We start from the raw sequence: 72,089 nt of genomic DNA, 5'->3' as shown, positions 1-72,089 counted from the left end.
GTCACTATTCAACTAAGTGCCCTTCATCAACCCCTGCCGTCATTCCAACCACCACTTGTCATCAGTGTGGACGTCCGGGTCATTGGAAGAGGGAATGCCCAATGAACAAACTAGCAGCTTCAGGAGCCAGCAGGGCTGCCTCCAATAAGCCACCTACTGCGAGGACTTTCAACATGACAGTCCAGGATGCTATGAAAGACTCAGATGTGATAGCAGGTACCCTTTCTCTAAATTCAGTCAGTGCAAACGTTTTATTTGATTCGGGAGCAACTAAATCTTTTATATCAAAGGACCTTGCACGTAAGTTAAGACTTAAGGCTGAACCCTTGATAGAACCCTTACAAGTAGAAATAGCCAATCATGAAATTATTCCTGTTAACCAGATTCACCCCGCCTGTGAGTTAGGCATAGGGGAGCAATCTTTTAGTGTTGATCTGATTCCTTTTAAATTAGGGGAGTTTGATGTAATTTTGGGAATGGATTGGCTATCTAGCAATGATGCTCAGATAGACTGTAAGGGGAAGAAAGTTAAGTTAAATATCCCAGGAAAGTAAGAAGTAATATTTAGAGGGAAGAGGTAGACACATAAATTTTTGACTATGGCCCAGGCCAAAAGGATGCTACGAAAAGGAAACGAGGCTTACCTAGCCTATGTGGTAGACACGCAAAAGGAGGTGCCCAACTTACAAGATATTCCAGTAGTCAACGAATTTGAAGATGTATTCCCACAAGACCTTCCGGGATTACCACCCGATAGAGTGATTGAATTTTCTATTGAGTTGGCCCCAGGGATGGCGCCAGTTTCAAAAGCACCTTACCGGTTAGCCCCGTTAGAAATGAAGGAATTAAGTACCCAATTGCAGGAACTCTTGGATAAGGGTATGATAAGACCCAGTGTGTCTCCGTGAGGAGCACCAGTTTTATTTGTTAAGAAGAAAGATGGGAGCATGAGGCTGTGCGTCGACTATCGAGAGTTGAACAAGCTAACCATAAAGAACAGGTACCCGTTACCTAGAATAGACGATCTGTTCGACCTAGCTGAAGGATGCTGTTTATTTTTCCAAGATTGACCTGAGAACTGGATATCACCAACTAAAGATTAAACCCGAAGATATTTCCAAGACAGCGTTCCATACCAGGTATGGGCACTATGAGTTCTTGGTAATGTCCTTTGGATTAACCAACGCCCCAGCGGCTTTCATGGACTTAATGAACAGAGTATTCAAGAAGTACTTGGACAAGTGTGTGATAGTTTTTATCGATGATATTTTAATCTACTCGAGGACCGAGTCAGAACATGCAGAGCATTTGAGGATAACTCTATGGATACTCAGAGAGGAACAGTAGTTTGCCAAATTCTCAAAGTGTGAATTCTGGCAGAAGGAAGTACAGTTTTTAGGACATGTGATCAATAAGGAAGGAGTATTGGTCGACCCCTCAAAGATAGAGGCGGTCTCGAATTGGGAAAGGCCAACCACACCCATAGAGGTAAGGAGTTTCATAGGATTGGCCGGCTACTATCGTAGATTTGTGCAGAACTTTGCGAAGATTGCAGCCCCTTTGACAAGACTTACTCGCAAGGCAGAGAAGTTCGAATGGACAAAAAATTGCGAGAATAGTTTTCAAGAATTAAAGAGAAGATTGGTGACGGCCCCTGTGTTGGCGTTTCCGGATGGAAAAGGAGATTTTGTGATATATAGTGACGCGTCGCACAGAGGATTAGGGTGTGTGCTTATGCAGCACGGTAAGGTGATTGCGTATGTATCGAGACAACTGAAGGAATACGAGATTAGATATCCTACTCATGACCTTGAGCTCGCGGCAATAATTTTTGCCTTAAAAATTTGGAGGCACTACTTGTATGGAGAGAAGTGCGAGATTTTCACAGACCATAAGAGCTCAAGTACATATTTACGCAGAAAGAGCTCAACATGCGCCAGAGGAGATGGTTAGAGCTAATCAAGGACTATGATTGTGAGATTCTCTATCATCCGGGGAAAGCCAATGTGGTGGCTGATGCCCTTAGCAGAAAGGAAAGACTCAGAATGATAACGACTTCGGAAGAATTGATAAGGGATTTTGAGAGAATGGAAATAGAAGTAAAGGTAACCGAAACCGGAACTGAAAAGCTTTTTGAGATCTCAATGCAGCCAGAGTTATTGGAAAAGATCAGATTGTGCCAAGAGAAATTAATGAATGAAGGCAGAGAGTCAATGACTGGAGAGGAGATCCATACTGAGAAAGATGATAAAGGGATAATGAGGTACTCCTACCAGATTTGGGTTCCGAACGTTCAAGAGCTTAAAGATGAGATTTTGGATGAAAGCCATAGTTCAAGGTATTCCATTCACCCGGGAAGCACCAAGATGTATAGGGATTTGAAGGAGTATTACTGGTGGCCCAACATGAAGAGGGACGTAGCAGAATGGGTAAGCAAATGTTTGACTTGCCAAAGAGTAAAGGCAGAGCACCAGAGACCTAGTGGACTTTTACGACCCCTGGAGATTCCCGAGTGGAAATGGGAACAGATAGCGATGGATTTTGTTGTAGGCTTGCCAAGGATGAAAGCCAATCATGACGCCATATGGGTAATTATAGACTGACTGACAAAGTTAGCTCACTTCATTCCTATCAATGAAAGATACACAATCGATAGACTGGTGGACATTTACCTTAAGGAAATAGTGACGCGACATGGAGTCCCAGCGTCCATTGTCTCAGACCGAGACCCCAGATTCAACTCCAGATTTTGGAGGAGCTTTCAAGAATGTGTGGGGACCAAGTTAAATATGAGTACCGCGTACCATCCCCAGATGGATGGGCAGAGTGAAAGGACCATCCAGACACTAGAGGATATGTTGAGAGTCTGTGCAATAGACTTTAAAGGAAGTTGGGATGATCACTTGCCGTTGACCGAGTTTTCTTATAACAATAGCTTTCATGCTAGTATCGGAATGCCGCCTTATGAGGCCCTGTACGGAAGAAGGTGTCGATCTCCCTTATACTGGGATGAAGTAGGGGAGCGGAAGATGCTCGGACCCGAAGTGGTCCAAAGGACCAAAGACATAGTGGATCTTATCAGAGGGCGGCTTGTAGTAGCCCAAGACAGATAGAAGAAATATGCAGACCTAGCCCGAAAGGACAAGGAATATGAAGTAGGGGACTTAGTACTGCTGAAGGTATCCCCTTGGAAGGGGTTAATGAGATTTGGAAAGAAAGGAAAACTAAGCCCAAGATATATTGGACCTTTTGAGATATTAAGACGGATTGGAAAGTTAGCGTACGAGCTAGCCTTACCCCCTAACTTGCAACAAGTTCATAATGTGTTCCATGTGTCAATGCTAAGGAAGTATCATCGGGATGCCAGACACATAGTGGAATACGAGCAGGTGGATATGCAACCAGATCTGACTTACGTGGAGAAGCCAGTAAGGATTATAGATAAGAAGGAGCAGGTGCTTCGGAACAAAGTGATCAAGCTAGTCAGAGTGCTATGGCAGAACCATAGTGGAAGAATCAACTTGGGAACTAGAGAGCGCCATGCTAGAAAAGTACCCCCATTTGTTTTCTATTTGATTCCGGGACAGAATCCTTTTAAGGAGGGGAGACTGTAATAACCCCCAAAATTTTGAACTTTTTGTAACCCTTATGAATAGTGTTTTTGCTGAATAAGAAAACTTTTCATGCCACACTATGTAGGGGTTCTGTTATGGATATTCTGAGATTTTATTAGTACTATGTATGGTATATAAGTGTATGTAAAGATCGTCAGAATCCAACTCCGAACACTTTGATTTTTCCCGGAAATCCACTAGATACGGAAAGAATTGAGTATAAGGTAACAGGATAGAAATGATTTAAATAAAAGGATTATAAGAGAGGATCATAAAAGGATTATAATATATTGAGAAAGGTTAAGGAAACCCAAGTAATAAGATCCCGGGTATGATCCCTCAAACGATAAACAAAAACGAAAGTTAAGCGAACCGTATAACAGATCAGCGGTCATTAGGCAAACAATTAGGAAGTTAATCAAGGAGGTTAGGGATGATGAGGTTATCCAACCAATAAGGAGAGGGCAAGTAAGAGATGATGACACAATAAGGTGATGTAAGCATGACATAGGGAGGGAGGAGGTGTGGTTGGTTTATAACCACACAAAGACAAGGTTAATAAGGTAATTAACCAAAAATACAAACAAAACTACATCCACCAAGGCAAAACAAATCATTTCATCAAAACAAAAATTTTATTTCTCTTCACCAAGAACCTTGCTCTCGGCCTTTTCTCCATTTCAAGAAGAAGATTTTCAAAGTTCAAGTTCCAAGCTTCCTTAATTGGTAAGTTAATTATCTAGTACTCCTTATGCATAGATATAGTTATCCCACGAGTTTAAGCTTCAAATTCCTTCACAATCTCTTCCAATAATTCAAGGAAGAAGATGGTGAATAGTAACTTTCAAAAAAATAACTTTAGTTTTCTTGAATTTTATGAAAGTTTAAGGTTATACAAGCAAGGATCAAGGTCCTTTAGGCATTCAAAGCTCTTGTGTTGTGTTAAGAAGCTTCAAGAAGGTATAAACTCCAAACCCTAGCTTTAGTTTTGAGTATTTAGGAATGGTTATGATTGATATAGTATATGTGAAGCATGAAGCTTGTTTGTTTAGAGTTTGGGTTGGAGTGGTAGTGAAATGAATGTTGAATCTTGTTGATTTGTTAAAGGAATTAAGTATAGTTTAAATTCTTGATGAGAATAACATAAATTGGAAGAACTTGAGGTGTTGGGACTGTTGTATTGTATTTTGGATGGATGTTGGTGAAAGGAATATGTCCTAAGTCCAATCATGTATTAGGATTTAGGAATAACTTTTATGTAATTTGTTTTGATTTCATTGATATTAATAAAAGACTTGTTTTGTTTTTATTACGGGCTCTATCTATTTAAGTGTTTAAGTAAGATATACCATAGTTTAGAGTAAAGATTTTTATGGATTATGATGAGATCATAATAGTGAGACCTAAAAAGATGATAACTCTAAACTTAAATAGTTCCTGGTCGTAGGATTACTAACTGGTAATTAATAATCCGCAAAGATCGGTATATCCTATGCTTGCTTCATTATGAAGGATGTCTGTTCTCATAGACATTTGTGTGGTGATACTATAGCTAGTATGTAGGTGCTTATTATGGAATAAGTTCACTGAACATGACTCGCACAGCTGAACAACTGATGGAGTTCACTCACGTGTCAGCAGTTGTTCACGTAGTGATAGTTGTACAAGTATCCTTAGACTTGAGGTCATCATAATCATCTTGTGTACACTGAACTATGCTTTGGTTTAGTTCTTAGTCTCCAGGGACAATTATTAGGGCTCTTCTGGGTATAGGAATTTGTACACGAAGATAGTGTATGATCAATAAAGGATCTACCCCTTCCAGTGAAGGAAGCGAATGTTCAAGGCTGATCCACTTATGCTAGTTCAGGAATCTCTGGCCAAAGTGAATGAAATTAGAAAGGAGTTTCTAATTTGCATAGAACTACGCATAGTAAATGGTAAGCAAGTGATTGAATTAGATAGGTTTGACACGAGATCCATGCCTTGTATTTAATCGGGACATTGTAGGGTAGAAGGAGTTAACTGTACGGTAACTATTCACTGACAGGTTCTTGGTATTCTAAGCAGTGAATTCATATTATCCGGATAGTCGCGATATGTTGAGAAGCATCACTCACGATGTAGAATAAATGTGATTAATTAATTAATCATATTTAATAAATTAGAGAATTTATATAAATAATCATAAAATAGTTTTATTATTATTTATTTCTATTACCGGCTTAATATTGAACCTACAGGGTCACACCATAAAAGGAGAATGATTTAATGGTGGAGGAATTAATTAATAATGGCTAATAATTATTTATTTATGAAATAAATAATTAATTGGAAAATTTAATAATTGATTAAATGAGATTTAATTGATTATAAATTAATTAAGAAAAGTTCTTAATATAATTAATTAAGGATTTAATTTTTGGAATTTAAATCAAGAGAGAGAATTATTTCTAAATTGTTTAGAAAAAGGATTAATAATTAAAAGGTGTTTTAATTATTAATGAGAATAATAAATGGGATAATAATAATATTATTTATGGGAAAATTCCAGCTGAAAATTTTGCCTATAAATACACTATTATAGACCCTATTTTATTCTAACCCCATTAGAACCCGAAAACCCAAAAAGTTTGGAAAACCCAATTCTCTCCACCTCCTTCCTCCTCCTTAACATCGTTTTCTTGGTGGATACCGGTGGAGTGCTTCACACTTGAGGAGCAACTGCTAAGGATCTCTGATCGTTGTCTCCGAATTATTTTTAAAGGTTAGATTCGATCCCTCGAATTTTTATTCATGATTTATATGCTTTTATTTGGATTTTGTATGTGTAAAAGTGTTTTGCCATGCCTCCGCTGCATTAAAAATCCAACAATGGTATTAGAGCATAGGTTGTATGCATATAGATCTGTGGTAAAAATTTCAGAATTTTATGTGCTTTTATGAATTAATTATAATTTTTACAAGTTATATCATGGATTAATTTTGTCTGATGAGAAATTGTTTCTCAGAATAATTTTGAATGTTGATCTGGGTTCTACAAGTGTTGTAGATCGTCTGGGTATTTTTTTCATAATTTTATGATGTATAGATTTTTTATTATGAATTTTTGAAGTTATTGTAATTAAAATTCGTAATTAAATAAGTAAATATATGTATATATAGTATATATATATATATATTTGTTTCATATGCATATGCTGTTTCTGCTACTGTCTGTGAAGTCTGACTGCACGGAGAATGCAAAGCAAAGAAGACAGGTGAAGTACAGGCACGCAAACCGAGAATAGAATCTGTTAGGCGGCTGAAAAAAAAATAAATATATGGGTGTAACGCATTCCGGGAATGCGTTACACACCTGTGGCGCATTCACGGAATGCGTTACACCCTTTATTGGCTTAAAAGGGCTGTAACGCATCACTGGAATGCGTTACAGGGCTCGTAACGCGTTCCTGTAATGCGTTACAGCCCGACTGTCCATATTAAAATTGATTTTTTTAGAATTGGAGAGACCTATGCAACCCTTTTTTATTGTCAAACAAGTAGTTAAATAGGCACACCCTTAATTACCTCATAATTAGTATCATTTAATAAAAGGTTTTTACTAAAATTAACTTCTTTCCATTTTTAGCTAATAATTCAAATTTCAAGATAATAAAATTTCCATATATTTATTTAGTCAACTAAAATAAATCTACTATCAAATTATTGTAGGAAATAAAAAACTATAATTATAATTAAACAAATAAATAAAAAAATAAATTGGGGTGTTATATTCTACCCACCTTAAAAAATTTGGTCCTCCAACTTTCTATTCTAAATAAAGGCATGCATGAAATTCTTGATATAATTCGTACCTTAGTTACGATTTCCGGTAATTAGAAACACACGTCCATTTCCCAATTTGTAGTCTGCCCCCTTTCTTGGTGGTGGATTGTTGGGACATTTCGAGATCTTGTGTCCAATCTCCCCACAATAAAAACAAGCACCCAAGTTCCAATGACATTCTCTATCGGCATGATTTCCTATACACCTAGTGCATTTATCTTGATTTCCTTGATTACCCATTTGATCATACGCATGTGGTTTCTTGAGTGGTCCCCCTTGAGACGCTTGACCACCAGTTGGAGCGAACCTCTTCTTGTTCCAATTATGTGTTACCTTTTCGGATTCTGCTAAACCCCTCTCGATCACCAAGGCTTTATTGAGAACAACCTCATAAGTCTGAAGCTCAAAGGGCGCCACTCCAAGTCGAGTATTACTTCGCAATCCTTCCTCCAACCTCCTTGCTCGACTTGCCTCATCCGCAACCAATGTTGGTGCGTACTTAGCAAGTTTCGCAAACTCTGCTTCATACTCAGTAACCGGCTTCCCATCTTGTTCAAGCCTGATAAAGTCCCTCTCTTTCTGTAAACGCGTCGTCCTCAGAAAGTACTTGTCCTCTAAAGCTTTCTTAAACCTTTCCCACGAATATGGTTCTTGATTTGCTTCTGCATTTGCCTCATTTTTTCTTTTCTCCATAAGCCACCAGTCAAAGGCACTCCCTTGAGGTTGGTAAACAGCAAGTGTCACTTTTTGCTCATCATTGCTGCCAAGTAACTCAAAGGCCTTCTTCATCTCTTGAACCCACTTCTCAACTACCGCCGGGTCCGTCGCTCCATCAAAGCTTGGCGGGTTAAGTCTTTTAAATTCCGAAACTATGCTTGGTTGCCTCAGCTGTTGGTTTCCTACTAGAGCGGCTAAAGTTTGTGCTAGCTGATCAAAAGCTCCACCATTGTTATTATTGTTATTACTATTATTATTGTTGTTGTTGTTGTTGTTGTTGTTGTTGTTATTACTAGAACTGACAGCACGGAATTCGAGAAGAGAAAAGACGGCGACAGTTCACGCACAGGGGAGGACCGCGCGTCGACCACGCGCGCGTGGGGCTCACGCGCTGGCGTGCCACGCGCGGCGCATGGAAGACACGCGCTGGTGACGTCATGCTGACGTCATGCTGACGTCATCAGATGACGTTATGCTGACGTCAGCAAAGGGGTTCGGGCGCGTGAAGCGCGTGGGTGCGCGTGGCGGAGTTCAGACACGCGCCTGACAGCGCGTGTGCGCGTGTCGGCGCGTGGGGACACTTCTTTTGGCGCGTGAAGGCGCGTGGTAACTCATATTTGGGTGATTTTGGTGCCGTTGGATTCGTATTTTCGAGACGCTTCTAATGGTATATGATTTGATATTTTATGAAATTGTTTCGAACTGTTTATAGCTAACATAAGTGTTTTAAAGCTGTTTTTGATCGTTTAAATTGCTTTTAAATGCTTCATGTGATACATAGAGATGTATAATGCTTAGACTAATGTGCTAGATGATGTAACATGCTTACCTTGATGTTTATTCATGTTGATATATGTGATATATGCTTATTTTATCATGCGATGATAGATATAGGTGAACTTAAATGAACATAAGGCGTTTGTTATACAACCTAGTATAGTGAAATTGTTTCATAACCTTAAGAATAATATTATGAATACAATCATGAGATTCTTGTGTTTGTGAAACACGTAATTGAATATGAATTTTCGATATGAGAGAAAGGATGATTCTGTCAACAACAGATTTCTATCTGTAAGAAAGGGTTATTAAGTGACGCCTCTTGACAATGCTCCACCCGATCTGGGAATCATCTGATTATTGATTATTGATTTGAAATATTTAATTTAAAAGGAAGAATCTCTTTATAATATGATTATGATTGTAACGTAATATAATCCCTCTAAAATTAAATAATATCAAGTAGTAATTGGCCAATGACACAACGGGCTTGTGTCGGTCATAGCCTTCCAACATGGAAGAAAGTAGTTCTTATTTTTGAATCATTGTCGTTTCGTGCCACAGCCGAGGGCTTTGATTTTGAAATAAGAAATACTTGTCTATTACATAGAGATGTGTACATTGAATAAGAATCTAAAGATCGTTACGTGCCACAGCCGTGGGCCTTTGGGGACTGATTCAATTGTACGAAATGCTGGGTTAGACTTGACTTAGAATATTGAGTTTGTCGTACCACAGCCGTGACTCAATTATTCAAGAGGCTAAAGTTTCATTAGGGAATAACATTAGATGTAATTGACAAGAGTTGTCTGCCTATTGAACATTACATGGCGTTTCGTGCCACAGTCGGGGTTGTGTAATGGAATGTAGGATCCCTATTCCCACTAGCATTATGAATGCTTAATTTTTGATGTAGGGGGTTGAATAAATTAGGAAAACTAGTGGGAGCCACTTATGAATAAAGACCCGATTCATATAGTGTTTTGAAATGAAATCGAATATTTGCTAAGTGTTGTTATGTGTTTATCATTTACAGATTTACTTTGTACGTTATGTCTTCTACACTATCACTCAGGAGCATACTAGATGCTCACAAATTGAATGGTCCTAATTATGCTGACTGGCTTTCGAAACTTGAGAATTGTTCTCAGGATTGAGAAGCTGGAATACGTGATTGACTCACCTAAGCCTATTGAACCTGCTAGTGATGCATATAATGATGAACATGTTGTGTATCGTAAGTGGATAGATGATGCAAATGTTGCTCAATGCATCATGCTAGCTTCCATGAACATTGAGCTACAGAAGCAACATGAGCATATGGATGCTCACACTATCCTCATGCATCTACAAGAGTTGTATGATGTGGCAGGGAGGACAACTCGATATGAGATATCGAAGGAGTTGTTCGGTTGTAGGATGTCTGAGGGATCATCTGTGAATGACCATGTACTTAAGATGATCAATTTGATTGAATGTCTTGGACAACTTGGTTTTGTCATGGATGGGGAGCTGAGCCAAGACCTGGTCTTGCAATCGCTTCCGAGTTCATTCTCGCAGTTTGTTCTGAACTTTCACATAAATAAGTTGGATGTCAGCCTGCCTGAACTCCACAACATGTTGAAGACTGCGGAATCGAATTTTCCCCCTAAGAAGAGTTCTGTTCTTCTAATTGGTGAAGGTTCCAATCCTAAGAAAAGGAAGAGGAACTCTTCCAAGAAGAAGAAAGTAGGTGAGAAATTGCCGGTTCCACCAAAAGCTGAAGACCCCGAGAGCAAAGTTGTTTGCTTTCACTGTAACAGGGTGGGGCACTGGAAGAGGAACTGGAAGGTTTACCTTGCAGAATTGAAGAAGAAGGGTAGTGAGACTACCGCTTCCGATTCAGGTATGTTCATGATAGAAGTGAATATGTCATTTCTACTTGGGTATTAGATACCGCCTGTGGTTCTCATATCTGCAATTTGTTCCAGGGACCAAGGAGAAGTAGGACTCTTGAAGAAGAGGAGGTGATTCTATTGATGGGAAATGGAGCAAGAGTTGCTGCTGTAGATGTAGAATCGTTTCATTTACATAGGCCTACGGGCAAGACTATTGTTTGAAATAATTGTTATTTTGTTCCCTCGATTGTGAGGAATATTATTCCCATGTTAGACTTGGGTGGATTTTTCATTTATTATTGAGAATAATGAATGTTCTATTCTTAGAGATAATATTTTTTATGGACGTGGCACTTTAAATAATGGTCTGTATGTATGTGACATAATTTATTTCAGATTGAACAAACTAATAAAAGAAAAGGGATGATGAAAATCTCACTTTATAGTGGCATTGCAGTCTCCATTTAGTGGACATGGAGAAAGGGCTGCAAATTTGCTAGGAATGGTACACACAGATGTATGTGCACCAATGTCTAAGCAAGCCATAGGTGGATTTTCATACTTCATTACTTTCATAGATGATAGATCTAGATTCGGATATGTGTTTAATGAAACATAAGTCTGGAGCCTTTGAAAAGTTCAAAGAGTATAAGTATGAAGTGGAGAAATAACCAAACATAGTATTATAACTCTTCGATCAGATCGAGGTGGTGAATACTTTAATGGAGTGTTTCTAGATTATCTCAAAGTAAATGGTATAGTCTCCCAGTGGACTCCTCCAGATTAGTATCTGAAAAGAGAAATTGAACTTTGTTAGACATAGTTCGGTCCATGATGAGCTATGCAAATCTTCCAGTATTCCTATGGGGTTATGCATTGGAAACCTCAGCATATTTACTGAATAAGGTGCCTTCCAAAATCTGTTCCTCAAACTTCGTATGAGATATGGAAAGAAAGGAAACCGAGTCTTAAACACGTTAAGATTTGGGGATGTCCAGCTTATGTCAAGAAAGTTGACCCAGATAAGCTGGAATATCGATCCGTAAGATGTAGTTTTGTGGGATATCCTAAAGAGACTTTAGGGTATTACTTTTATACCGATCATCGGGTGTTTGTATCCAGACATGCTACCTTCTTGGAAAAGGAGTTTATCCTTGAAGGAAATAGTGGGAGCAAAATTGAACTTGATGAAGTTCAAGAAGCACAAACTACTACGGATCAAGTGGAAACACCTGTTCTGACTGAACAACCTTTTGTGGAACAACCCATTCATAGGTCAGGGAGAGTGTCTCGCCAACCTGAGAGGTAAGATGGCCTTGTCATTGAGAATGACAATAAGTTGTCGATCATTGATGATGACGACCCTGTGACCTATAATGAGGCTATGAGTAGTGTTGACTCAGAGAAATGGCAAAGTGCCATGAAATCCAGAATGGAATCTATGTATACGGTATACAAAGGATAGATTATAGCAGATGGCCAGGTGGAGACCTATAAGGCCAGGCTTTTGGGAAAATGATTCAAACAAAGGCAATGGATTGACTTTGATGAAACATTTTACATGTAGCCCTGTTAAAATCAGTTCGGATTTTGCTTGCGATTAATGTGGTTTAAAGCAAGCTTCTCGAAAGATGGAACATTCGTTTTGATGAGATAATCATAGAGTTTGATTTTATCAAAAACGTAGATAACCATGCGTCTACAAAAGGGTTAGTGGGAGCGCGGTAACATTTCTTGTATTGTATTGAAATAGAGTTGACACACATAACAACATAGCAGACCCACTCACAAAGCTACTTTTTGAAAGTCACTTTGATCGTCATAAAGATGAGATGGGTATTAGATACCAGAGTGATTGGCTTTATTACAAGTGGGAGATTGAAAGGAATATGTCCTAAGTCCAATCATGTATTAGGATTTAGGAATAACTTTTATGTAATCTGTTTTGATTTCATTGATATTAATAAAGACTTGTTTTATTTTTATTACGGGCTTTATCTATTTAAGTGTTTAAATAAGATATACCATAGTTTAGAGTAAAGCTTTTTATGGATTATGATGAGATCATAATAGTGAGACCTAAAAAGATGATAACTCTAAACTTAAATAGTTCCTGGTCATAGGATTACTAACTGGTAATTAATAATCCACAAAGATCGGTACATACTATGCTTGCTTCATTATGAAGGATGTCTGTTCTCATAGACATTTGTGTGGTGACACTATAGCTAGTATGTAGGTGCTTATTATAGAATAAGTTTACTGAACATGACTCGCACAGCTGAACAACTGATGGAGTTCTCTCACATGTCAGCAGTTGTTCACCTAGTGATAGTTGTACAAGTATCCTTAGACTTGAGGTCATCATAGTCATCTTGTGTACACTGAACTATGCTTTGGTTTAGTTCTTAGTCTCCAGGGACAATTATTAGGGCTCTTCTGGGTATAGGAATTTGTACACGAAGATAGTGTATGATCAATAAAGGATCTACCCCTTCCAGTGAAGGAAGCGAATGTTCAAGGCTGATCCACTTATGCTAGTTCAGGAATCTCTGGCCAATGTAAATGAAATTAGAAAGGAGTTTCTAATTTGCATAGAACTACGCATAGTAAATGGTAAGCAAATGATTGAATTAGATAGGCTTGACACGAGATCCATGCCTTGTATTTAATTGGAACATTGTAGGGTAGAAGGAGTTTATTGTACAGTAACTATTCACTGACAGGTTCTTGGTATTCTAAGCAGTGAATTCATATTATGCGGATAGTCGCGATATGTTGAGAAGCATCACTCACGAAGTTGAATAAATGTGATTAATTAATTAATCATATTTAATAAATTAGAGAATTTATATAAATAATGATAAAATAGTTTTATTATTATTTATTTCTACTACCAGCTTAATATTGAACCTACAGGGTCACACCATAAAAAGAGAATGATTTATTGGTGGAGGAATTAATTAATAATGGCTAATAATTATTTATTTGTGATATAAATAATTAATTGGAAAATTTAATAATTGATTAAATGAGATTTAATTGATTATAAATTAATTAAGAAAAGTTCTTAATATTATTAATTAAGGATTTAATTTTTGGAAATTAAATCAAGAGAGAGAATTATTTCTAAAGTGTTTAGAAAAAGGATTAATGATTAAACGGTGTTTTAATTATTAATGAGAATAATAAATGGGATAATAATAATAATATTTATGGAAAAATTTCAGCTGAAAATTTTGCCTATAAATATACTATTATAGACCCTATTTTATTCCAACCCCAGAAACCCAAAAGTTTCAGAAAACCAAATTCTCTCCACCTCCTCCTCCTCCTAAAAGTCGTTTTCTTGGTGGATACCGGTGGAGTGCTTCACACTTGAGGAGCAACTGCTAAGGATCTCTGATCATTGTCTCCGAATTATTTTTAAAGCTTAGATTCGATCCCTCGAATTTTTATTCATGATCTGTATGCTTTTATTTGGATTTTGTATGTGTAAAAGTGTTTTGCCATGCCCCGCTGCGTTTAAAAATCCAACAATGATGACATCCCTTTTCCTATATAGCTTTGTCCCGTAATGAAAACCTTTGCTGTCATCTCCAAAGATTATTGACAGAATAGCTTATGTCAATCACATTTGATTGTGAGGCTCTTTCCTTAATCACATGCCTTGAGTATGAATTACCAAGAATATATATGAATCAGTTAACCTGTTATGTCCTGCACTCACATATGGATTAACAGTTCCTGGTACCCAACTTATCAGTGTGGGTCCAGATGGATTAGAGATATTATTATAAACAAAGATAACAACAGCTGCAACCTTATCGTGCTAAATCTTATCTTTGACTTACCATTTTCTCCATTTAAATACCCTTGACAGATTTGTCTCTAGGCTAGGGGAAAATGGTTCCAACCTTACATAAGGAGGACTAGCAGTCTTTGCCCTATTATAATCCTAAACATGCTTCTTCTATATTTAATGCAAGTACTAAGAGATGCATTCATGGCATAAAGAATAAGCAAGCATTGTATTGGGAATACATGGCATTCATTCAGAAACATTACACATAAGAATTAAGCAAGACATGCATGATATGGAACAAACAGAATTAACAACTAAATCACTAATTCTATCTAGTCCAATCCTGTTGATGAATCTCATCTAGCTATCTCAATCCAATTATAAATTAATACATCTTAACAAACAATTCAGATCAAATGAATAAATCACATTGTATTAGGTTACAGGAGATAAGAATAAACAAAGTTCTTATATGTAACATCCCAACTTTTTAGGATATTAATTCTATACAAAAACTAATAAGTGAAACTCGATAATTCACTTTCTAAACCAAAATGATCAAGTTTCTCAAACTCGAAACATCAAAAGTCAACTCAAAATTCAAATGTACTAAAATTTGAGACGCATCTTGAACAATAATTCGATAATAAAGTTCAAAGTGAAATAAATAAAAATCCAAACAGCATGTCCAAGTCATCCTTATTCTTTTCGAAAGTCCAAACTTGAAATGTATACACAAAAATGAGCTACGAAGCCCAGCAAGTAACTATCGTTCAACGACTCAAAAAATATTTTCTAAAATATTTATCAGACTTTAAATCAATTATATATAGTTCCAAAATATCGCAATCATATCTATTCCACAGTTATAAATTACGGTCACACTATGCCAGTGACACAGCTTCTATAATTCGATAAGGGCTAGTTTACGTCCCTCGCTAAGACAAGGCCTAACAAGGTATCTATGTGTTCCGGAACGTGCGTAAACTAGTTCTATGTGCCACACTATCCAGTGGCCGGATTCTATAAATCGATATGTAACTAAAACTGGGAATATCTAAAAAGTCTTTTCTATTTACAATATCACAATGTTCGAGAATCAAAATTAATCAAATATTTCTGATACAGAAAAAGGTCGAATAAAATGAATCAATTTAAATACTAGTGAGTAACGAAAAATCACTTACCTCGAAAACGATTAGACACTTAATATACACGAACAAATCCTATAATTTATTAAGCAAAAATATAATTAATTAATACAACTTATAAATAAATTATACACGAACAATTAAGACTACTACTGGACAGAGGGAAATATATTGAGATTTCCGAATCTTATTTATAGATTAACACACACAACACAAAGGCTAGTAAATAACAGAATAGTCACTTAAATTATTTAGAAAGTGGGCTAGCCAAACGAAGAAAACAAATAAGTATACAAAATTGTGGAATGGCCTTAAAGCCCAATAAACACTATGAGTTGAAACAATTTCCATAACTTGAAAACCCCACTCTATATTTTAACATAAAACTAACATGCATATTTAAGTTAACAAATCAATCCAACTACCACGTACATATATTTATCATATTGAAAAAAATAAAAGAATAGTGCATACCTCCTGTACTAAACCCAAACCACATGGTACATTAGAATTTAATGGTCAAGATTATTTTATTGAACAACACAAATTCTATTTATATAATTATATTAATAAGGCAATTTGTCAAATCGTACAGGAACCATATTTTGACTAAATAAAATAAAATGATAATATTCTTATTAAGAAATATAAATAAATAAAATAAATATATAATCCACTTAATCACACACACCAAAATTTTAAAATAGATATATTTCTATAAAAAATATTAATAATAATAAAAATAACTTAAATATAATAATGACCGTAAAATTAATAAAAAAGAGCCTATACAAAAATACGAGCAAGCATGCACCAATAAAAAATGTTACCAAATTACAATTTACACATAACAAATAATACAATATTGATTAATAAGCCAAAACAGAGATATAATGTTCTCTCACTAAAACAATAACAAGCAGGATCAAGAATACATGTGGATCCCTATGATCAAGAATACATGTGGATCCCTATCGTCTACTTTGTCACCAGGAAACAATACTAACATATAGAGCACTAAAGAAATAAAGTAAATGAAGCAAGGAGCAATGGTAGAGCATATACCTAGTTATAAAAATAATAAAAAAAATGAAAAGCTCGTGTACCTCTTTTTAGAATTGGAGAGACCTATGCAACCCTTTTTAATTGTCAAACAAGTAGTTAAATAGGCACACGCAAAACCCTATAATATCCCTTAATTACCTCATAATTAGTATCATTTAATAAAAGCTTTTTACTAAAATTAACTTCTTTCCATTTTTAGCTAATAATTCAAATTTCAAGATAATAAAATTTCCATATATTCATTTAGTCAACTAAAATAAATCTACTATCAAATTATTGTAGGAAATAAAAAACTATAATTATAATTAAACAAATAAATAAAAAAATAAATTGGGGTGTTATATTCTACCCATCTTAAAAAATTTGGTCCTCCAAATTTCTATTCTAAATAAAGGGATGCATGAAATTCTTGATATAATTCGTACCTTAGTTACGATTTCCGGTAATTAGAAACACACGTCCATTTCCCAATTTGGAGTCTGCCCCCTTTCTCGGTGGTGGATTGTTGGGACATTTCGAGATCTTGTGTCCAATCTCCCCATAATAAAAACAAGCACCCAAGTTCCAACGACATTCTCTATCGGCATGATTTCCTACACACCTAGTGCATTTATCTTGATTTCCTTGATTACCCATTTGATCATATGCATGTGGTTTCTTGAGTGGTCCCCCTTGAGACGCTTGACCACCAGTTGGAGCGAACCTCTTCTTGTTCCAATTATGTGTTGCCTTTTCGGATTCTGGTAAACCCCTCTCGATCACCAAGGCTTTATTGAGAACAACCTCATAAGTCTGAAGCTCAAAGGGCGCCACTCCAAGTCGAGTATTACTTCGCAATCCTTCCTCCAACCTCCTTGCTCGACTTGCCTCATCCGCAACCAATGTTGGTGCGTACTTAGCAAGTTTCGCAAACTCTGCTTCATACTCAGTAACCGGCTTCCCACCTTGTTCAAGCCTGATAAAGTCCCTCTCTTTCTGTAAACGCGTCATCCTCGGAAAATACTTGTCCTCTAAAGCTTTCTTAAACCTTTCCCACGAATATGGTTCTTGATTTGCTTCTGCATTTGCCTCATTTTTTTTTCTCCATAAGCCACCAGTCAAAGGCACTCCCTTGAAGTTGGTAAACAGTAAGTGTCACATTTTGCTCATCATTGCTTCCAAGTAACTCAAAGGTCTTCTTCATCTCTTGAACCCACTTCTCAACTACCGCCGGGTCCGTCGCTCCATCAAAGCTTGGCGGGTTAAGTCTTTTGAATTCCGAAACTATGCTTGGTTGCCTCGGCTGTTGGTTTCCTACTAGAGCGGCTAAAGTTTGTACTAGCTGATCAAAAGCTCCACCATTGTTATTATTGTTATTACTATTATTGTTGTTGTTGTTGTTGTTGTTGTTGTTTCCACCCCGTCCACTCCGTGAGTCATTTTTCTATCAAAACAAAAATAAGAACTTATTTTATGTATAAATAATTATGCAAAGAATCATTATTTTTAAATAAATATAACATCCATTTCTCAAACACCTCAAATAATCAAGTGGAACAATTCTTAAAGTAACATTTAGATCTTACAATGCAATTATAAAAATAAAACTTCACAAAATCCAACTTCTTCCAAATAAAACTTAATATCTGAAATAAAAATTCCCAAAACCAAACAAGAAACAAAGATAGGTCATAAACTAGTTCATTCTAGAGCATCTTCTATCTCTCTCCTAGTCTCCCCAAGTCCATCTCGAAATGCTTAAAGAAAATCTTTCGTAACTCTCCCAAGCCAAGTAACAAGCCAGCACCTTGACAACGGCCAACGAAAAAAAGCATCTATTACACGTTCATGCCTTCGAGTGTCCCTCCTTATTATCTCCAGGGCTCTCTCAGATTTCTCGCTTGCAATTTGGAGGTCTTCTATGGCTCTCTCAGCTCTAACATTTACAATTTCAAGGTCCCGGACATTCAAAAAATAATCTTTTAAGATATCCTGACGTTCCTTTCTTAACTTACTCTCGACTTCTACCGCTTCCTCATTTATAAACTTAAGTTTAAGCTTAAGCACCACATTCTCTCTCATTGCCCTCGTCAAAGCATCTCTTCCACGTGAATGGTTAACACTCTCAACAAAAGGTGAGTTTTTAACAGATTCCTCGCTATCATAGTCAAGCATAGGGGCATCCTCATCAATATCAATGGACACTTGTGGCGATTGTTATTCGATTTCCTCATCGGGGTCTTCCTCCATATCCTCATCAAATCCGATAGCAAGACCCCACACATTCTCATTATCAGCCATTTACAAATGTCCAAAATGAAGTATTAATACTTACAACTAGAAGGAAATGATTCTAGAGTACTTAACCCACAAGTCAACCTACAAAGTAGTCTACAGGATCTACAACCTAGGCTCTGATACCATTTGTAATATCCCAACTTTTTAGGATATTAATTCTACACGAAAACTAATAAGTGAAACCCGATAATTCACTTTCTAAACCAAAATGATCAAGTTTCTCAAACCCGAAATATCAAAAGTCAACACAAAATTCAAATGTACTAAAATTTGAGACGCAGCTTGAACAATAATTCAATAATAAAGTTCAAAGTGAAATAAATAAAAATCCAAACAACATTTCCAAGTCATCCTTATTCTTTTCGAAAGTCCAAACCTGAAATGTATACACAAAAATGAGCTACGAAGCCCAGCAAGTAACTATCGTTCAACGACCCACAAAATATTTTCTAAAATATTTTTCAGACTTTAAATCAATTATATATAGTTCCAAAATATCACAATCATATCTATTCCACAGTTATAAATTACGGTCACACTATGTCAGTGACACGGCTTCTATAATTCGATAAGGGCTAGTTTACGTCCCTCGCTAAGACAAGGCCTAACAAGGTATCTATGTATTCCGGAACGTGTGTAAACTAGTTCTATGTGCCACACTATCCAGTGGCCGGATTCTATAAATCGATACGTAACTAAAACTGGGAATATCTAAAAAGTCTTTTCTATTTACAATATCACAATGTTCGATAATCAAAATTAATCAAATATTTCTTATACAGAAAAAGGTCGAATAAAATGAATCAATTTAAACACTAGTGAGTAACAAAAAATCACTTACCTCGAAAGCGATTGGACACTGAATATACACGAACAAATCCCTACAATTTATTAAGAAAAATATAATTAATAATACAATTTATAAACAAATTATACACGAACAATTAAGACTACTACTGGACAGAGGGAAATATATTAAGATTTCCGAATCTTATTTATAGATTAACACGCACAACACAAAGGCTAGTAAATAACTGGACAGTCACTTAAATTATTTAGAAAGTGGGCTAGCCAAACAAAGAAAACAAATAAGTATACAAAATTGTGGAATGGCCTTAAAGCCCAATAAACACTAAGACTTGAAACAATTTCCATAACTTGAAAACCTCACTCTATATTTTAACATAAAACTAACATGCATATTTAAGTTAACAAATCAATCCAACTACCACGTACATATATTAATCATATTGAAAAAATAAAAGAATAGTCCATACCTCCTGTACTAAACCCAAACCACATGGTACATTAGAATTTAATGGTCAAGATTATTTTATTGAACAACACAAATTTTATTTATATAATTATATTAATAAGGCAATTTGTTAAATCGTACAAGAACCATATTTTGACTAAATAAAATAAAATGATAATATTCTTATTAAGAAATATAATTAAATAAAATAAATATATAATCCACTTAATCACACACACCAAAATTTTAAAATAGATATATTTCTATAAAAAATATTAATAATAATAAAAATAACTTAAATATAATAATGACCGTAAAATTAATAAACAAGAGCCAATACAAAAATGCGAGCAAGCATGCACTAATAAAAAATGTTACCAAATTAAAATTTACACATAACAAATAATACAATATTGATTAATTAGCCAAAACATAGATATAATGTTCTCTCACTAAAACAATAAAAGCAGGATCAAGAATACATGTTGATCCCTATCGTCTACTTTGTCACCAGAAAACAATACTAACATATAGAGCACTCAAGAAATAAAGTAAATGAATCAAGGAGCAATGGTAGAGCATATACCTAGTTATAAAAATAATAAAAAAAATGAAAAGCTCGTGTACCTCTTTTTAGAATTGGAGAGACCTGTGCAACCATTTTTGATTGTTAAACAAGTACTTAAATAGGCACACACAAAACCCTATAATATCCCTTAATTACCTCCTAATTAGTATCATTTAATAAAAGCTTTTAACTAAAATTAACTTCTTTCCATTTTTAGATCATAATTCAAATTTCAAGATAATAAAATTTCCATATATTCATTAATCAACTAAAATAAAATCTACTATCAAATTATTGTAGGAAATAAAAAACTATAATTATAATTAAACAAATAAAAAAAATAAAAAATTGGGGTGTTATATTATATGTTGGACAAATATAAACCTCACTAAAGCAATTAATCATGTTCAACAAATATTCAAACACATATTTAAGATTATCTAAAGTAACATGCACAAGTTAAACATTAATCCTAGTTACCAGAAAGATAATCTAGTGAACTAGTTCAGCATTATCTATGTGTGATGCTATCATGCTTGTGCGAGTGTTAAACATTTAAACACTAAGATCTTATTATGCGTTGAATATTGAGAGCAAAGTATTGCAGTGGTTCAAGAATTTGAAACCTGAGATATGTGAGTTGGACCATCTTCAGAGATTGCTATGAAAGCAAGATATTCATGATTCTCGTCATCTGATCCATCCCAACTCTTTCCCGTGCACTATAAGTTTTGACTGGCTGCTTCCCTAAGAAAACATTCCACCTTTGTCTCAGCTCTTCAACTGAATCCCTACTTATCCTTGTTTGTCAAGCTTCTTGTACTGTTGTAGCAAAACCCCTGATAGTTACTTGACACATATGTCTTGTCAAACCTATAGCTATCAAACCTTTTTTATGTCCCATCCTCAGTCTTGTAATCACCCCTTGAACTGAATCTGTAAGAATCTCTGCTTCTGAATATATAGGCTTGATCCTTCGATATAGCTTATGTACTCTTGTGAATCTGATGCGACCAAACTTCCCTGACAAGTGAAACACTGCCCTGACGTCCAGTCCCTCAAGTACTTCTACCTGAGCTTCATCTGATTCAGCTATTAGTAACTCTTACATTCTGTCCTGAGGTTCCAACTATACTGTTTGTCCCCATTGTTCTCTCTGACCTCCACAATTCCTGCCTGTATGATCACATTGATTCCCGGATAAATATAGCCTTCGTACCAACCACTGTGTGACTGTATAATCTGGAATCATAGAGTTGTCTTAAATTCTTCGAGAAAACTTGTACCCGTATAAATTTCATTCATTCCCTGCGTCTTAAAACCCAGTGTATCCTATGGAGTAAGCCTTTGAGGAATTTCCACAATTTTCGCCTGTAGGTCTTGAAATCAATTCCATTGGAGTAAGAAGACCATTATTTGTAATTTCCGTATTCGGGAATTTTCCATCTGAATAGCACATGGTCTTCCTTTTCTTCGAGAGATTAAAATCCACTTTAAAATCCCGGAGGAATCTTGAGTCTACCAACACTTGAGTACCCTTGATTTAATATTTAAGAGAAATTTAAATTTCCAGTATTTTTAATTTTCTTTGAAAATAAATTAATCAAAAATAAATATTTACGTAAAATCTAATTTTCAAGAATTTCAAATTTTCTTAAAAATTAAATAAAACGTAAATTATTATTTAAGAAAAATTTAAATTTAAGAATTTTAAATTTATGGAAAATAACTAAATCAAAAATAATTAATTACGGTAACAAAAATTTAAGTGAAATTTCTCTGGCGATCAGACATTCCTGTATAACTTTGTGTGGCGATCAAATAATACAATAGGTCGCAACAGAGTTTTAATTTCCTTTTATATTCTTCTGTGGCGAACCCTTCTATGGCGACAAGAATGGTTACATGAGGAATAACAGGAGTTGCCTTAAAAAAATAACAGAACACCCGCGGTGACAACACTACACTGGATGGCTGCTCTGTGGCGATGCAATTCGTGTCGCAGCAGATTGCCTTAACAAAAATTCTGTTGTTTGAACAGCCACACTCCTCAATTCTCTACGCGTGTGGTTCTGAGTTCCGCGCATTCCCAGGCGTGTGCACAGAAATCGGGTGACCGTCCTTTCCTCTGCACTACTCGCGCGTGACCTTTAGCCTGGAGACTATAGCTAAACAAACAAAACAGTGTTTGTTTTGTACTTGCGTGAGCAAGTTTACTGAAGCTGCCAAATGGATCAAGTTATACGCCTTTTTTTTATTTACCTTATAAATGGCAGCTCTAATATTCTATATCCTGGAGAAAAAAATGGCACCTAATCTAGGGCTGAGCAAAACCGAACTGAAACCGAAAAATCGAACCGAACCGTGCTAATTCGGTTCGGCCCGGTCCTAATTTTTCAGAAAATTCGGTCTATTCGGTCCGGACCGCATAGACCGATATAAAATTCGGTTCGGTCCGGTTCTTGTAAAAAATATTTCGGTCCGGACCGAATAGACCGAATAGTCCAAATCATAAATATCATAATTTTATATTATATCTTTTACATATATCTTAAAAATTTTAATCATAAATTTTAATTTATAATTGTATTTAAACACTCTTAGAACTCTACATATCACCTTACTTTAATTATATTTAAATTTTATATAATTTTTGGTTTAAAATTTTAATATAATTTTATTTTTTTAAAAAAATTCGGTCCGTTCGGTTCAAAACCGGACCGAACCGAATCATTTTGGTTCGGTCCGGTCCATAATAAAATTTCGGTCCGGTTCGATCCAAGAAAATATGATAATTCGGTTTTTCGGTCTATTCGGTTCGGTCCAGTTTTAGACCGAACCGACCGAATGCTCAGCCCTAACCTAATCCTGAAAAACTTATTCAGATTAATAAATTTTTATTTACTAAAATTTAAATAATAAATTTATTTATTTCAAATTTATAAAATGAATTTATTTTAAATAAATTCATAAAATAAATTATTCAAGTTTGAATTATAAATTCATTTAAATAAATTTATAAAATAAATTTATGTAAATACAAATTAATAAAATAAATTAATTTCTGGATCCTGATTTGTGTATCAATCAGTCAGCTCTGATACCAATTGTTAGGTCCCGAATTATCGTAGAAGGGGGGGTTGAATATGATAATCACTAAATTAAAAATTCTTTCGAATCTTTAGCGGATAAAATATTTAGTGCTCGGTTAGTGTTTCGTGTTCTTGAGAGGAATAGTGTTTGGAACGATAAAAACGAGGAACACAAGATATTCGGGGAAATATATATTCGTATATAAATCCTCGAGGGTGTTGCTACACTCCGGTAAATAAATTAACCGGCTACAATCTAAGAAAAATAAAGTTCCTAGCTACTAAAAAGATTTACAAATTAAATCTTATACAATAATCTAGCTTTTGTTTGTACTAGGATTTAATTACCGGGTAACGATTATAATGCCCCTAAGAATATACACGAATTAAATCGGGCATTATAACGTTACTCCGGTGAGAAGTTAAACGGATAAACAAATAGCTTGAGCTTCTCTGTCAATCAATGCTGCCATTTCACTTCTCTTTTTGGGAGAGAAGATGAACAGAAAATATTTCAGAATGAATGGCTCAAAATCTTCTGCTGCAAAGTGTAGACTTTATCCAATAATTTTGTGACTGAGAATTGAGGAGCTCTGTGGCGACAGGAGATACAGGTCTTGTTCTGTGGCGACAAAAGGTTACTAGTAAACCAAAACAAAACAACTGCTCTGTGGCGACTGGATGTGCAGGTACGTTAGTTGTAATGTAAAACTTAAACTAAAAAACTAACTCCCCTATGGTGACCACAGGGGCTATTAGTATATGAAAATATACTTAACCAAAAAATAACATACCACTTGTGTGGCGACCTGTCACCCCTGGTTACCTTTGTTTTTTTCTTTTATTTCCTTTTTCTTTTTTTCTATTTTCTTCTTTTTTTTTGTTTCCCTTTTTTTTGTTTTCTTTTTTTCTTTTTCTTTTGTTTTTTCTTTTGTTTTTTCTTTTTGTTTTTTCTTTTCTTTTTTTTGTTTCATTTCTTTTTCTCTTTTCCTTTTTTTTGTTTCTTTTCTTTTTAAGTTTAAATTGTAACTAAATTAATTTATAAAATAAACTTAAATATAACTTATATAAATAAACTAATTTAGATTTATAAAATAAACTTATTTAAAGTTTATAAGATAAATCATTTTAAGTTTATTAAATAAATTATATTAAAGTCCATTAAATAATTTATTTAATTTAACAATTAAACTTTGAGCTTCGCCTATCCCTGAGCTGTTTAGCTGTATACCCCGCACACCTGTTCTCGTACTTTAACCGAATACGTTCAAACCAAGTACGTTCCTCAACTTAACAATCCTTCTATAAATAATACCCAGATTCCTTTCACGAGCTGTTGACGCCTAGTGCAACTGGTCTGGTTCACAGACGACTAATACCGATTCAGGTCTTCGTATTATAGCCTTGATTACATTCTTAAGCTTGCCTCAACTTTATTGCTTCGAACACTGACTGTCAATAAACAATTGTACTTTCACTGGAATCCTTTCTGGTACTTTAGACAACGTCTTCATTAACCTCTGTCTATACCCTATCTTCAATTCTTCAGATTCCTATGCTTCGACCACTCTCTATCTTCAATCAATGTCAATACACTGAAATCTTCCGGTAGCACTTGTATACTGAATCTATAACATTTCTGAAACCCTGAAATTCTTTAACCTTTGTTCTTCACTGAGGCATGATCATATTAATGAACTTCTTTCAGTGACCTGTAGACAGACTTCAGGCTTTCTTCTAGTCTTCTGATTCTTTGTATTTGCCTTGTCTTCATTCTTCCTAATTTCTTGTGTAGACGTAGTATTATTAACCTGTCCTATTCTAGTATTATTATCATTTTGAGTTATCACGTAACTATTCATACAGCTACGCAGTCTCACCAACACGTTCCGTGATGGCAAGGAGCTGAAAAAACTGACCAATGTGTTCAAGATTCAAAAGCTATAAGTTGATCTTCGCAGGCGCCATGGACAAGGCTTGCCATTGGAAGAAGGACGTTTTATGTGTCTTCAGGGACACACTCAGGGCTGAAATCAGGCTTCCCTTCCACCCTTTCATCCCAGTTCTGCTTGCGATGTTGGGATTAACCCCTGCCAGCTTTCTCCTAACGCTTGGAGGCTAATCCTTTGTTTCTTGCCGTAATACGCCAAGCATAATGTTCCCACCTCAATCACGGTTTTCAGGAAGATTTTTCAGTCAAAAATAGCTCTGAAAACAATCCAGGGTAGGTTATCTTAAATCAATGCCCAACCATCCCTCATATCATTAACGGGAAGTCTATTCCCGACAACAATTTAAGCTGGAAAAAAACATTTCTTTATGTGCTTTGGGAAGGCGGCGATTGGGGCACACTCTTTTGCTGATCCTTCGGGCAGGTTGTTAATGGGACCACTCTTTCAAGCCAGATAGCGTGCGATCACTCTAACGACATAGTGTTTCCTGAAGATGAGACAAACGCCTTCAATCTCCTTACTCACGATGACGAGACATCTCATTCCTGGGATCTTATCAGGGAGACAGTCCTAGTTGAATGCGTCATTTCTCCCGTCTCTATGAGTATGTTTCAAATTTTTGTTTTAATTTATTTTGAAGCTTCTTCTTTCTAGTGTATTCAACTGTTTCTTCTTTGTTTGTATAGCCGTTGAAAAAATAGTGGAGGCGACTAAGCCTAAGGACATAAAAACTACCAGAATGAAGCGGGTAGGGAAGGTCTTCAAAGATCCGCGCCATGGGGATTGCTTCCCAAAATTTCTGCTCCAGGCAGGAGAAGGGGATGAAGAAAGCCCCGACCAACCTCTGCGCATAAAACAAAAGCCAGGGGCCTTCTTTCAGCCAACATGGGAATTCGGGGAAAAGACACGATTGTTGGAAATACGAAGCACTATAATTTAAATTCTGATATGAGAAACTAACTCGGATTAGTGTGACCCTGAATTGTATTTAATAAAGCGTTACTCAGATAAACTTACTAATATAAGTCGGTCAGTTTATCTTAGTAGTGATTAATTAAATGTAAATTCGGAATCAAAATTTCCAAACAGCTAGTAATATGTCATTTAGTTGGTGATATATTTGGTAAAAAGGAATTCTAAAACCCTATTTTCTGTATCAAGAGTTATACGTATGTACTTTATAAAAATAGTTACTGAACTGAATTTTAACTATATAAGCCATATTTGTTTTGTGTATTGAGTTAGTCCGTATAAGCACGATTCAGGATTTCATATCGAATGGGTAGATTTGATAGCGAGGATATGTCAAGCATAATAGAATGTCTAAATTAGGGTATTTCAATTATGTAGGTTCCAGATGAATGACCTGAGAGTTGACGTCAGACTAAGGATGACCTATTGATCAATCGATAAGCTCGGCAAGGTTCTAGTCGAAGAACCTGAGTGTTGAAGTCGGATCCAGGATAGTCTAGTGGTTAGATGATAAAGTCCAAGCGTCCAAGTCAGCTTAAAGTCAATAAGTAATAGTTGTTAAACCATATCAAGGCAAGTGCCTCTGACCATATCAAGGCAAGTTCCTTTGACCATAAAGTGGAAACTTAATTTTTTTCCACCTATGTCGTGGAATGTTCTATCCACCTACGTCGTGGAATTTTGGAAAGAGTTAAAAAGGGAATTCAATTAATCTATTAGAGTTGCATAAGAGGCCCATTATTTGGTAACGGCCGAGCAGATTGTGGCATAAGAGGCTAATTCGGTTGTGCACATGGTTAAACCGATTAGTCCAGCATGGGGGAGACCTAGCTAGTCTTCCATGTTCCGAAACACATTCTTTATTCTAGACGGCCGTTAGTCGCTGTCCGGTGATGATAGACTGATCAGTTATCTTCACCTGTAGAACATCCAATAAAACTAATTAATTCATTTTTTTGAAACTGTTTAAAGTCAAAGCACTTAGAAAAAGGACACCATGCTAAAATCAAAGTCTTAAAATTCTTTATTCTGATTATATCATGTTTGCTTTGAAAAGCATGCTATTATGATGTGGTTTCCAATTCTTAAAAATGATTTCAACTATTTTGATTAATAGTTTTGTAAGAATATATAACCTGTTTATCATATATTTTGATACTGCATTCGTTGGCTCATTGTTTTTGTATATCTCTATATTATTCTCTTACATATGCTTAGAGATTGAGTGCCTGCTAGAAGACCTTTTGTTAACTATAGTCAGGGCAGAGAGCCAGCTCCTCCTCCATCAAGATCTTATGAGGTAGTTATGTCAGACCTGTTGTAGGTCTGTTGATTTGTTGTAATAAGAAAATTATGTTAGACTTATTTAAATGAATTTAATAGTTGGATATCCTAAATCAAACTTAAACCTAGAAAAGATCTTGGTAAGGGGGTCATGTTGTTGTAATAATAATGAGTTGGTTGTCATGTAATTCTGATTGTTATTGTTCGTGACGTCAACTCCTGACCCCGGGGTTGAGGCCGTCACAATCATCACCATATTACGTTTAGAAGAAGGATTTGTCGATTGTGCCTCAGGTGAATCCATTCTTGATTAAAAATTCTGAAAATGTATTGTACCATGCTCTTGGTGATTGTTTCAATCCATAAAGGGCCTTTAATAGCCTCTAAACAAAATATGGATATTCTGGTTTTTAAAGACTAGAGGCCTTTAGCAACAAGTCTTGCTTTATTTCTGGTAAAAACACCATTTCATCCATTTTGTTCATGTACACCCACTTAGTTCTAATGATGTTTTTGTTTCTTGGTACAAGAACCAATTCCCAAAATTTGTTTCTTTTATTGAGAATTAGTTAAGTCGGGAATCAGGACCTGTCTAACAATCAGGATATAATCAACCATCAGGATATGATTATCTGTTGGAAGCTTTATTATCATCCATTGATAATCTGTTTAGTCATCCGTTGATACTTACAAATGAATATTCGTCAAAGCTATAACATATATCAGTTGATCAGCTTATCCGTTGAGAATGACTTGAATGACAAGTTAAAGTTGCGAGATAAATCAGAAAGTGTTGATTTATAGGATCGTAGTTGATTTAGATATGTATAGAAAGTAGAAGAGTTATACTATAACTTATCTTGTAATTGATTGATATTGATTATTGATGTGTAATATATAAACACAGAATAGGTTAACACTTTAGGTGTGCAGCGTGAAACTCGAGTATTCACATAACCTAACAGCTCTTAAGAATATTATTCTTAAGATAGTTATGTAACAGTTCATTAAAGATCAATATAAACTGTTATTCGATTCATCTTTGCTTACTTTACTTCCGTAATACATCATTTTGTTTAGTAATTATATTCAACCCCCTTACAATTACTCTACTGGGCAACATCTTTCAAATTGATTTAGCTCTTCTTGCATAGTAGTTATCCAGTCAGGATCAACTACAGTTTCTTCCATTTTCTTAGGCTCAATTTGAGACAGAAAACATGCATGTAGGCATTCATTTGCAGTGGCACTTCTATTCCTCACACCAGCATTAGGGTCACCAATGATAGTGTCTCTTGTGTGACTCCTATCCCATTTTATGGTATGATGATTTTGTTGACTAGAAGTGTCCTCACTTTCTTCATTTTTTACATGACTTACAGAATCATCATCTCTTTTTCCCCTGAGTTTGTGCTATTAAATTCAGGTGAGCTTCTGTCTTGAGATAAATTCTCATTTGCAGAATTCATTGGTTTACTAATTTCCTTTTCTTCTCTATTATCTGCAATATTTTCAATTTCATCTCCAAAATCACTGTCAAGGTTGAGATTATCAAATTTCAAAGCTTCAGCTTCATTGTCATCAAGGCATTCCAATCCAAGATACTTGTCATCATCAAATGTCACATATGTGCTCTCTATTATCTTCTTTTGCTCTAGCACATAAACTATGTAAGTAGTCCTTTCCAATGAATATCCAAGAAAAATAGCTTCAAATACTTTGGATTCAAATTTTCCAACATAGCAGAGTTGTCTTTTAAAATAAAGTAATCGCTTCCAAACACGTAAAGATGCTTAACTGTAGGCTTCCTCTTAGAAATGATTGAGTAGGGTGACTTTTCAATGGTTTTATTTACCAAATATCAATTCTGAGTATAGCATGCTATGTTAATAGCTTTCTCCCAAAAAACTGGTTGGCAACTTGACATCCTACAATATTGTCCTTATAGCTTCAACTAAAGTTTTGTTCTTTCTTTCACCCACACCATTTTTTTGAGGTGTTCATGGGGCAGAGAACTCTTCAGTGATGCCTTTATCTTTACAGAATTCATTTAGTTTGGAGTTTCTGAATTCAGTACCATTGTCATTCCTCAATCTTTTTACAGAATTTTGATCTTCATCCTGCTTTTCAATCTTATTTATGTGTTGAATGATAATGTTTGGAATTTCATCTTTTAAATGCATAAATTCCTTTAAATTCCTTTAAATGGACAAGACATTTAAAGGACCAAACAAATCCATATAGATAAGTTGTAGTGGAGCATTAATGGAATTCACAGCTTTACTTTTATGGCTTGATCTCTTCATTTTGCCTTTCTGACAAGCTTCACAAACTTCAGTTTGAACAAACTCCAAGGATGGCATGTCTCTCACCAATTCTCTTTTCATAAGAGTATTTATTGCTTTGTAGTTTAAGTGAGAGAGCTTCTTGTTGTAACACCCTCCAGACCCGGGGTATAAGTCTGGGGGTTACTAGCTAATCACCAAACATGTACAATCTGATTAACAATTAATAAAGAAATGAAATTAAACCCCTTTAACACTAACCAGGATCTTTTTAGGTTGAAGTATGAAAACAAGAACCACTAACTACTTTTATTACAAACCAACATTCAAAGTCTCACAAAATCTCTTTATTACAAACCATTGTCTAATTCATTTTAAACTAAGTTCAACTTTTATTCAAACACACACACATACTATCTATCAACACTCCACCTGCTCGGGAAACTCAAAGCTTTCTTCCTGGATTGGGATCAACACCTTGGGTATAAGAGGATCTCGAGGCTTGACTCGCTTCTTTACCACTCGAGTCCTGATTGGTTTCATATTCCTTTTTAACTGAAAACAATAAGGTGAATAACAACAAAAGGGCTGAGCCAAAAGTTGCTCAACAAGTCCACAAACATATAAACAGTGTTAAAGCATTTTAAATGAATCCGCCATCCCAGGTATATCTGCCAAGATATAACCTCATGAGAATAGAAAGAAGGCCATTACTGGCGAGTACAAATAAACTAAACTGGACACAAGTTCGCATCTATATTCTGCTGATCAGTCAGAATATAATGCAGATCCATATCTCAATATATAGATCCAGTCGGGTACCCAGGCACTACGGCCCACGTCGAGGCACCAGTCATCCCGGTCCTCAAGATTAAGACACGCTCAATCCCAAAATATCATTATCCAGTCCATCGCTTAGCAACCGGGACAATCAGTATGCTTTGATATATTCCAAACACTAGAATATATCAATCTGCATGTGTTACCAACAGAATGTGAATTAAGAATCCAAAGAAACGGAGAAATCAAGAATTGAAATAAAATATGAACAAAGGAATAGGGATTGTATATTAGTGATCAAGATCAATAATCAAGAGAATCTAAATGTGATAAATATTTGAATCAATATCACTATTCTGAAAGTAGAATAGAGGAAAAACTTGCCTTCTGCGCGACTTACTGCAATTGAATCACTTATGTCTATCACCTTGGACTATTACCGACTCAACTAGCCTGGCTGGCTTAGCTTCTGTTGGCAAAACAGACTGGTTAAGTCACGTCGTACTTCATTTGCATCTTGAATCGACTTCAAACCGATCCTAACATCTACCCATGCGCTTATGACTGACTCATGTATTACATATAAGCAAGTAAGACTCGATTAACCACGTAATACACATAAGCACATAAGCATATAATCATTTTTATGGTTAAAATAATTTTTAAAACCAAAATCGACTCGCTGATCGTTCAACAGATCGTTATCTGACTCGTTTCCCATTTTTCCGGAATTTTTCGGACTCGTCTCGGCACGTAACTTGACTGATAATCAAACAAGTCACAAAATCAACTAACTTCTAAAAGAAATTAAGCTTTGATATTATTTTTAATGAAAAGGATTCATTTTTCTGAGTTAATAGGCTTTTATTTCACGCAAAACGGACTAACGGTTGAATTATTATTAATTAAATAGTGATAATTCCATTTATTAATCATTACAAATAATTATTACTAATTTTTAAAACCCAAAAATAATTTTAAATCATTATTTAAGAAAATCAGAATTAAAAATAATTTTTCTATAATTTTTGAAATTAAAATGAATTTATTATGATTTATTGAAAATTATTTGAGTAATTATCATAATAATTAATCACTTTTAAATAATTAATAAGTAATAAATAAATAATAAATAATTGAGAAAATAATTTAATCTGATTTTTAGAAAATAATTTAGAATTATTTATAATATAAATTAATTAATTAAATAATTAATTAATCAATTTACAAAATAAATAAAACTGATTTTTAAAATTAATAAAAATAAAAAGTAAAAATAATTTCCAGAAACAGTTGTCAGAAAACCATCCCTGACAAAATCAGATCAAACCCGGGTATTTTACACGGGTCAAACGGGTCAAAATCCGGGTTGTGAAGAACACGCCGGATTTTGCCCAGAATCTGGCCACCGGTGCAGAATCCGGTGAGCCACTTCCAGGCCAAAAACGGATCCGTTTGGTTCATTTTCCACAGGGTTTCAATTCCAAATCGTTCTGGCAATCTAATTCTGGCAATAACATCACAGAATAACCCTTGGGTCATCTTCTCCGATCAAAATCGACATGAACTCCGGCCAAAAACCCAAATCATTCATTTGTACATAAAATCAAACGTTATATAGTGCAAATTGAAGCTAAGAACATATACAATCAAAGCCCTAACATTACAAGAACCAAATATTCACAGAAATCATCGAGTTGTGTTTTGAAAATTCGACCTAAACCCTAGAAATCGTGAATCATTATCAAAGCATCGTTTGTTCAATTAAACACCATGAATCGACTGTAAATCATCTAACAAAGCTATATCAATCATCAAAACATCAAAATAACCCCAGAATCAAAAAGCCCTAATTCGAACATAAACCCTAGAAATCAAAAATCAAAAACGATTCAATAAAACGTGAAATTGATGCAAGAAACAGAAAGAACGGATCAAAACCTTCGATTTGAGTACTTGAATCACACGATTTGATGCTGTAATCAGTGAGAAATCACGACTTGATTCTTCGACCCGAACCTGTTCTTCCCGTCCCGATTTCAGAGAATTTTTGGTAATTTTGCAGATTTTAATGATTAATTATAATTAATTAAATAAAAATTAGGCTATTTATAGTAGTAAAAATAATACTCCTAATTAAAATTAAGGGGCTAATTATACATTAAATAAAAATATTGGGCCCTAATTTTTATAATTTTTGAGTATTAAAATTTAATTTATAAATATTTTATATATGCAATATATATGCCAAAAATTCCCAAAAATTGTGAATAATGCAAAAATGCAAAGAAATAATATAAATGAAAGTCCTATAATTTTATAAAAATAAAAATGTGATTTTTGTGGGGTTTTTGACACCCAATGGGGCCCGGAAAAATCATTTTTCGCAAAACGAGAAAATTTATAAATTATCTAGATGTTCAGAACAAGGTGATTGTAAAAGCCATTTGATGAAAAATAAGGCCCATTATTTTATTTGAAATACTGGCTTTAAAATCATCGTTTGGGTCGTAAAACGTTTGAAATAAAACCTATAAATGCATAATAAAATATCTGAAAAATACCTTAAAAATACAGAAATGACATGGGATACACGTATCACGTAACATTTAGGGTTTATCAGATAATCACACATAAATGACACATTAATTCACATATTTTATTATAATCATGATATAATATAAACGTAAAGTTCCCAGTCGTTACACTTGTGCTAGAGTTTGCTTTGTTCATTGGATGCTTTAGTGGAGAAGCAACATATATTGGCCTTATTTGTTGAATTCATGTCTGCAACAAACAGGCTTCCTTTTCTTAATCCTTTTAAAGCAACTTCAACATTCTTCTTACTTGTGATTGAACAATCTTCTTTGTCAAAAATAACCTTGAAACCCTTATCCGTAAATTAACTGATCCTTAGAAGATTTACTTCAAGACCTGCAACCATTGCCACATCTTGAATGAGAATTTTCCCAAAACTTAAAATTCCATATCTCATTGTGCATCCATTGTTGTTGTCTCCAAAGATCACTGTATTAACCCAAATTTTTTGGATTTCTTTAAAACGATGAATTAATAGTAATCCTGACGATCGGGGAAAACTTTTTAACCGACACTATGTTATGCATGGAAGATTTAGTTTCTGAATAGATATTGTGATTATACGTACCAAATAAATGTACGTAAAAGCCATTACTTTTCGAAGAAAACAAACTTTGTGAAAATGACTTTATTTTACAAACCATCAAGGAATACGAGAATCGCATTACAATCACGAATCTAGAATTCTACAAATTAAAACCCAAGCACAAGGTTTCAAAGCATAAAGTACTTATAAGAAAAGGATTTACCCCGTGAATCGCTTACGAAAATTTATTACTATTAGGAATATGTTGTAGACTTGATGATATGCTACAAAAACACCTTAGTAGATTTGATTAAGTGTAATTGTAGCTTTCAACATATAATATACTCTATCATCCATTGAAAGAGTAGCTTATATTTAAGTAAGTTTTGGTAGCACATTCCTGTATAACGTAATGCCTTAGAGAACTAGAAGTTGTAGGATATTCTAAGTCATGTTGACAACTAGATTGATATACAAAATAGGTTGGCTAATTATATATATTAGATGCCTTGTAATCTTTCATAAGTGAAATATAGTTAACTGCTATGAAGACACTCTCAACGTATGTTCCACAAGGTTTCAAAAAATGATCAACTAGAGTTTCAACAGATGATCAACCAAAATCTCAACGGATGATCCAACAAAGTCTCAATGAATGACCCAACAAAGTTTCAACGGATGATCAAATTCAAAAAGCAATCGATCATAACTTGACAGTCATAAGGTTTGATTGTATGCAAATGGAATGTGGCAGCCTATTAACATGTTTTAGATAACAAAGAAGCATTAACACTTCCATGCTAACTTGAAGAAATATAAAGATGTTGGATGGAGAAATGGAGCAACATGTAATTAGACTAAGACATTTTTATCTTATTCGTTTTTCCTTTTATCATGTAACTTGGTGATATATAAACCAAGAGTGGCAAGTTGAAAATGATTTAAAAAATGCAAGAGCTGAGAAATAGAAAAATTTGTATCTGTTAAGAATTTATCCGTTCTAATTGTATCATACTTGTAAGCAACTGTGTGCATTTTTGCATCATAGAGTTCTCATCAATTTGTATATATATATATATATATAGGGAAATAATCAGGAGCCAACGTGGGTTGAGGGGGACAGCCAGCCAACGCACAGCAATGAAACATTGCGGGGGGAAGCAATGTTTCAATGCGGGTCTTACTTCCGCAATGAATCATTGCGGGATGTTTCCATGCACAGGAAACATTGCGCACTCCGCAATGTTTCATTGTTGGGTAAGGCTCCCAGTTTTTAATGTCCAAACTGCCCCTCTTTTTAGCTTATTCTAATATTTAGCTTATTTATATAAGTATAAAAATAATATTAATGTTCAACAGTAATTAATTTTTTAAAATATGTTAACATTAAATATAAGTAGTAGTAATATTTTAAAATATTATCAATTTTAATAATAAATTTATCAATTTAATTTTTTATGTACTTTTTCTTTAAATTATCGTATGAATAATTTTAGTTTAAAAAATAATATTATTAATTTTATACTTTTTAGTGAATTGAGTTATTTTAGTTTAAAAAATTTATCAACAGTCAAACTTATTTTTTGTGCAAAACTTATTTTTGTGCCAATATTAATAAGAATTGACTGGTCAATAGAGCAGAAGCTTGACCGACACACCGCAATGAAACAATGCGACAGTTGAATTGACTGGTCAACAGAGCAGGAGCTTGACCGACACACCGCAATGAAACAATGCAGCAGTTTGGACACGCCGCAATGCTTCATTACGGCAATTTCAACAGTCAAATGAAATTTTTTCAGCAAAATTTTTTTGTGCAAAATTTAATTTTGTGAATTTTAAAATTCAGATTTTCACCTATAAATAGTCCTGCCTCATCTCATTTTTTTCAACATTCTCTTCTCTGTTTTCATTCTACATTTTCTCTTCAACATTATCTTCTCTAATTTCCGAAAAATGGTTTTCTACTACGATTTTGACAATAATAAGGTAATTATAGATGGTGTGGCTTACGACGGGCCCGAAGGAGAAGAAGACATGGAAATAGCTCTCCGCCGTATTCAAATGGCGCTTGAGCGCAAGAAAAAAAAATGAAGCTAAAGCGAAGGCGGAAAAGTCGAAGAAAAAGAAAGACGACGATAAGGGTGATAAAGGCGGTTCTTCCAACACCGTTAAAGTTTGATTATTCTCGTCGACATAAAATGTTATTATGTATTTGTTTTAAAAAAAATATTTGAATGAACTCCATTTATATTTGAATGAAATAAATTATTTAATGTTTTATTTTTCTTGTACTTGTCCAGTTTATTTTATCAATTTTAAATTTTAATAAACAAATATAATACTAAAATTTGAAAATGTGAAAAACTAAAAAAATGAAAATTTATCGAATTTTCGTTATCTATAAAAAATATAAAATAACTTAGCCCCTAAAATGTTAAACATTTCTTGGTAAGAAACTATATATAAATACCGTATTTTATTTAAGAAATAATTTTTCTTAATTATTATAATCATTATATTTTAACATCCATATAGTTGGATCGTCAAAATTTGTATTTTACAACTTACACGTCAAGAAATATCATTTGACATAACTATTATGCAAAATTTTCACAAAACTATGTAAAATAGTTGCATATTATAATTAAGTTACTCTTATAAACATTTATATTTTCAAAATAACATTTAACATATTAAATGAAATATAATAAGTCTAGAAATTATTTTTTATAAATTATTTTTGATTAATTTTCTAATTTTAAAGAAAATAAAAAAAATAAATATCCCAACCGCAATGTTTCATTGCGGTGGACACTTTCCCCCGCAATGAAACATTGCTGGGGTACGTTGTAAAGTTTTTTTTAAACTACAAATATTTACAGTTGTTGGCTTGGGGGTTTGTACGGTGCCGCAATGTTTCATTGCGGCCATCGCAATGAAACATTGCGGCCGTGCATTTAATGCACACACCTACCTTAAAATGTCTGTATTTTTGAAACATTGCTATTTTTACTGCTTCTTAACATTCTGCTCAAATTTATTCTTCTGAAAAAAAAAGGTTAGTATTCAATATCCATGGCTTCTTATTTATTTGATTATTCAAGTTCATCTAGTGATCATAACGATTTTAATTATGTTACCCCCCACACAAAAAAGAGGGTTTATCGTAAAATCTTTAATGATGATGAAGTAATAGATGTTGATAGTATTGAAGATAAAGTTAATGATCCGGGGAAGCGAAAAACGCATAGTGATGATGATGTTGGTTTCGGTTGGAAGAATCACGATGTTCACGGTGATTTCGATGATAGTAATGATTCTTTTAATGGCGATGATGATGATAAAATTAATGATAAAAATTTTATTGGAAATATGAATGATGTAGTTCCTTGTGTTGGTATGATGTTTGATTCGTGGGATGAAGCGGAAAGTTTTTATCGAGGTTATGGTCGAAGTATAGGGTTCGAGATAATTATTCGAATTAGTCATAAGCATTCAAGAAATGGTGGTATATCGTCACGTTTATATATATGTCGAAAGGGTGGAAGATTGGGCCCAAAACCCTTGGAAGTTGAAGATAGGGATAAAGGGAAACAACCTCGAGATGTTATTCCTCGAACTTGTTGTCGTGCTCGTATATGTGTTGCTCACAAAGTAAGCTCAAACAAATGGGAAGTAACCAAGGTCAACCTAGAGCACAATCATGCTATGGTTACATCGGATAAGGTAAATTTCATGCAAAGATCACGCAACATAGATCCGTTTACCCGATCTTTGATTGAGTTATTCAACAAATCGGGTATCGAGACCCCGAAAGTGATGAATTTACTTAGTGAGACATGTGGTGGTATTGAAAAAATTGGTTTTTCCACTCAAGACGTACGAAATGTAATACGTGACATTCGAAGATGGGTTTTTGATTCCGGTGATGCGGAGTGTGGATTGGTTTTGTTACGAGACTTGCAAAAACAAAGTGATGGAAATTTTTTCTACCGAGTGGATGTGGATGAGGAGAATCGGGTTAGGGGTTTGGTGTGGGTTGATCCTCGTTCGCTTAACGCGTACAAGAATTTTGGAGATGTGGTGACTTTCGACTCGACATATCGGACTAATAGGTATGACATGCCTTTTATTCCAATTACGGGAGTGAATCACCACTACCAAAATATTTTGTTTGGATTTGCACTTATAAGGGACGAGAAATAGACTACTTATAGATGGGTTTTGAAGACTTGGTTGGAAGTGGTCGATAACAAGCCACCTATTACCATTATTACGGATCAAGACATCGCTTTAAGTAATACCATTTCCGAGGTTATGCCTAACACCAACCATACATATTGTACGTGGCATATTAGTAGAAAGTTTCCCGAGAAACTATCTACTTTGTATACTCAATACTCGGAGTTCAAGAAGGATTTTAATGCATGTATCTACAAGTCATTGTCACCAACGGAATTTGAAGGTAGGTGGGAGGACTTGAAAGAGAAATATGATCTTGAAAATCACAATTGGCTAAATGATATGTATGCAATTAGACGGCAATGGGTTTTTGCTTTCACGAAACAACATTTTGCCGCCGGTATGACTACCACCTCAAGGAGCGAGTCTATGAATTCTTTTTTTGATGAGTATGTGAAAGCATCGACCGGTTTGAAAGAATTCATTGACAATTCACAAAAAGCTTTGGACTCACAATATTTACGGGAGGTTCAAACCGATTTTGACACCGAGTACAAGGAAAAGAGACTATTCTCTAACTCGTCAATGGAGATAAATGCCTCCAAGATATACACAAAAGAGAGGTTTAAGCGATTTCAAAAAGAGCTTCAAAAAAGTCAATCTTTTGTTATGAAAAGCATGAAAGGTTGTGGAGATTATCTTTTAAAGATGTATTTGGTAGAAAAGTCCACCTTGCCGGAGATTAATAGAAGGAATTTTTTCTTGAAGATTTCCATCGACGGGGGTTATTCTTGTACATGTAAAAAATTTGAACATTCCGGGATGATTTGTAGACACATGATCCGTTACCTTAACAAGAAACAAAAGACGATGATACCGCCAGATCATGTAATAATGAGGTGGACAATAAACAGAAACAAAGTTGCGGGACCTCTACCGTGTACCCCTCGGATGCTTGGTAATGTTGTAGAATCTCAAATGGCAAGATATAGTGGATTGTGTAAAGCTTTCCAAGGTTTGTCCGTTGTTGGTAGTTGCTCTGTTCCGCGGTACAATTACTTGATGAGCGTGATCAAGAGAGAAAAGGAGTATATGATTAAGTCTTTTTCGGGAGAAGAGAGAGAGAAAAAAATAAATGAGGACTATGAAAGTGATGATGAAGAAGATGATCCGTTATTAGATCCCCCAAGGTCACAAACAAAAGGACGTTCAAAAGCGGGTAGATTCAAAAGTGGTATCGAGACGTCAAGTTCAAATAAACAATTTCGAAAGTGCAGTTTTTGTGGGGCGAGGGAAGAAGGCCATGATAGAAGAAATTGTCCCTCGAGATTATTAGGAAAAAAAGGAAAAAAATTATTGTAATTTCTTATCATGTACTTTGAAATATTAATAAATTTTAATTAAATATTTTCAATGTTGTTAATGTTAGTACTTGTTGCCATTATTAATAATCCCAAAAAAATAAGTGACTCCAAAATAAAATTTGAAAAAAAGTTATTTTTGAGGATTTTTTTTTTTCAAAATTAGGCAGAAAGTTTTCTGTAAAATAGAAAAAGTATTATATAAAAAATAAATCATTTGCAAGTGCAATGACCAATCTACAAAATTATGTAAAACCCAGATTACCCCCGCAATGAAACATTGCGGCATCCGCAATGAAATATTGCGGGCTTAAACTGGGCTTTGCCGAATTTTGCAGATTGGTCACTGCACTTGCAAATGATTTATTTTTTATATAATACTTTTCTGTTTTACAGAAAACTTTCTGCCCAATTTTGGAAAAAAAAATCTTCAAAAATAACTTTTTTTTCAAAAAATTTTTTGGAGTCACTTCTTTTTTTGGGATTATTAATAATGGCAACAAGTACTAACATTAACAATATTGAAAATATTTAATTAAAATTCATTAATATTTCAAAGTACATAATAACAAATTCGGCATGACCTCTTTATTTTTAAGTTAAACTTTACCTGTAAAATAAAAAAATCGGCATGACCTATTTATTTTTAAGTCAACCAAAAACCTGTAAAATTTCAAATCAAACCAAACTAAACTTAAAAATGAATGGCCTTGACATGCCAACTATAAACAAACCAAACCAAACTAAACTTAAAAATGAATGGCCTTGACATGCCAACTATAAACAAACCAAACCAAACCAAACTAAACTTAAAAAAAATGGCCTTGATATGCCAACTACAAACAAATCAACTAAAATAAATACATCTAACCAACCAAAATAAATACAATTAATCTAAATAAAATACAACCGAGCAAAATATGTACAACTAACTAAAGTAACTACAAGTCACTAATCAAATAACAAACTAGTGTCCCGCCTCTCTTTGTCGAATGCCCCACTCAGAAATGTGTCTAACAACCCCTTTTGATAACTCGTGCGGCATCTGATAGCGAAAAGTCTGTACATCAACTTTAGGGTTCCACACAGCTGATGGCAAAGAGATCCCGTTGAGCATAGCGTCCATGTACTTGGATACATATACACCACAATCATTGCCACCATCTTGCTTGGGTCGAGCATCAAGACCATGAACCCGGGTATATTTCAATGGAAATCGAGATGGATGCAAATAATTGAGCATATGTGGGATCAACTTTTCCTGCAAATAACGGGAAATGAACCTAACAAGTCATTATTTCATTATTAATCTATTTAAAACTACTGGTAGGGAATTAAAGAATGATATTTCACGGGAAATGAACCTAACAAGTCATTATTTAATTATTAATCTATTTAAAACTACTGGTAGGGAATTAAAAAATGATATTTCACGGGAAATGAACCTAACAAGTCATTATTTCATTATTAATCTATTTAAAACTACTGGTAGGGAATTAAAGAATGATATAGTTACCATAATGTAATACAGGAAGGGGTGAGCGATGTTCCCTGTTGTGTCTTTGTCGCCCCTAAGAGGATCAATGTTTAGCACTCTTATTTTGTTGAGATTAACACCAAACAAGAACCAATGAGAGCTATGGTTAAAATGGGAAATCTTAGCCCACTCACTGGATTGGACGGGCTATCAAGATTAATAGGTTTTGATATGGACAATTTAAACCAATTTTAAAGAAGATACATGCAATGCAAATATAGTGTGGGCTATTGGCTCTATACATGACATTGGATTGGTTAATTCTGCAACTTCATAAAACTTTGTGGTTCATTGATGAAGACGTATATGAAAGTGGAGTAAAGTATAGTGGATAACAATATATATCAACATAAAAGGGCCACTTTTTGTTGTTATCTTCAACTTGCTACTACAAACTACAAAGTGATGGCCACAAGTATTGTTTATGAACTCTGCTTTCTTATGTTTACTTTTTAGATAATAATGGGACAGTTTCAACTTGCTACCAAAACATAATGTTTAGACTAAATTATATACTTAAAAGATAGTAAATTTTATATGTAGCTTTTATACTTCAACATCAAGTGACAACGAAGCATCAGAAACAGAAGATTACACAAGTGAACAGAAAGTTACTGCATTGCAAGCGCAGAACTAATTATCAAGGAGATAGGATTGAAACTAATAATTAGAAATTAATAGCATCACAAATATCTTTAGCAAGCAAAGGATAACTACTAGTATGATAAATTAAAACAATGTTGGGGTTCAAATGAGGTAAGAGACCAGTTGAGTTCTCTAAGACAATTTGTCGAACATCTGATAGGTGTCGAACAAAATCGCACAAAATCCAGTGCGTTCAAAATAAAAGCAGATGAAGTGTTGGTGTAATCGTGTGTATAATCGCACTCAAACTCAAACTCATTGTATAATCGTGTGTGTGTTGGTGTAATCGTGTGTATAAGTGTGTGTATAGCTATAAATCGTTTATATACCGATGGACAAGAAGATCAATGGAGTGATTGTGATTGAAATCGTCTCAAACCACCTCAATGTCGCTGATTGAAATCGTCTCAATCGTTTAAAATCGCCTCAAATCGTTTGTATATGTGTGTTTTTGAGTTTTAGGTTCTTTCTGGGAAAAGGAAAACGACTACCGCAATGAATCATTGCGGATGCCGCAATGTAACATTGCGGTGGTATATTCATTTTTATTAATATTTAATATTATTAATATTTTCAAATATTCAAATATTTTAATTTATTACTAAAAATATTGAATAATTAAAATATATAAATTTCAAAATATTTTCTTTTATTATTTTAATATATATTATTAAATATTTAAATATATTAATTTAATTTTAATGTTTTAATACTTTTAAAATATTGAATATTAAATATTAAATATTAAATATAATATTTAATATTATTATAAAATATTTTATAATATTTTTTAAATATACAATTTTTAATCAAAAATATTAAGAATAATATCTTATTAAATTAATATTTATGAAGTTAAAAAAACATTGATAAATGAATTAACATAGAAAAAGGGTAAAATAGGGAATAGAGTATGTGGGCCACTCCCGCAATGTTTCATTGCGGCCTCGCAATGAAACATTGCGGTAATAGCGGATCCTAGCCATTCGTTTTTTACTTCAATCCTGATTTGTTGGTTGTAGGTGGTCCCTATCCAACTATGGTTGTGGATAGGGACCCATATATATATATAAATATATATATATATATATATATCTGTGGTGAGTACGTTCATTCTACCAGAAAGTTTTTAATCCTTGTGTTTAATTACTTTGTGATTGAATACATCTATATTTTCATTCTGTAATTTTGCTTATTCAAACACTGTAATATTCGAGACATAGCGTGTAATTATTTTTATTAATAAATGATTATTGTGTGATTATTATGTGAATTTTTGGTGAATTATCAGATGATTGATAATAATATTTAGATATGTATATGTGATAGGATATGAGTATGTTAATTTTATTATGTCCAGAATAAAATGTAGATAATTGTGATATTTTTCTGGTAATTTTTGGATTGTTATACGATTTTAAAATGATTTATGTATTTATTAATTATTTTCTGAATAATTACAAAACTATTTTATAAAGCCGGGAATCGTCCAACTTCAACTGTTTTTACATTTTTACAACCCCAAAACTCTTCCGAAAACTTCTTCCTAACCTAATCTGGTAATTCCGGACATTTTCTGTTTTTTGACTTTTTTAATCCGAATTAGGGTTTTACCCGTGCGCGGCCCGACGCAAAATTTTCGATAGGATAATCGTTCTGAAAAATGAACAAAACCCGTATTCTCAAAAGACGGGTTATTATTACATTATTATCATATAAAGTGTTTTATAAGAAGCCCGATTTGAATAATTATCCACTACGGGTATCAAATCGGATCGTTTTTGCAGTTAATTAGCGGCTAAACAACTAATTTATCGATCCAAAATGATCCAACACGTACCAATATTCCGTAAATATAAATAGCCCTTTTTTTATTTCATTTTATTCGTATAATCATAATCAGAGAGTAAAAATAGTAAAATACAGAGAAAACCCTAGTTAAACGTTGCGTTCTTCATAATCAAACGAAAAAATGAAGGCTTTATCGAACTCCGATTCAAGCATGCAATATATCAAATCGAAGCTCTTGAAAAACCTTTCTGAATTAATCAACTATTTTGGTGCAGAAATCGAGGTAATTTTATTATTTAATTATTTTATTTTGAATTAATTAAAGATTAAATTTGGAATTTTTGTTCGTGATGTTGTTGAGATTTGATGCTAGAATCACGTAGATAATTTTACCCTGGTCATTTTGGTATATTATATGAGTAATTTGGAGTTCAATAACATGTAGTAAATGATGTTTGATATTGGAAAATTAAAATTAGGGTTTATGTTCTTGAATAATTTCAATCGAAATTTGGGACTTTTAAATTCGTTGATTCTGGGCTTGATTGAGTGATACCAGTTGATAGATCATATCCTGACGGTTGATCATATCCTGATTGTTAGACAGGTCCTGATTCCCGACTTAAGCAATTCTCAATAAAAGAAACAAATTTTGGGAATTGGTTCTTGTACCAAGAAACAAAAACATCATTAGAACTAAGTGGGTGTACAAGAACAAAATGGATGAAATGGTGTTGTTACCAGAAATAAAGCAAGACTTGATGCTAAAGGCTACTCACATGAAGAAGGAATTGAATGAAACTTTTGCTCCAGTTGCTAGACTTGAAGAAATAAGAAGTATTCATTCAATTCCTTCTTCTTATGAGTAGCCTTTAGCAACAAGTCTTACTTTGTTTCTGGTAACAACACCATTTCATCCATTTTATCCCTGTACACCCACTTAATTCTAATAATGTTTTTGTTTCTTGGTACAAGAACCAATACCCAAAATTTGTTTCTTTTATTGAGAATTGGCTAAGTCGGGAATCAAGACATGTCTAACAATCAGGATATGATCAACCATTAGGATATGATTATCCGTTGGAATCTTTATTATCATCCATTGATAATATATTCAGTCATCCGTTGATACTTACAAATGAATATCCGTCAAAGCTACAACATATATCAGTTAATCAGCTTATCCGTTGAGAATGACTTGAATGACAAGTTAAGGATGCGAGATAAATCAGAAAATGCTTATTCATAGGACCGTAGTTGATTAAGATATGTATAGAAAGTAGAAGAGTTATACTATAACATATATTGTAATTGATTGATATTGATTGTTGCTGTATAATATATAAACACGGAATAGGCTAACACTTTAGGTGTGCAGCGTGGAACTCGAGTATTCGCATAACCTAGCAGCTCTTAAGAATATTGTTCTTAAGAGAGTTGTGTAATAGTTCATAAAAGATCAATATAAACTGTTATTAGATTCATCTTTTCTTACTTTACTTCCGTAATACATCATTTTGTTTAGTAATTTTATTCAACCCCCTTACAATTACTCTAATGGGTAACATCTTTCAAATTGATTTAGCTCTTCTTGCATAGTAGTTATCCAGTCAGGATCAACTAGAGTTTCTTCAATTTTCTTAGACTCAATTTGAGACAGAAAACATGCATGTAGGTATTCATTTGCAGTGGCACTTCTAGTCGTCACACCAGCATTAGGGTCACCAATGATAGTGTCTCTTATATGACTCCTATCCCATTTTATGGTATGATGATTTTGATGACTAGAGGTGTCCTCACTTTCTTCATTGTTTACATGACTTACAGAATCATCATCCCTTTTTCCCCTTGAGTTTGTGCTATCAAATTCAGGTGAGCTTCTATCTTGAGATAAATTCTCATTTGTAGAATTCACTGGTTCACTAATTTCCTTTTCTTCTCTATTATCTGCTTTATTTTCAATTTGATCTTGAAAATCACTGTCAAGGTTGAGATTATTAGACTTCAAAGCTTCAGCTTCATTGTCATCAAGGCATTCCGATCCAAGATACTTGTCATCATCGAATGTCACATATGTGCTCTCCATTATCTTCTTTTGCTCTAACACACAGACTATGTAAGTAGTCCTTTCCAATGAATATCCAAGAAAAATAGCTTCAAATACATTGGATTCAAATTTGCCAACATACCAGAGTTGTCTTTTAACATAAAGTACTCGGTTCCAAACACATGAAGATGCTTAACTGTAGGCTTCCTCTTAGAAATGATTGAGTAGGGTGACTTGCCAATGTTTTTGTTTACCAAATATCAATTCTGAGTATAACATGCTATGTTAATAGCTTCCTCCCAAAAACTGGTTGGCAACTTGACATCCTAAAACATTGTCCTTGTAGTTTTAACTAAAGTTTTGTTCGTTCTTTCAACCACACCATATTGTTGAGGTGTTCATGGGGCAGAGAACTCTTCAGTGATGCCTTTATCTTTACAGAATTCATTTAGTATGGAATTTCTGAATTCATTTATGATAATAATGTAATAATATCCCGTCTTTTGAGAATACGGGTTTTGTTGATTTATCAAAACGATTATCATATCAAAAAAAATTCCAGGCCGCGCACGGGTCAAACAGTAATCCGGATTAAAAAAGTCAAAAGACGGAAAATGTGCGGAATTACCAGAATAGGTTAGAAAGGAGTTTTCGGAAGAGTTTTGGATTGTAAAAATGTAAAAACGGTTGAAGTTGGACGATTTTCGGCTTTATAAAATAGTTTTATAATTATTCAGAAAATAATTAATAAATTCATAAATTCATAAATCATTTTAAAATCATATTACAATCCAAAAATTACCAGAAAAATATCATAATTATCTACATTTTATTCTGGACATAATAAAATTAACATACTCATATCCTATCACATATAAATATCTAAATATTATTATCAATCATTAAATAATTCACCAAAAATTCACATAAAAATCATACAATAATCATTGATTGATAATAATAATTACACGCTATGTCCCAAATATTACAGTGTTTGAATCTGCAAAAGTACAGAATGAAAATATAGATGTATTCAAACATAAAGTAGTTAAACACAAGGATTAAAAACTTTCTGTTGGATTGAACGTACCCACCACAAATATATATATATATATATAAATTGATTAGAACTCTGTGTTGCAAAAATGCACACAGCTGCTTACAAGTATGATACACTTAGAAAAGATAAACTCTTAACAGATATAGATTTTTCTATTTCTCAGCTCTTGCTTTTTTTAAATCATTTTCAACTTGCAACTCTTGGTTTTTATATATCACCAAGTTACATGATAAAAATACAAACTAATAAGACAATAGTGTCTTAGTTAATATATGCTGCTCCATTTCTCCATCCAGCATCTTTATATTTCTTCAAGTTAGCATGAAAGTGTTAATGCTTCTTTGTTCTCTAAAACCTGTTAATAGGCTGCCACATTCCATTTGCATACAAACAACCCATGTGACTATCAAGTTACGATCGACTTCTTTTTAAATTTGATCATCCGTTGAAACTCTGTTGGATCATTCGTTGAGACTTTGTTGGATCATCTGTTGGGAGTTGGGTTAATCATCCGTTGAAACTCTAGTTGATCATTCGTTGAAACCTTGTGGGACATCCGTTGAGAGTATCTTCATAGCAGTTAACTCTATTTCACTTATGCAAGATTAAAAGGCATCTAATATATACAATTTTCCAACCTATTTTGCATATCAATCTAGTAGTCAACATGACTTAGAATATCCTACAACTTGTAATTCTCTAAGGCATTACAATATACATGAATGTGCTACCAAAACTTATCCGTTGAAAGCTACAATTACACTTAATCAAATCTACTAATGTGTTTTTATAGCATATCATCAAGTCTACAACATATTCCTAACAGTAATAAATCTTCATAAGCGATTCGCGGGGTAAATCCTTTTCTTATAAGTCTTTTATGCTTTGAAACCTTGTGCTTGGGTTTTAATTTATAGAATTCCGGATTTGTGATTGTAATGCGATTCTCGTATTCTTTGATGGTTCGTAAGATAAGGTCGTTTTACAAAGTTTCTTTCTTCGAAAACTAAGGGCTTTTACGTACACTTATTTGGTACGTATAATCTCAATATCTATTCGGAAACTAAATCTTCTATGCATAACATAGTGTCGGCTAAAAAGTTTTCCCCGATCGGTAGGATTATTATTAATTCATCATTTTGAAGAATTCCTAAAAATTTGGGTTATTACAGTGATCTTTGGAGACAACAACAAAGGATGCATAATGAGATATGGCAGTTTAATTCGTGGGAATATTGTCATTCAAGATGTAGCAATGGTTGCAGGTCTTGAAGTAAATCTTCTAAGGAACAGTTAATTTACGGATGCATTCCGATCCAAGATACTTGTCATCATCGAATGTCATATATGTGCTCTCCATTATCTTCTTTTGCTCTAGCACACAGACTATGTCAGTAGTCCTTTCCAATGAATATCCAATAAAAACAGCTTCAAATACATTGGATTCAAATTTGCCAACATACCAGAGTTGTATTTTAACGTAAAGTACTCGCTTCCAAACACATGAAGATGCTTAACTATAAGCTTCCTCTTAGAAATGATAGAGTAGGGTGACTTGCCAATGTTTTTGTTTACCAAATATCAATTCTATGTATAGCATGCTATGTTAATAGCTTCCTCCCAAAAACTGGTTGGCAACTTGACATCCTACAACATTGTCCCTGTAGCTTCCACTAAAGTTTTGTTCTTTCTTTCAACCACACCATTTTGTTGAGGTGTTCATGGGGCAGAGGACTCTTCAGTGATGCCTTTATCTTTACATAATTCATTTAGTTTGGAGTTTGCTTTATTCATTGGATGCTTTGGTGGAGAAGCAAAATATATTGGCCTTATGTGCTGAATTCATGTCTGCAACAAACAGGCTTCCTTTTCTTAATCCTTTTAAAACAACATCAACATTCTTCTTGCTTGTAATTGAGAAATCTTCTTTGTCAAAAATAACCTTGAAACCCTTATCCGTAAATTAACTGATCCTTAGAAGATTTACTTCAAGACCTGCACCCATTGCTAAATCTTGAATGATAATATTCCCATAAATTAAACTGTCATATCTCATTGTGCATCCTTTGTTGTTGTCTCCAAAGATCACTGTAATAACCCAAATTTTTAGGACTTCTTAAAAATGATGAATTAATAGTAATCCTGACGATCGGGGAAAACTTTTTAGCCGACACTATGTTATGCATGGAAGATTTATATTCCGAATAGATATTGTGATTATACGTACCAAATAAGTGTACGTAAAAGCCATTAGTTTTTGAAGAAAATGAACTTTGTAAAAATGACTTTATCTTACAAACCATTAAGGAATACAAGAATCGTATTACAATCACGAATCTAGAATTCTACAAATTAAAACCCAAGAACAAGGTTTCAAAGCATAAGGACTTATAAGAAAAGGATTTACCCCGCGAATCGCTTACGAAGATTTATTACTGTTAGGAATATGTTGTAGACTTAATGATATGCTACAAAAACACCTTAGTCAATTTGATTAAGTGTAATTTTAGGTTTCAACGGATAATGTATTCTACCATCCATTGAAAGAGTAGCTTATGTTTAAATAAGTTTTGGTAGCACAATCCTGTATACTGTAATGCCTTAGAGAACTAGAAGTTGTAGGATATTCTAAGTCATGTTGACTACTAGATTGATATGTAAAATAGCTTTGGATAATTGTATATATTAGATGCCTTGTAATTTTGCATAAGTGAAATAGAGTTAACTGCTATGAAGATACTCTCAACGGATGTTCTACAAGGTTTCAACGTATGATCAACTAGAGTTACAACGAATGATCAACCAAACTCTCAACGGATGATCCAACAAAGTCTCAACGAATGATCCAACAGAGTTTCAATGGATGATCAAAGTCAAAAAGTAGTTGATCGTAACTTGACAGTCACATGGTTTGATTGTATGCAAATGGAATGTGGCAGCCTATTAACATGTTTTAGAGAACAGAGAAGCACTAACACTTCCATGCCAACTTGAAGAAATATAAAGATGCTGGATGGCGAAATGGAGCAACATGTAATTAGACTAAGACACTTTTGTCTTATTAGTTTGTCTTTTTATCATGTAACTTGGTGATATATAAAACAAGAGTAGCAAGTTGAAAATGATTTGAAAAAAGCAAGAGCTGAGAAATAGAAAAATTTTTATCCATTAAGAATTTATCTGTTCTAAGTGTACTGTACTTGTAAGCAGCTGTGTGCATTTTTACATCACAGAGTTCTCATCAATTTATATATATATATATATATATATATATATATATATGTATATATATATCTGTGGTGGGTACGTTCAATTCACCAGAAAGTTTTTAATCCCTGTGTTAATTACTTTGTGTTTGAATACATCTATATTTTCATTTTGCGCTTTTGATATTCAAACACTATAATATTCTGGGACATAGTGTGTAATTATTTTTATCAATAAATGATTATTGTGTGATTATTATGTGAATTTTCTGTTTTTTGACTTTTATAATCCGAATTATGGTTTGACCTGTGCGCGGCCCGACGCAAAATTTTCGATACGATAATCGTTTTGATAAATCAACAAAACCTGTATTCTCAAAAGATGGGATATTATTACATTATTATCGTATAATATATTTTATAAGAAGCCCAGTTTGGATAATTATCCACTACCGGTATCAAATTGGATCATTTTTGCAGTTACTTAGCAGCTAAGCAACTAATTTATCGATCCAAAATGATCCAACACGTACCAATATTCCATGAATATAAATAACCCTTTTCTTATTTCATTTTATTCGTATAATCATAATCAGAGAGTAAAAAACTGTAAAATACAGAGAAAACCCTAATTAAACGTCGCGTTCTTCATAATCAAACGAACAAACGAAGTCGTTATCGAACTCCAATTTCAAGCATGCAATATATCAAATCGAAACTCTCGAAAAGACCTTTCTGAATTAATCAACTATTTTGGTGTAGAAATTGAGGTAATTTTCTTATTTAATTATTTTATTTTGAATTAATTAAAGATTAAATTAGGAATTTTTGTTCGTGATGTTGTTGATATGATATGATGCTAGAATCACGTAGATAATTTTACCCTGGTCATTTTGGTATATTATATGAGTAATTTAGAGTTCAATAACATGTAGAAAATGATGTTTGATTCTGGAAAATTGAAATTAGGATTTATTTTCTTGAATTATTTTAAATCAAAATTTGGGACTTTTAAATCTGTTGAATCTGTGCTTGATTGAGTGATACCAGTTGATAGATCGTTTAAAAACTAGCCAATTCATGTAAGTAACATCTCTGTTGGAAGCCTGGGACAGGTTGGCCGGAAAACCTTCGAACTCGCCGGTGTTTATGGCGAGTTCGTCGGGAAATTTGTCCAGGGGTTATAAACCATAAAGAAGATCATCCCTGAGTTGCTGTTGTGTATTTAATTATTTTAATCCCAGAAAATTATTTTAATTATTTATTTTTTCAAAAATAAATCTTTTTTATTTTATTAATTAATTTTAATTAGTTTTTTATTATTTTAATTAATTGATTGATTAATTAATTTAATTAATTATTAATTAATTTTAATTGATATTATAATTGGATTTAAATATTTATTTTGATTTAGGAAAGTCCGAAAAATAGTTTTGAGCTTTAAAATATTATTTTAAATTATTTTCAAGGCTTGATAATTATTCTAATATTATTTTAAAAGTCAGATTCGGGTGTTCGAACCCTATTTTTAATTATAAAATGATTCGGAGACCCGTTTTAATTCCGAAAAATGTTCAAAAATTCGTAATAAATACCTGAAAAATCATTTTGATCCCGAGTCTTCTTTGAAAAATTATTTTGATCAAAAATCTTGCATGCTATGTGCTACGGGCTATCTGATTGATGTGTTATACGCCTATGTGGTTATTGTTTGACGGTTTTTACTCTAACTTTTGATCCGTAAATCAGATTTGGGTAAAACGAAGGGTAGATAAAAACTTATGACGTCTATATGACGACTAGAATGATATGAGATTGAGTATTGATAGATATTTGTGATTCCTAAAAGAGTAAGTGAGGCATAGAAAAAGAAAGTCAGGGATCCATAAATAAAACTGAAGCATAGAAAGAAAAGGCAAGTGATTGATGAATAGAAGCAAGGCATAGAAGGAGAAGAAAAATGATTGATGAGTAAAACTGTTACATAAGTACAAGTAAAGTTGGAAATCATCTATGATAAGGCAAGTACTTCTGAACCTTCTCCAAGATATATTCCAAATATTTTTGAACTTTCTCACAACATGTTACTAGTATTCAAAATAAATCATCTTTTAGATTGCAAGCGCTTTAAAATATTCAACCTTGAATCCTGATCATATCATTGAACTTGAGCTGTAAGCCTTATTTCTTGTAAACGACCAACGGTTGATTTCTTAGATATTAAACCATACGAATACGATTCTACTCCACAAATATATACCCACCATAAACAAAATACTGAAACAAAATTACTTGAGAATATAGAAACTGATCTACCCAATACTACCCTATATCATCAAAAATGTATACTCTGCTTTATCATTAAATTATTGTTCATCAGATACTTGATTCTTCATCAGGCTTGAAGTCGTTCTTCATATTTACACCTTGATATACCCTAGTGATACATATGAAATGGTTTATGCTCTGAGATAAATGCTTTATCAGTATTAATTATGATTCTATTTTTATTGAAGTACAATGGTTATCATATTAAATCATTTTAGAATTAGATGGTTTTATAAATGTGGAGCAGATTTGTGGTCAGACCAGATTCATGGTCAGACCAGATTCGTGGTCAAAATAGGCCAATACATGCCTTATATCCAGTATAGAGAGCAGAGCTGTGTGCCTTACTCGGGGTTAGTGCGTGACGGATCAGCAGCCTAACCTTGGTTTTTAAAATGAAAAAATAATATCCAATTTTAATAATTACTTATCCAGAAACTTTATTCTTCAGAATTATTTCAATTGATCATTGTTTAACCTCAGTTATTGCTATTATGACTTTCTGAGCTAGTTAGCTCACTCTTGCAAATCTTTTTATATTTTGAATAGTTGAAAAGGAAGTTTTTGGTAACGAGGATTCCCTATCTAGTGTACAAGCTAGGATTCCAGGTTAAGTTGCATCGAGCTAGTGGGAGCTTTATATTGTAGATGAGTTATGCAAGTTTGTTAGAATGATATCATTATCAGTTGTAAGTTGAACTAGTTGGGATTTGGTACGATGTAATAAAAGTTAAGGTTGTGGCTTGTTTTTATACTTTAACCTGTTGTGATCCGTGGTTGTGTAAAGAAGGGTCAATGCATATAATATTTTATATTTAGGTTTATATATTGGGTGTGTGTTGTGAACCCAAAACTTCTAACCCGGGTTTGGAGGGTGTCACAGGTTTGGTATCAGAGCTACAGGTTATAAGTCACTGAAACAAGCCTAGATTGTCAGGAATGGATAGAGGGTTAGAATTAGGATTAAGAAATAGAAAGATGGGAAATCAATAGATTGAGTGTGACTGTATAATAAGTTTTGGTATGATTTATGATGAGATTCGAGATTCTTATCTAGCGACACGATTTTCAGATAGCAGCAATGGCAGCTTCTTTTATCCCGGGATCGTCTGATCATTCGGAGCCCTAAGTCGGAGGTTACGACAGTTGCACCTTTTCAAGCTATCGTCCCATCCTCTGATGTGAGACTACATATTCAAGGATCCCTCACATGCTGATTCTGGTTCTATCGGATATTCAGCTGTGAGCGCTTCTTTTCTATCTACCCTACACCTTGTTCAATACTTTTAGTTTAAAACCCGTCTTATGGAGTAATAGAACCTATGAGGATGGATTAGAGAGCTACAACATATGGTGAGTACACGAGGTATTAAGAAAGGTGCGAAGGAACCTAGAGAAAGAATTCAGGTATTCTGAAGGATAGCTGCTACCAGGTTATATGGAGCTACTAAAGAGTATGTCACCCATAATTATCTTGTAGAGTGAGCTAGATGGATTTTAAAGGAGTTTGAGAATATTGGAGATCGAGAGTTGTCTTGGAATTAGATGATGATGATATGACCAAACATGATACGTATAGTAGTAATATGATGTGATATTAATTGACCTTATTTTTTAAAATAGATTTGATGATTACCGGATAGATTTGTTATACCTAGTAAACGCAAGAGATGATGATGGGAGTGTTACCGGTATGGAAGACTAGAAGTAAAATTACGAATAAGATAATATGCAACGGTAACTGGAATTTGTGTCGACCAATGAAAGCAAAATGGAATCAATCAGGGGTAGAGGATATATGAAAATGAATGAGTTTTTATCTGATTGTTTTCTTAAAATTGATACCTTATAGTTGTTGAGAAGGATGACAACCAACTCATATTGTAATGAAGATTAGGTGTATGATTTTCAAAATTTTAAACTAGTTTTCAAAAGAGATTATTTTAACAAAAATTTTCTACAAAGTCCTTTAAACAAAACAAGTTTTAAAAAAAACTTGGTTGTCTAACTACTACTTGAGTTTCTCGATTGTTACAAGATTCAGATTATCTAGAAGAATATGTGTTCTAAAAGTTAGTATGGTTCATTTAGAAGGCCAAGTGGACCCACTATTATGGAGAAAACTTGATTGTTCCTAATAGAAGAGTGCAAATATTGTTTGATAAGTTTAACGACAGAACCAATGTACGGAGAAAGTATTCATCCAATTTCTGAGAAGAATACGTCGATGTACAAGAAGCCGAGTATGATCAAAGAAGATTAAGAAAATTTCCAGACTTTTCTAAAGAAAGAATGTTAATAGCAAAGGAATCGATATGTTGAATGATCAGTAGCGTAAGCAAAATTTGAAGTTATGATTATAAATCTCGTAAACGTGGAAATAGGGTCAAATTATAAACATATTGAACATGGAAGCGCGACGCTAAAAATACAAGACCTAATAAATGGGAATTTATTCTAATGATCGATTTAAGAAGGCATTTCAGAGAAATTTCCAAAGTTAATATATGACTCGGAATGGATACTATTGATCGAACAAGAGCTGAAGCTGTAAATAGATGTAATATGGATAACGACCAATAATATCATTATTTTCTATAATACTATATATTCTTATGAATCTTGAATAAAGTATGAATTTCTTTCATTATCAGCTCTATGAGGGGATAAGGAAATTGTTGTATGTCTTTCAAAATCATTTTTCTCCTCAAGTCTTGTTTTCTGATTGAGACAAGCAGTGTTATGGTGTGACCCTTTGTCGGAATAACGAAGAGTCTGGTGGGACACCGCCTAATCATGTGTTATATGCCATATAGTATGAAAGACTAGCCATCTTGAGTACAAATATGGTTGTCTCACTCATATCTTAATCATTATTCATTCTTTCCTCTTCAATTATGACTTATTGATTTATAGATTCTTCCGATTGTTTCTTTGTACTCTTATTTCTTACAAAAGGTTTCTAATCAGAATCATATACACAAATTCCCTTCTTGTGCAAGGTCTATTCTTTGAATGTTTTAATAAGGAAATGAAATGAACCCGTGTAGCAGATGGAGTTACATGATGAGTATGGATAATTGCAAGCCAATGAATGGCGGGCATATACGTGCAAAGAAGAATCATTATGCCAATAACGTGGTTATCACGACGACATCAAATCGGAAACGGAAATCTATATACATGATACTGTTGTAAAAGACATGCCTGTACTTTAACAAGACTAAGACAATTTTTCAACCCTAAGTAAGTTGTATTGTTATCTAAATTTGTATTTGTACTTGTAACACTTAAAGTCTGTAAAAATACAAAGGAGAAGACTGGAGTCTTTTTCCTGAAACAGTATCAAGCCTAAGGATTCTATCTGGAAGAAGATCAAGAAGATCATGCCTCAGAAAATTTTTGAAGAAGCTTGGAGTTGAATAAATCTATTTGGAGAAAAATACTCTAAGCCAAGATCTCTACAAGTCAGATATTTAATGTTATAGAGAAGTCATTCGAGAAGTCCAGAATGGCTTATCGAGAAGTCATTCAAGTTGCAGAGAGTACCGACGGATGAGGAACATCCATTGGAATAGTAGTTTGGCTAGTCGACGGATGACTGCTATTAGGCACATTCGTCGGGATACAATCACTACTCAACGGATGAGCAATATCCACCGGGATAGAAGAAATGAATGAATTCAGAGTGGAGAAGTCAGGAAAGCTACTAGAGAACTCATGAAGATAACGACAAGCAAAATTGAAGAACTGAAGATTGGAGATATTGACAAGTCATTCCTTCACTAGAAAACTTAGAGTTATCGACAAGTCTACATTCAGTAGAGAACTCTGAGTTATCGATAAGTCAAAGTGAAGATGCAAAGACTACAGATTTCGACAAGCTGAAGACCACTACAAGCCAAACTCAGTATGGAGTGCTAGAGATCTCGATAAGCCTATGTACTTATCGAGATGTCAAGTGTTTTATTAATTCAAACTGGAGATCTCGAGGTACAGTCTCAAAGTACAGAATTGCAGATCAGTTCAATATCCAAGATAAATAATCAACAAACAATCCAACAGCTCGATTGACAAGTCTACAAAAAGCAGCTTGAAGAGTGTACAAGATCAATGGCAAAGATTAACTGACAGAGGAAGATTAAAGTGAACACGGGATGCTAAAGATATGCTAAGCCAGAAATGGAAGATTTGCTTTTCTATAAATAGAAATGACAAGTGACAGTTTAGAAAAGCTAATAGCATGTTTATTATCCACTGTGTAAACCAGCAGTTAACTAAGTTATAAAGTTAACACTGGTCCTCTAGTTAGATTTAACAATTTATATCAAATTTTTATGACACTCTCAAGAAGAAGCTGAGCTCTTTAATATCAATGAGCTTGGAAATTTTTTAGCAAAACAGTCTTAATTTTAACATAAAATTAAGTGAGTTTTGAAGATCTGTGTTCTTTGTTTTCTGTAAGTTTAAATTCTCCATGAACACTTTTCTATACAAGATTTAATTTTCTTTGTTCAACCATTTACTTTCAAGAAAAGCCTAAAAACACAAAAACACATTCACCCCCCTCTGTGTGTGATTCATTATCTAACAAGTGGTATCAGAGCAAAATCTGAAAGTAAATAGATTCAAGATTTTGGAAGAATGAATACACAGAAAATCAGTAGCATCAAAATTCTTACCTTTTACAAAGCTAACTACACTATTTGGAAAAAGAAAATGATGTTGTTTATCAAGATGGCCAATCCACTCTACATTTAGATCCTCAAGAATGGACCCTTCATTCCTATGGTAAGAGTTAAGGAATCTGCAGATGGAGACATGGTCATACCAGCTCATTATGTTCCTAAAGATCTAGCTAAGTATTCTGACCCTGAAAAGAAGAAAGTCTCCCTGGATAGCAGCTTGCAATTGATATTGATTGAATCACTTGACCATCTGATGTACAATAATATTGTTAACTGTGACACTGCCAAGCAAATATAGGAGAAGATTGAAATACTCTGTGAAGGAACTGAGGAGGTTGGATCTAATCAAAGAAGGATACTGATTTCGTAGTATAAGGGTTTCATGGCTAAGCCTAAGGAAAGCATTACTGATGTGTTTGAAAGATTCAATAAGCTGATAAATGACTTGCAGCTTCATGACAAATACTATGAAGCTGAAGAGGTGAATCTAAAGTTCTTGCTTACTCTTCCTGATCATTTGGAACAGAAAATCTTAGCAATCAGGGAAAGGAGAGACTTAAGCAGAATAACTCTGGAAGTTCTATATGGAATTCTCAAAACATATGAACTAGAGATGATTCAAAGGCAATCATTGAGATCTGGCCAAGGACATGTTGTAGATGGCTCAAGTGCTTTAATAGTAAATGAAGGCCAAAATCTAATGATGAACCAAGGTCTCATATTCCAGTTGCCTCAACAAGTGAGGAAAGAACAATTGATTCACAGGAACAAGTCATTCTGGAATTGGAAAAGGATGAGTTCTACACTCTTGAAGAACTGGATGAGCTAGATCAGTCTATGGCCTATTTAGCTAGAAAATTCTCTAATATTAGAGTAAAGAAGCCAAGGTACCTCAGGAGTAAAGGACAATCCTTCAACAAAGACAACTGCTGGAAAGAGAAAGGGAAGTACAATTCTGATAGCAATAGTGGTTACAAAACTGGATTCGCTGACAGATATATATAAGGTGCTTCAATTGTGATGAACTAGGTCACTTTGCTACAGAATGCAGGAAACCCAAGAAGGCAAAGAAAGAGAAAGCTTATCTTGAACTGGAAGCAAAGTATGAAGCTCTTCTGAAAAAGCAACAGAGCAAAGTTTACATTGCGGAGGGAAAGAGTTGGGATGATTCAGATAATGATGAAGATGAGGAAGTTGGAAACTATGCTCTAATGGCTTAGGAGCAAGGTGAATCATCCTCATCAAAGGCACATACACCAACTCTTACCACTATTGATTTAAACATGAATTAATACAAGGAAACTGTTAAAAAGATGAGCACAAAAATGTTTCACATTCACACAAGCATGGTTGCTGCTAATGAAGAAGTTAGTAGATTAACAAAGATAAATAAGAAGCTCAAGAGTGAGAAGCAAGAAACAAAATTATTGTTGGTTGAGCTTGAAGCTTTAAAACAAGAAAATGTTTATCTCAAGAACAAGCTCAAGTGTGCAAATGAAATTGAAGCAGTTTTAAGGGAGAAGCTAGAAAAGAATGAAGTAAAGATGAAATCTTTCAAAATGCATCTGAACTGATTGGACAGTATCATGAGAAGAATAAGCCATGTGAAAACATTGTTATTGGCCTTGACTATGACGACATGAGTAACAAAAAGAAAACTGTAGGTGACAAAGGGAAAGCAAAGAAGACTGTGAATGCTCCAACCTTTTTGAAAGAGGTTAATGCACCTATATTCAAAGCATGTGTAGTCAACTTAGAAGAATTGATTATCAAGCAAAAAATTGATGATGAAGGTAAAGAGAAGAAAACTGAAGAATCAGTTCAGTCTTCCATTACTGAAGAGAAGCTCATGAACAAACAAAGTCCCAAGACTCTTGTTCAAAATACCAAAACTGAAGATGCAAGAAAGAGAAAGAAAAATAGAAATGGGAAAATAGGAATAAACAAAAGCAATAATTTTGCTTATGTTGCATATGTTCCTAGAAAGAAGTATGAAAAATGTGGCTCTTCAAATCATCTAACTCACCTTTATATATAGGTTATTAGCAAGCCAGCTGAAGGAACTTACAAATACAATGAAGCAAATTCAAATGATCCCTATTCATTCTGTTTGACTGCATTCCTTGCAACTTGAAGGTAATGAAGAGTTTCCACAAACTGAGAGTAGACCTTAAAGAATCAAGAAATGAGTCCACAACAGAAGGAAAACATGCACAACAGTCACTAATTTCTGTTTCTTCTAAAATAACTCATTCTACTTCTACTGAACAACTTACCAAGAAGAAACTACCCAACACTGCTTGGGTTTCCAAACACACTTAAGACTCATTATGTGCAGGGTAAGTGAAGAAAGTGATCTGGATCATAGACAGTGGATGCTCCAGGCATATGATTGGTGGTAAAAGCCCTGCTATCACAGTTTGAGGAGAAAGCTGGCCCATTGGTGACCTTTAGAGACAATAATAGAGGACTCAAAATGGGATATGGCAAGATTGTTCTGAAAATGTTGTCTTTAAATGATGTAGCACTGGTAACTGATCTTGAAGTGAATGTTTTCATAATTAGCATATTGTAGACAACGGTCTCAAGTCTTATTCAACAAGAAGAATGCACTGTTATCAGCAAGAAAACTGGTGAAGTTGCTCTAAAAGGAGGAAAGGAAGCTTGTTTGTTGAAGATTTTGACTCAATAAATTAGGATTGTATTTGTTGCTTCTACACCAAGGTATCAGGAGAAATAAACAAGCTCTGGCTTAAAAATCTGTCTCACTTGATTTTCAAGAAAATTAACACCTTATCAAAAAGGAGTTGGTAAGAGACATGCATAAGATGGAGCTTGCTCAAGTTGAAGTTTGTGAAGTCTGTCAGACTAAGGAAATGAAGAAACTACTCAATAAGAGAATCATGGAAATGGAAGCTCATCTCATACACCTGAGTTTGATTGCACAACCTCACGGGGAGAAAGAGGATCTTCAGATACTGGAAGGAAGCTCAACTTGGGATTATGGTATCCCAAGGGAATAAGTTTTAGAGCTGTTGGTCTCACAGATACAGACTTTGTTGAATGGAGGGTTGACAAAAAGAGTTCTAGTGGAAGATTTCAATTTTGTCTTCAAAGACCCGTATCCTGATATAGCATTAATCTCATTTTTGTACCAACATAAAAACAATTAGCTGACATTTTTACTAAACCTTTGGATGAAGCAACTTTCACTAGACTTGTTGGTGAAATTGGAATGCTTAACTCTTCATCCTACGGCAAGAACTCAGCTAATGGTTTACAGCAGATTAATCTTTAGTAAATCAAAATTAATTTGATTAAATTGGAAATTAACTGAAATATGAATTATAAATATTTCAGAGATCTCCGCATATTTGTTTTTCAAATTCAATTAACTTGAAATTTTTCAAATTCTAAGTAAACTACTTAGTTGTTAATTTACATCCTTCATATGAAAAATTAACAGAAGACAGAATTGCAATAACCAAAAGTATTTAAAGAACTGAGTTCTCAATAAGTATAAATTGACTTCTCGACAAGTCATTTTAGGACTTCTCGAGTGAGCCCTCGATAAGTCAATTTACTGACTTCTCGAGTGATTTCTCGATAAGCTTAAAATGACTTATCGATAAGTCCTTGTAGAGTTCTCTAGTAGTGATTCATTCACAGAGTTCTCTACAAGTACAATTTTTTAACTTATCAATAACTCAAAATTGAGATAATTTAAATTGATAAATTATTTTGGTAAAATACTTTTGGAAAAATAATTCTAATTTTATTTTGAATTTATTCAAATAAAAGTTAGAATTAGTTCAGTCCACTTTTTGGACAAACTGGGTATTTATTTGACATTTCGATAACTCAAGTTTGAGTTCTCTAAAAGAGTAATTTACAATGACTTCTCGATATGTACTTTATATCTCAAAATGACTTCTCGGTAGAAAAACTCCTATATCTATTTTTGAGTTTTCGATAAGTCATCTACTTTTACTATAAATACCCAGACTTCTCGATACATACTCTTACTTACAACTTTCAAGATCTAAAGTGACCTAGCTTTCCATCTGAAACCGTTTTTCTCTTATTTTTCATTCTTTCTCAAAAAATTTTCTTACCCATTCATTCTCATCAATCAACAATGGCCCAATATGTTGCTAGGACATCTATCCCAGAGAAAGGAACCAACTATCTTACTTTTACTGATGCAAACCATGCCTCTGATAGATTCAAGGGGTTTGTGAAGCTGCTGGCTGAATCCTATCTTGCAGGAGCCTTGACTGCAAATCCAGTACTGTATCTAGATGTACTGCATGAATTCTGGACTACAGCTGTAGTAAGGACTGATGTAAACAACAACTCTCTTTCTATGGTCGTGACATGCACAATTGGCGGCCAACGAATAGAATTTAATGACCAAGATGTGAATAAAGCTTTGGGGCTTCCAACTAAGAATCTGGTGGAGGTACCAACTCCTGATGAGCTGACTGAGTTCATGGACTTCATCAACTATGGTGGGAGAATCAACCTGTCAAGCTTAAATAGAACAAATCTAAGAAAGCAGTGGTCTTTCATCTTTGACTCTGTAGTGAGGGCCTTTACTTGCAAAACAGGATATGACAATATTTCAAGTATTGTGCAAAAGCTGGTGTATTCAATTGCCCACAATAGACACCTGAATGTTGGTCTGCTGATCCTGGAAGAACTTGCAACCAGGCTGGTTATGCCTCGGACACCTAAAGGTAAGGAAATTTTCCTTCCTAGATTTATTATGTCCACTTTAAATAATAAAGTAGCTGACATACACCTGTTGAATGGTACAGATAGTACTAAGATAGGCAATTGTAAGCAAGTGTCTAAAATAATATTTGGCTCACTTACTACAAATAATAAGGTCAATGTAAGTCTGAAAATCACTCCATTTATGTAGGAGAGATTTAGGATATATCCTTATCCTATGCCTGACATGAGATCTAATGCACAATCTAGTATAGCTATGATCCCTGAACCTGTGGAAGTACAAACACATGATCACCAATAGGGATCTTCCCAAGCTGCAACCATTCTTTCACAACCTTTAAAAGCTAGGAAACCAGCTACCTCATCTTCTCAAAAGGGTAAGGTCAGTAAAAAGAAGAGAAAGGGGAAAAACCTAGTTGTGATAACTGAGAGTGGTGAGGTGAGAGCTGAAAGAGAACCACCTCTGGTCAAAAGATCCAAAAGAAGTAAACAAACTGAGCTGACCACTCTATCCTCCTCTACATCCTCCCAATATGATGCAGTTGTAAAAATAACTAAGAGTGAGTCTGCACAGCCTGCACAAGAACCAATTTAAGTGTATAGTAGGAGAAATAAGGAAGGCACACACTGTGAGACCACATCCTTTGAAGCTCCCTCATCTACTCAGGGGGAGCTGCCAACACTCACAATTAAGCAACAATCTCTTCTATCTAATATTTCTTCTATTCCAATTCCACTTGAATCCATTTAGATGGTGAGAGGCTACATGCTGGGGTAGACCTTGATGACTCCATCACAAATATGGGGGATTCATTAGTCTTTACTGAAGATCCTATGGATACCTCTAATGCACCTTCATGTGCAAAATAGTCTTCACAGAATGAAAGGTTTGAGGGTAGTACTCCTTAGGGGGAGCTATCTAAATCCTCTCCAATTCAGTTGGAGGTTTCTCATGTAGGAACAACTCCCCTCACAACCCTAGCAGAAATTGCCTCTGTAGTTGAAGCTAGGAGTATAATTTCCCATGATCCTGTCATAGGGGAGGCAAGCATAGCATATTCAAGTGCCAGCGTGTTGCAAGACACACAAGGGTTTGAGGCTGGTGTACATTACAGTAACCCAGTCAAATCCCCTCTAATTCAATAAGAGGTTCCCACTATAAGTGGAGGATAACACACTGTTAAAATCACAGAGCAATCTGTGAGTCAAACTGTGATCTCAGTCACAGGAGTTTCTGATGAACCATCGACCTCTCAACCTCAACAACCTCATATATACTCAGTGGCTACAAGAATCCGCCTCTCAACCAACTTCTGTAGATGATCTATTAGTAGAGCAAATCTCTGGACTGGCCAACATCTCACAACATCTTCTAACTTCAGACATAAGCAACCAAGACTATCAAGCTATCATGCTTTCTTACAATGAAGAGGTTGAGGAGTAAAAGGAGAAAATTGTCAATGATGCTAAGCCAGATGGGAGTGTGGATGCATGGATGTCTGATGACTTTGCCCTGGAGATGAATCAAGTTCTGTCCAGATTCAGAGAAGAATATGTTACTATTCTAGGAAGCAATGCAAAAGATTTGAGTCCAGAAGCTGTGTATGATGCCATTACAGATGTTTACAAAGCTCAACTCAAAAGCATTTCACCTGTTTGGTAAGACTCTTGAAATCAAGCTTATTGGCCATAAAGACAGAATTAGGAAACTGGTGAATGAGAAAATGGAAAAAATCATACCATCTAAAGAGCAGATCCCTTCTAAATTCAAATATTTTTTTGAGCAAATGACCAAGATGGATCTTGCCTCTATTGAGAAGGAAGTCAAAAACCTCAAACTATCTTTTTCCAATCTCCATGAAGTGATCCAGAAATAGATTACTCACTCAAATGAGACCAAGGTACAGCTGGATCAACTTCACCAGAGCAGATATAAGCCCTCAGTTTTGCTAATGGAAGGGATCAAAGAGGCTATAGAAGAACACTTTGGCACATCTAGCAGCACTTATCAGCCTGGATCCACTTCAACAAATCTGCAAATTCAGTCTCTACAGGGTCAAGTCACAGCATTGCAAGACTCCAACTCCTCTCTCACTAAACAAGTTGAGGCTTTGACATCTCTTGTCAAGAGCCAACAAACAAATATCCAAACTCTGGTGGATTCCCATAAGCATCTTCAAATGCAGAATTCTATAGCTTTAGGAGCCATCATGGGTAAACTCAACATACCACTACCTTCTTTGCTAGAACAAGGCCTGAAATCCCTACTCCCCTTCTCAGGCCTTCCAACAAGACTAAGGGGGAGATAGAGGCTAGGTTGGCATAATCATGGTCATCTCAACATCAAGTTCAGGGTGCTGGAAAGAAAGCTAAAGAAGTTGATCTTGACAAGGAGAGACTTATTAGGTCTGCTGAAGGACCTAGTTTGAGCAGAGAGTTTGAAGAACTACTCAAGGCCTTAAAAGCTTTTCTTAACAACAATCACTTCACATATAAAAAGGCTCTGGATAAGACAATCAATTTTATAAGAGTGATCAAGGTCAACAAGGACAACTTTCAGGAAGATAGGATAGTGGTTAATGTAAATAACTCAGGGAAAGACATATGTATGCAGGTGTCCCTCAATTGCCTTGTCTCAAGGAGGGCATCTGAGTTAGATATCTTTATCAACAAAGTTAGAGCTATAACTCGTGAAGATACCAAGCTATTAACTGCACAGAAAGATGCTCATGTAGCTGCCTTTCCTGAAGCATACCTACAACCAAGAAAGGGTATAGCATACATCTGTCCAACCTCCAAACAATTCAGATTCTTCAATATCCCCAAATAATGTGTCAAGAGCAATGAGAAACTTATCATGATCCTAGGAACTGGATTAAAAGCTAAGAAGAACAAGAACAATTATGATATAGAAATGATAAAGCTACTAAGGAGATATCTGGATAATGCAGAAGTCAACTTGCCCAAAACGTAGTTTAATAATGATGACTTGGATGATGATAAGCATAAGAAGAGTGCTCAAAATTCTTCCAGATCAAATCCGAGTCAGTCCAGTAAGCCATCTGGTAGCAAGGGTGGAGAGAAGAAGGATGATGATAAGAAAGATGAAGAAAAGAAGAGAAGAGGGGAGAGGAAGAGTAGGAAACCTCATGATGATTCAGAAACTCAAACAGCCCTAAAAATCCGAATACAACCATCTCAAACCTCAGCTCAACCCACAACATCAACTATCTCTAAAATCAAACATTCCTAAACATCTAAGCCAAAATTTCTTTACAGACAAACTTCCAACTCCTTCCTAAAAATTCCAATCACCTCAAGCCACACAAATCTCAAGAGAATTACAACCCTACCTTTAGCCAAACCTTCACTAAATGTCAAGCTCAAATATGTTGGGAGAAAGCCTAAGAAATTCAAGCCTGCAAAGGAAGTGGAAGTCACTGAAAGGGCCATCTGTAATTGCTTTAAGGAGTCTGACTTTCTACCTCTAGATTGGTTCACCTCAGATGAAGACCATTTCCAACATCTAGCTGAGGAAATTGTTAAAATCTGGGTTATATCCCTGAGAGAAGTTAGAGTTTATTTTAAGGATGGTACATTCACTCTTCTAGACAAAAAGTTAATGGATTCTTTTACTCCTGCATAAATTAAGAGAGTGTTAAGTTTGTTAAAAGGCAAGGATAATGTTACAAGGACATGGAGATCATCTCTGGCTGAATGGTTGATTAAAAGGGAGGAAGCAAAGAAAAGAGATAAGGCTGAATCTGAAGAAAGAAGAAGGATACATGATGAAGAAATAGATATGTTTATAAGAAGATCAAAAGAGTTGAAAATAAAAGGAATGAGCAGAATTTCTAAAGATGGTAGATTTCTAAACATCAGAGCTGGTGGACACTCAAAATTTAGCTTAGTGTTTCTGGACCAGGGCCACTCTAAGGCAGCAAGGCAAAATCTTTTGGAAGCTCTAAAAGGAACACTCATCATAGAAGAACTTAGAGAAGAAGCAAATGTAAAAACTATTTTTGCCTGACTCTTGTAATTATGGAACCTGGTGAATCTTATGTTGTACAAGCTATAATTCTATCAAGCTTTATGTTTTAATTTTATCTTCCATCAATTTCAAACTTGGGGTTAGTCTTTTTAACATGCATGAATTTGTGATTAAGCAATCTTCTCATAAATTGGAGGAGATTATTGTAAAAGACATGCATGTACTTTAACAAGACTAAGACAATTTGACAACCCTAAGTAAGTTGTATTGTTATCTAAATTTGTATTTTGTACTTGTAACACTTACAGTCTGTAAAAATGTAAAGGAGCAGACTGAAGTCTTTTTCCCTGGAATAGTATCAAGCCTAAGGATTCTATCTGGAAGAAGATCAAGAAGATCATGCCTCAGAAGAATTTTGAAGAAGCTTGGAGTTGAATAAATATGTTTGGAGAAAAATACTCTAAGTCAAGATCTCTACAAGTCACAGATTAGTGTTATAGAGAAGTCATTCGAGAACTCCAGAATGGCTTATCGAGAAGTCATTCAAGTTGCAGAGAGTACCGACGGATGAGGAACATCCATCGGAATAGTAGTTTAGCTAGTCGACTAATGACTGCTATTAGGCACATCCGTCGGGATACAATCACTACTCGACGGATGAGCAATATCCATCGGGATAGAAGAAATGAATGAATTCAGAGTGGAGAAGTCAGGAAAGCTACTAGAGAACTCAGGAAGATATCGACAAGCAAAATTGAAGAACTGAACATTGGAGATATCAACAAGTCATTCCTTCACTAGAAAACTTAGAGTTATCGACAAGTCTACATTCAATAGAGAACTCTGAGTTATCGATAAGTCAAAGTGAAGATGGGAAGACTAGAGATTTCGACAAGTTGAAGACCTCTACAAGCCAAACTCAATATAGAGTGCTAGAGATCTCGACAAGCCTATATACTTATCGAGATGTCAAGTGTTCTATTAATTCAAACTGGAGATCTCGAGGTAGAGTCTCAAAGTACATAATTGTAGATCAGTTCAATATCCAAGATAAACAATCAACAAACAATCCAATAGCTGGATTGACAAGTCTACAAAAAGCAGCTTGAAGAGTGTGCAAGATCAATGGCAAATAAATGACAGAGGAAGATTAAAGTGAACACGGGATGCTAAAGATATGCTAAGCTAGAAATGGAAGATTTGCTTTTCTATAAATAAAAATGACAAGTGACAGTTTAGAAAAGCTAATAGCATGTTTATTATCCATTGTGTAAACAAGTAGTTAACTAAGTTATAAAGTTAACACTGGTCCTCTAGTTAGAAGTAACAATTTAGATCAAAATTCTTGTAACACTCTCAAGAAGAAGCTGAGCTCTTTAACATCAAAGAACTTAGAAATTTTGTAGCAAAACAGTCTTAATTTTAATATAAAATTAAGTGAGTTTTGAAGATATGTGTTCTTTATTTTTTGAAAGTTTAAATTCTGCATGGACACTTTTCTATACAAGATTAAATTTACTGTGTTCAACCATTTACTTTCAAGAAAAGCCTAAAAACACAAAAACACGTTCACCCCCCCCCCCTCTGTGTGTGATTCATTATCTAATAGATACGTTTCAAGTCTGAGATTTTGGTGTGAATTGAAGTAGTTAGAGAACCGTATGAGGTAAATTAACTAGACAAATAAGAAAGTAAAGTTGTGTATATCGGATATGGCAAATGAGTGATTGGACAGCTGAAGCGAATGAAGAAATTCTTAATAATAACCAGATAATCGATTAAGACATTGTGAAGATGAAGCATACCTCAATCATGTGGGAGATACTTGTAATGAAGGTTCAAGATCGAAGAAATACTAGTTACGTATAAACTTTGAGTGTGCTCTTCAAGGAATGATTGGGTTTTCCCACTCAAGTAAGTATGTTATGGTAAATTTGATGCTCATAACTGAGCCAACGAAGAAGGTTCAGTATGGAAAGGCATTGGTGGAAATGAAGATATGGTGGTTTAACTACAACAATTTTTAAGACCTGATGCTTTAAAACCAAATGAATTCTTTCACAAGGTTATGATAGTGTTGGTAGAGACCATGTGTTGGTTATCAGAAGTTGAACAAGTTAACTGATAAGAACAAGTGTATGTTTTTAAGAATGGATAAATTGTTAATTAGAGAGCATAAATTGAAACACGAACTAGAAGAATTCTAGAATAATGTGTAATTATACTCAGTAGTGATATTCTGTTATAGTCAGAAGATATGAGAAAAGGTATGGTATAATAAGAGTTGTTCGCTATAAACTTAAGTTGAACTAAAAATATGGGTTATGCTTGTTAGTATTATATGTGGTGGTGAAATGGTGAGTTTAGAAGGTGGCAGTTGGTTGGTATACTTGTAGGTTGATTGTTTGATTGATTATTGTGTTGGCTTGAGTCCGACTGATAGTCAATAATAAAGGAGATGCTGCCTAAATTTTTGGAAAATACCCTACTCTTAAAAATAGAAAGTATAGTTCCGTGTGTTATTGATATTCCTGTTGATACTCCAAATAATGGTGATCTCGGTTCTTAAAAGAGGTTGTTACATCCAATCCGACTATATATAATTGTTTTGTGTTTCATTTAGCTAGTCATCACTTGGTGCAATTGATCAATTAAGTGAGTTAATTGGTTTATGTTACCAATTAATAGTCAGTTAGATGGAAATCAATTCCAATTAGATTAAGTCAAATTTTGATGTGATTTTCAAATCCGAAATCAAAGTAATGAGGAATTTGGAGAAAGTAAGGACACCAGTTGAATTCAGAAGTTGCTACAAGTGTGTGAGGCTTTACTTGGATGAATATGCCCTTTGTAATAGACAAGAGAAATATAAATTTATTTATATAGACAAGTGAGAAGAATGTTTTTAAGAACTAAAGATTCAAGATGGAAAAAAAGAAGGAAGGAAGGAAAGGAAGAAGGGAGGTGGAATAAAGAAGAGATTAATAACTGCACCAATAAAAATTTTGTTAGACAATCGAAGAGATTTTATCATCTGTAATAAGGTTTTATTAAAGGACTTGAAGGTATACCAATATAAAATGATAATGTAATGAGAATTACTCTAAAATACCGGAAAAACTCACGAATACAAGTATCCGACGTATGGTAGAAATTAATAATGATAGTAACGCATATGAATTGAAAGATTTCAATCCATAGTTAACCACGAGAATGGTTTATTTGATAAAGAATCAAACAGAGCTATTGGAAGACTTTCTCATGTTAAGAAGAAATAATGAGTTATGAGAATGAAGAACTTAAATAGTAAATAAAGTGGAATTAAAAGGATGATAAAGAAACTTTTAAAATGCCATGATATAGGTAAGATATGGGTATTATGAGGGACTGAAGGAAAGTGAAGAATTGATGAAGCATTTGTAAATTGAGATAGGGAATGCATCCCATGAGTATGATTAAGTAACGAGGGCTAAAAGAAAATATCTAATGACCATGCATGAAGAGAAAGTGGGGGAAAGCATTAATTAAATCATTATTGCTAGGTTATTCCAAACCTATTCACTCTTTTTATTAATAAGTAGTTTATCCAATAAGTTGGTTAATTGTTGCTTGAAGGAATTGTGGTACATCATCAGATCCAAGAACTGATTGTAAATGATCAATACTATTTGATTGGAGATTTTCCAAAAGTATTTAGAATATGATGAATTATGTCGAACTAGAATAGTGTATACCACTCCTAGATGAACAAACATTAAGGAAGGCAGACTAAAAGATAGGAATTTGGCTGAACATCGATAACTCAAGGAATTCAAGTTACTTCGAGAATATGATACCAGACATAGGTGTCAAAGAAGACTTTCTAATAATATGGCATAAAGAAAGAATAAGCGTTATATGTGACTAAACGTCAAGGAAGAGCATTGTATTCAGTTTTGTATGAGAACTCCCTAGAACTAAAATAAATGATAATATGGGTTAGAATATGCTGGTGATGCCTCCAGGTTAGTGTATTTTCTTCTAAATAGTAAGAGATCTTTGCTCGAAAAATATACTTGACTTTGATTCAAGGAAATTAAGGTATGATTACGTTTGTGCGTCAATCGTATCCAGTCAAAATTTTCTCGTTAATTCTTAATTTTGGTATAATTTCGAGAACGTTAGAAATCGAATATGCCATGGTCTCAATATATCATTCGCAGATGGAGATGAAGAATTGGAGAACGATTAAAGAGCCTCGAATGCGATTGGAAACGATTACAAACTAGGTTAATTGAACAAAGAAACGTGTGGGAATGAGGTTCAACAATCAGTAACTATTATAAACATTCATGAGCATGAATTACTAGAATTAGATAGAAAAGAGAATTAATATGCATTATGTTGGTCCTTTTGGAATAGTAAAATAGGCATGACAAATGTAAGTGAGTTGCTTCACCGCCACACGTATAGCTGGTTCATAGGGTGTTTATATGTGTATATTCAGGAAAAGTAATTAAACTCCGTTATATATAAAATGGAGACTTGAGTTGAGTTATATGAGCAACTAATAAAATATGATGTCAGCGAGAGGCTGTTAAGTAACGTGTGATGCTGCGAGTAAAAGTATATGAAAAGTTTTAAGGATGAGGGATCAACCTGAGAAAATGGAAGTGAGATACTTGAATATATCATTATCTGATCCTTAGTGTGATTCTGAGAACAGAATCCTTTTAAGGGGGGAATGATGTAATATCTGGGACATAGCATGTAATTATTTTTATCAATAAATTATTATTGTGTGATTATTATGTGATTTTTTGGTGAATTATATGATGATTGATAATAATATTTAGATATTTATATGTAATAGGATATGAGTATGTTAGGTCACACTTTCACTGTAGAGGGGGTGAATACAGTGTTTATTACAATCAAATCAAACTTCAAGAACTTATGTAACAGAAAACAAACTTTATTGAAACAATAAACTCTGTTACAATCTAGAACTGTTATCTCTCAGTGATGAACAAAATATCAGGAGAGCTGCTAGGGTTACAGTAAATAATATTCTCGATAATGATAACACTTATAGTGTAAACCCTATGTCTGTGTTTATATATTACACAGTTACAAGATAATTGCTAATTGATATGGAATATAATTCTGCTTCCTAATATATATCAATCAGATATCTTTCCTTCCAAGTATTCCATTCTTTATGGAATTCCTTCTTCATGCATATCTCTTCTTATGTTTATCTTGATCTTCTTAACTTTAATCAGCTACTGTCCTTATCTGATCGTCCTTCAGCACTTAAGTTCTGATATCTATCTCCTGATGCTTATCTCCTGATAACATAAGTACTGATATCCCTTAAGTTCTGACGTCCAGTATAAGTACTGATCAGTTAAGTACTGATTTGTTCTGTTCAAATAAGATCTGAAATCTAAACATAAAACATATTAGCCATGACATTATCAAATATATCTAACAATCTCCCCCAACTTGTAAATTATCAAAATATACAAGTTTAACAGATATTTGATGATGTCAAAAACATTAAGTACAAATGCATGAGAAATAGACAAGATAACTACAACTTACAGTCCTTAAAGCTTTTACCAATTCAACTTCTGATAACAACTTTAGTCTGTATACACATCAGAATTTAAGTAGTTGTAGATCTTTGACTTGGCTTCATCATTTTCTGATCTCTCTGATGTCAGGAGTTGTTCTGAGATAATTCTTCAACAAACATTTCTCAGCATATCTGAGTTCATCAATCATTCTCCGTTTGACATCTTTAAGCTCTGCAGTATCTTCACCAGTTTGAAATATTGCAGCTCTGAGATCATTAATCTTTGCTCTTCTCAACTCCCGATCTAGTCTTATGACATAAGCTTTGTTAGACTCTAGATTGAATTCAAGCCCCTTAATACCAAGATATGTTCTGATCTGTGCAGTATTAGGCTTCATATCAACAATATCACCATTGTGATTTCTGTACTTTGGAACATATATGCTGTCAGACTTAACAGAATAAAGTCTTTTCTGTCTCTGAATCTGTTCTTTCAAATAATTTGCAGCAGTCCCTGTCAATCTGTC

General features: G+C 34.2%; 3 protein-coding genes across 3 annotated transcripts; 2 read left to right on the top strand and 1 right to left on the bottom strand.

Moving 5' to 3' along the window:
• Nucleotides 1-7,472: 7,472 nt before the first annotated feature.
• Nucleotides 7,473-8,231, bottom strand: LOC141714524 (uncharacterized). The gene has a single exon (XM_074518039.1). It carries the CDS (start codon nucleotides 8,229-8,231, stop codon nucleotides 7,473-7,475), a length of 759 nt encoding a protein of 252 aa, XP_074374140.1.
• A 29,273-nt stretch (nucleotides 8,232-37,504) lies between these two features.
• Nucleotides 37,505-38,635, top strand: LOC141714523 (protein FAR1-RELATED SEQUENCE 5-like). The gene has a single exon (XM_074518038.1). It carries the CDS (start codon nucleotides 37,505-37,507, stop codon nucleotides 38,633-38,635), a length of 1,131 nt encoding a protein of 376 aa, XP_074374139.1.
• Nucleotides 38,636-38,746: 111 nt separating this feature from the next.
• LOC141714522 (protein FAR1-RELATED SEQUENCE 5-like) lies at nucleotides 38,747-40,350 on the top strand. Its single transcript, XM_074518037.1, has 2 exons — nucleotides 38,747-39,660; nucleotides 40,311-40,350. Exons 1-2 carry the CDS (start codon nucleotides 38,747-38,749, stop codon nucleotides 40,348-40,350), a joined length of 954 nt encoding a protein of 317 aa, XP_074374138.1.
• Nucleotides 40,351-72,089: the final 31,739 nt, after the last annotated feature.

The sequence above is a fragment of the Apium graveolens genome, chromosome 3 (assembly GCF_009905375.1).
Source record: "Apium graveolens cultivar Ventura chromosome 3, ASM990537v1, whole genome shotgun sequence".
NCBI classification, from domain to species: domain Eukaryota; kingdom Viridiplantae; phylum Streptophyta; class Magnoliopsida; order Apiales; family Apiaceae; genus Apium; species Apium graveolens.
This window is presented reverse-complemented; position numbering and strand designations above follow the sequence as displayed.

Excerpts from the sequence above, each read along its gene's own strand:
- LOC141714524 (XM_074518039.1), bottom strand. The coding sequence starts at position 8,231 with ATGAAGAAGGCCTTTGAGTTACTTGGCAGCAATGATGAGCAAAAAGTG.
- LOC141714523 (XM_074518038.1), top strand. The coding sequence starts at position 37,505 with ATGGCTTCTTATTTATTTGATTATTCAAGTTCATCTAGTGATCATAAC.
- LOC141714522 (XM_074518037.1), top strand. The coding sequence starts at position 38,747 with ATGCCTAACACCAACCATACATATTGTACGTGGCATATTAGTAGAAAG. Across the intron at positions 39,661-40,310 it reads GGTAGTTGCTCTGTTCCGCG|ATTGGTCACTGCACTTGCAA; the intron begins GTACAATTACTT and ends CGAATTTTGCAG.